This window comes from Callionymus lyra, chromosome 17 (assembly GCF_982586985.1).
Source record: "Callionymus lyra chromosome 17, fCalLyr1.hap1.1, whole genome shotgun sequence".
In the NCBI taxonomy this organism is placed as follows: domain Eukaryota; kingdom Metazoa; phylum Chordata; class Actinopteri; order Syngnathiformes; family Callionymidae; genus Callionymus; species Callionymus lyra.
Genome location: NC_141834.1, coordinates 15,271,220 through 15,332,167, shown reverse-complemented (window position 1 = coordinate 15,332,167; position 60,948 = coordinate 15,271,220). Strand labels below are relative to the sequence as shown.

The window sequence follows — 60,948 nt, the reverse complement described above, 5'->3', positions numbered from 1 at the left end:
GACTGGTGATGAACCCCCGGAGTTATAATAACACACAACGAAAGTAGAGAAGAAGAGTTATTATTCCAGCTCACCATTGTGACGAAACCTTCAAAAGGTCGGTGGATCCAGATGGTTAAGATCTCCCTCTCACTCGCAGCCGATTCAATGAACTTTGCAAAACACAAGAATATACATTTTTTTGTGATCTGTGGAAGGTTCGGTACTGGTGAAGTCATGTGTCAATCAACTCACCTGTCGTAAGTCCCGCCCACTTCTAGTGAAAGTCAGCATAGCGCCCCCTGTGAACTCATTTATGGGTTTTTTTCCCCTCCATGAATTCATGGAAAACTTTAGTCTGCTTTAGTTTGTCAATTGTTCCATTTCTTAGTTCAATTGAAATTAATATAATTTAAGTAAATTTTAAATTATATGTTTTTCCATTAAGTTAAATAATCAAGTGTCCACTGATTTAAACTCTAATTGCTTTAAAAATATATAGATAGATATTTGTATATTTATCAAAATAAAACTAGAATAAGGAAAATATTTTAAAGAGTAAAAGTAGCTTCATGCCGAAGCTTCATGAAACAGTGTCATTATTTTCAGAGTCCACTAGGTGGCGCCTCTGCTCTATTTTACTTTGTTATGAACAACTGTTCTGATGAAACATCACATCTTTTTTAAACTGGTGGCGCCACCTACTGACCTCTAAACAACACAACACTGTTTCATGAAGCAGTGAAATAATTGTTACTAGAAAAATAACTATTATTATTTCTTATGATAATAATGATTATAAAAATATATCAATTTATTTTGGGGGGAATATAGTATTTAAAAATGTATAATAAAAAACGGACCAAAACATACAAATATTTAAAAGGATTTTCATTGACAATAAATGGTTACATCCAGTTTTTTAAGGTAATCATTTTACATTAAATACAAAAACAAAATCACATACAAAAAAAACATGTTTAATTGTGGGTTTTTGTAAACAATTAAAAGCGTACATTCAGAAACGATAGTTTAAAGTAAACTGGACGGGAACAAAGTCAGTTATAAAAATAAACGTGTCGTTCCAAATAAACGTGTCGTTCCAAAAAAAGGCACAATCGGTGAAAAACAACAATTAATATTTTCCAAAGACGCTGCATGTTGGATTCATAGTGCATTAAACCTCACAATCTCTCCAGAGAAAATCTCTCCCCTGAGCAAACATTTTTGATTCAAGCGTCAACCTCTGGCCGGTGGTTCAGCACGTAGTAGTCGTGGACGTACATCAGGATGGCGAACGGTTGACCGATGATGACGGACATCCAGACGGCGGCGTTGCCGTAGTTACCGCGCAGGAAGCGACCCACGAACCAGGCGAGTGGAAGCTGAAGAGTTCCAGAGAAATAGGAAAATAATGCTTTAACTGAATGAAAAAACATTTATAACAATTTGTAAATCCCAGATCAGATACATTTGTATTAAATATTATTATTATTTTTCTCTCTTATTCTTTCTACGAATGTTATTTTATCTAAAAAAGGTTCAAAACTATTGCAGGATTTAATTGACTGTCAATTTTGTTTAAAAAAAAAGGTGAAAAAATGATATCACTCTTTAAACGTATAATTTTCTTTATTAAAAAAAAATTCACGCCAGAAATATACATTTATATAAAAAATATATATGTATAACTATAATAAATAATAGTTTTACAATTTAAAACATTCAATTTAAAGCAAATAAAAAGCTCATTTGACAGAATAACATTCCACCATGTAACGCTGTATACACTGTTTCTTTTAGTGACGTCACAGACAGCAGAATGGATCACTCAAAACATTGACAGGAGCCAAGGTCTCAAACAGTTGTAGCATTGTCCTTCTTTTTAAACTTAAAACCCCATGACACATAAAAAAATGGGGTGGTAGTTTTATTTATTTTGCATTTTTAAATTTTTACCCGTTAGCCTAGCTAGCTAATGACAACATTTCCATGGAAAATGTACCACCCCGTAACGCTTTGGATTGCTGTTAATTTTGATGATTAGTTAGAAATGGTTTATTAAACTTACCACCCCACGACACATTAAATATGTGGAAGTGTGAGAACTGTTTTTTTTGTAACGTATATTAAAGTGTAACATTGAATTGTTCGATTGTTAGCTTTGCTAGCTCATGACAACATTAGCTGACTTTTCACGTGAAATGTACCACCCCGTAGCGCTTTGGATTGCTGTTAATTTTGATGATTAGTTAGAAATGGTTTATTAAACTTACCACCCCACGACACATTAAATATGTGGAAGTGTGAGAACTGTTTTTTTTGTAACGTATATTAAAGTGTAACATTGAATTGTTCGATTGTTAGCTTTGCTAGCTCATGACAACATTAGCTGACTTTTCACGTGAAATGTACCACCCCGTAGCGCTTTGGATCTTCATGTTGATGATTAGTTTGATATGGTTTATTAAACTTACCACCCCACGACACATTAAATATGTGGAAGTGTGAGAACTGTTTTTTTGTAACGTATATTAAAGTGTAACTTTGAATTGTTCGATTGTTAGCTTTGCTAGCTCATGACAACATTAGCTGACTTTTCACGTGAAATGTACCACCCCGTAGCGCTTTGGATTGCTGTTTATTTTGATGATTAGAATCTAAATTTAGAAAATTGATTTAAAAGTAAAAATATAAATTAAAGTTCCACCATGTAATGCTTACATTTTCCGGGGAAAACGAAGACACTGTTTCTTTTAGTGACGTCACAGACAGTGACATTACTCAATACCTTCGCAGGAGCCAAGGTCTCAAGCAGGCAAGTGGCTGCAATTTACTTCCTCTCTGGTAACTAGATATGGTTTATTTATCCTACCACTGAACTGTAGCACCCCGTAACGTTTTTGGATTGCTGTTCATTTTGATGATTATCATCTAAATGTACAACATACGTTTAAAAGTAAAAATTAAAAAAAATATTCATGCCCATCCAGCAGTTCAAGTATTAACAACTTGCTAACACTTCAATGCGCTGGGTATTACAAAGACACTGTTTTTTTTAAGTGACATTACAGGCAGCAGATGACCCCACTCAATTAATTTGCAGGAGCCAAGGTCTCAAGCAGGCAAGTGGCAGCAATTGACTTCCTCTTTAGGTAGTTAGATAATAAACTTACCACCCCATGACTAAATAAAGAGTCATGGTCAATATTTGTTTTGTGATGAAAGTTAAAGTTTAAAACAGAAATGTTAGCTTGCTAGCTTAGAACGTTTAAAACAATGTATTCTGAGATGGAATTTTCCACCCCGTAACGCTATGAATCACTTTTTATTTTTACCATTACAATCTAAATTCAGTAACAATTTACTTCAAGTTTGAATTCTTAATAGAAAAACAATGTAGACAAAGTTTACCTGAGCCATCATCCCCGTGAACGCCCAGAGTCTGAACATCCTGAGAGGAACGCTCACCAAGTACTGAAAGAGGCGAACAAATCCACATTTTACTCCTTTTTTCAAGCAACTTTATCAACGAACTTCCATTTACCTCGTGAAAGAACGCGGACAGGAAGAAAACTGCTGACTGGCTGACGATCTTACTGTAGCCTCTCCTCAGCAGCGGCTTGTAGAAATGCCTTGAAGGACAGAATCAAAAGAACAGACTTAAAGACACAAATAATGCACTTAAGGACACAAATGATGTACTTTAACCAACAAATGATGTACTTAAAGACACAAATGATGTACTTTAGGACACAAATAATGTACTTTAAGACACAAATAATGTACTTTAAGTGACAAATGATGTACTAAAAGACACAAATGATGTACTTAAGGACACAAATAATGTACTTAAGGACACAAATAATGTACTTTAAGACACAAATAATGTACTTTAAGTGACAAATGATGTACTAAAAGACACAAATGATGTACTTAAGGACACAAATAATGTACTTAAGGACACAAAAAATGTACTTTAAGACACAAATAATGTACTTTAAGAGACAAATGATGTAATTAAAGACACAAATAATGTACTTTAAGTGACAAATGATGTACTTAAAGACACAAATGATGCACTTTAAGAGACAAATGATGTACTTAAAGACACAAATGATGTACTAAAAGACACAAATGATGCACTTTAAGAGACAAATGATGTAATTAAAGACACAAATAATGTACTTTAAGTGACAAATGATGTACTTAAAGACACAAATAATGTACTTTATGAGACAAATGATGTACTTAAAGACACAAATGATGCACTTTAAGTGACAAATGATGTACTTAAAGACACAAATGATGCACTTTAAGAGACAAATGATGTACTTTAAGAGACAAATGATGTACTTAAAGACACAAATGATGCACTTTAAGAGACAAATGATGTACTTTAAGTGACAAATTATGTACTTAAAGACACAAATTATGCACTTTAAGAGACAAATGATGTACTTTAAGTGACAAATGATGTACTTAAAGACACAAATGATGCACTTTAAGAGTCAAATGATGTACTTAAAGACACAAATAATGTACTGTAACACAAAAATAATGTACTTTAAGAGACAAATGATGTACTTAAAAGACACAAATGATGTACTTCAAGACACAAATAATGTACTTTAAGTGACAAATTATGTACTTTAAGACACAACTGATGTACTTTAAGACACAAATGATGTACTTTAAGACACAAATAATGTACTTTAAGAGACAAATGATGTACTGAAAGACACAAATAATGTACTTCAAGACACAAATAATGTACTTTAAGACACAAATGATTTACTTAAAGACACAAATAATGTACTTTAAGACACAAATAATTTACTTTAAGACCCAAATAATGCACTTAAAGACCCAAATAATGCACTTTAAGGGACTAATAATGCATCTAAAGACACAAATACTGCACTTTATGAGACAAATAATGCACTTAAAGACACAAATAAGTCATAAAGAATAAGTGTGAGACATGTTTCACTCTTTCTTAGATCAACTTTGAAACAAGTCCTAAGATCAAACCCAATCACCGTCGGTCAGCAGGTAATTAAAGGATTTAACAGACTTTAATAAAACTTGTTTCACATCAAACACCGCAGCCGTGATTTCGGAGTGAAATTGAATCTTAAACTTTTAAAGGAGCCATTAGTTTAACCGTCCCTTTGAACACAACCTCCTCACATTCTCCTGAAGCCGTTCTGTTTGTTTGCCTGAGGCTGCGACACTTTTTTTTATTTTTTTATCACCACTTTGTTTCAGCCGTTCAGATGCACGTCGGCCCCCGAAACACATCAGCGCACCTCGTCTGCGTCGAAGCGCAGCGACTCGCCGTAACTTCACGGCCGCGCTTCAGCCCGCGAGCGAATAACTCACCGCAGACACCACTTGTGAACAGGGATGTTCCAGTTCTGCCAGAAATAAGTCACTGTCTCGGAGTTCCTGGAAGAAGTGTCAGAAGAAAGAGATATGAGGCGACACAGTTGGCAGGTGGAAGCGAAGAGATACGACGTAGTTTAGACAAAATATCTTGTAAAGTTATGTTCAAATGGAAGGGATGTTACCACCTGGACCTGCGGGAATATTGAAGGATGGGTATGGAGGTAGAGTAGTGAAACATCTTAAGACGTTTCTATTTGTTCAGGCTTTTCCTTGAATTTCTTGAACTCCTGTGTTGTTCTCAGTATTATCTTGATCTTTAAAGTATGTACTTTTTTGAGTATTGTTTTGATTGTTTAAGCGCTTTGTGACCCTGGTCTCGAAAAGCGCTATATAAATAAATATTACTTACTTACTTACTTACTTACATATTAATGAATGATTGAATTTACATTGCAAAAGTTGATTTTTTATTGAAATGTTTTTTTTAAGCATCATTAATAAATTAAATAAATGGTTTCTATATTAAAAGCTATATTTGTTTTTTATTGAATAATTCAATTAAAAAAATAAAATAAAAAATGAACTTTAAATACATTTTAATAATTCAAAAATAGAGTTTCTAAATACAATATTATTTTATTCATAGCCTTTTTAAATTTCATTAGACAAATGTTTCCATTATTATATCAACAGTTTTATTGGAATTAGAAAAAAAAAGCATTTTTAAAGAATTGTCAATTAAAAAAAGAAAGTCATTAGTTATTAGTTATAATAAAAGAAAATTCCAAACATTCAAAACACAAATTATTGCATTAAATTATTAAATAAAATAAAAAATTGGCTCAATTATATCAAGAAATTTATAGTTAATTTAAAAGGCGGAGGAAACGTTTTAAAATATTGAATTTAAAAAATGTATTTTGGAATCTCAAACATCTTCAAAAAAAAAAAAACATTCATGTTGGAACTTTTTATATAATATCTATATTTAATTTTAAAAAGGCTGTAATTTGAAAATATTGAGTTAAAAATGTTTTGTTTTTTTTACAATTATTGGAATTAAAATATAAAACTCTATAAAAAATATTTTGAAAACATTTTTAAATCCAAATATAATCAAATTCAACTTTTCAATATAGAAATACTTCAATGCCTAAAAACAAGATTATTTCAGTATAAAAAAAACTCAAAGTTTCGTAGTAGTTCCCATAATACTTTAGTTACAATTATAATGCAAATATTAACGGCGTTTCTTCATCTTCATGTTGCAATTAAACTTCCGAACGCTAGATGGCAGCAGTCATCACATCCTCCACATCTAAAGAATTAAATCCCGCGGAATCCTGGAGATGACTGAGGATGAGAGGATACAGTCGACTCATTCAACATTTTAACTGTTTACTGAAAGCATTAAACGTTTCGATGGAACTGATATACTTCTATAGATCTGTCACTCTCTGTGGAGAGATCCAGGACTATTTACAAAAAAACCAAACATATTAAAAAGTATTTTAAAAGTGTATTTCGATCACTACTACGCTGTCGTTTTAAAAATAGCTGCAGAAGTTTGAAAACCTCTGGCCTGGAATCACTCACGGCGCGTCAACCCCCGACCGTGACCCAGAAACGAACTCTTCAGCGACGACGAACCTCGTCATTCATCATCATAAGGAAAATAAACTTGGGTGTTTTTAAATCACTTTTCATTATCTCGAACTCACACCCGGGGAGTCGTTTTCCCGCCTTCACGTTAATAAACAAATAAAGTTTTATTTACCACCAGTCGTTGTAGAACTGCCGGTCTCCGAAGCGCAGCAGCTCGGCACTAAAATTCAACGAGGAGTGGAAGAACCAGTAGAAGAACATCAGCCACAGCAGGTGGTTCGGCACCTGGATCGAAGGAGACCGTCAGTGACGGGGTCGGAGGTCAGCACCGGCTGTCGTACTCACGGCTAATCTCAGGAGTCTCTCGGCCATTCTGCTCAGATCCATGTCCTGCCAAGACCGAAAGAGAAAAGTGTCATTGAAATGATTATCTTTTCCTTCCCTGGTGTGTCCTTCTCACCTCCAGTGGCTTCATGGAGCTTTGAATGATGGGAACCATCCACTGAAAACAAGACACATGTTTGTTTACGACCGTTATTTAAAGAATAAATATACAAAATGCTTAAATCTGTTAGTATTTTTTTCTTTCTTTATCATCATATTAGCTTTTTTCCTTCAGCATCATTGATTCAATTTCATTATTTAACAACAAATGTATTTCTTAATGTTAATTTTAGATTATTAAAATGTATTGATCCAGCCCTTTTATACATTTGTCTTTAAAAATAAAAGAATTGACGATGGAATTTTATTTTTTAATAATTTACACATTGCATTTGATATTAGAAAAAAAAGTAATTATTCTTTTATTATCGCCTTTTGAATTTTATTAAAAAACATTTTGTCGGAATCAGACGATCAAAATCCATTTTCTCTTTTGTTTACCAAATATGTTTTTTTGATAATAATACAAAAGTATATAGATTTGCGACTAAAATAACCATAAAAGTGGAAATAACAATGATAAAGAGATGTTACAACATAGCAACATAGAAATAATCATAACAATAATTACACACACACACACATATATATATATATATATATATATATATATATAATATTAATTAAATAAAAACAACATGCAAACCTTGGACAATAAGAACCATGAATTAAAGTTTAAATACGTTTTCTTACCGTGTACCTTTTTAAGGCGCATCGAAATGTTCCATTAAATGCTGCAATTTCATTTTATAAATTGCATAAGTTAAACATGTTTAAAATGCATGTTGTTTATGGCAAACAATAAATATTACTCAGCTTTTAATATGACTTTAATTGGACTCAAAAAAAGATATTAAAATATATCAATAATTAGTGTTAATGATTTCCTATTGTGTTGAATTTGCTTTTTACAGTGTTTTTTTAATTATTTTTTCTAATTTTTTGAATAAAGAAATACATTTTCTACATTAAAAACGGTGCCTGATAATAATTCATGAATTTTCAGATTGTGTTTTTTTGCATTTCTAACGTTAATAAATCTGTATTATTATTGTCTTCTAATGCAATCAATCAATCAGGTTCAAAGGTCAGCTGTGTTTCACCCTGACCAACCATTAGTCTCACCTGTTGTGTAAGTGCCACCAACATCTGGATGAAGAAAAGCTGTGGAAACAAATCAAAAATAATGCTCAAAACGTCCTTGAAAACATCATGTTTTGATGTTATTTTGACGGACAAACACGTGGAGAGCGTCTCTCTTCATCTTCACGTCCAGCATCTCTTTCATCCTCGGCGCACCGGGCACCTGCTGTGCGCTGACTCGACAACAATTTAACAGCTGACGACTCATTCGCTCACCATCTCAAACAGTCTCCTCAGCAAGAAGCCCATGCGGACCGAGGCGGACCGAGGGAAGTTGAGCTCGTAGCAGAGAGTCGGAGCGAAGACGAAGTAGTACATGTCTGCAGGGGGATGATGGGGAGGAGATTGAGGACGATAAAACTTCATCTTTTTCATTCGACCAGGTACCTCTGATGGTCAGGTTGCCGGGGTAACACACTTTGTCTCCCCCGTTGACGGTCTGTGGAAGAGGACCTGTGAGTAAATAAATAAGAATCAGGTGAATCATCCGAGCTGCCGTTCCCGAGCGCTGCCTCTAGATGGCACTGCAGCAGCACTGGTTAAGAGAACTGACTGGAAACTACAGCAGAAATGAGGGAAAACAAAGATAAAAAATATTGGTAAAGTTCTTACAGGACAGAGATCTCGACAGAGTCTTGGCCTTCTGGTTGCTCATCTCACGACACCACCTGTTGACGTCTTTGTAGGAGTAGAGCTTGAGGAGGAGAATCGTGGACGACCCGAGTGCAAAGGCTCCCCCCACTGTCGGACACGGAAGGGAAACAATTAATATAATTGATATTCAAGCAGTTATTAATGAAAATATTCAATTAAAAATGGATCATGAATTAAATGCATCTTTCAATTGTATCAGTTTTTTTAAATAATGTTGGTGTAATTGAGCTTAAACATCACAAAAAAAGGACAACAATTTTCCTTTTTTTACTAGTTTCTAAAAATGGCCATTTGTTGCTCATCAAAAATATTATTAATTATAATATTATTATTAATTATTATATTATATTATTAAATTAAAACTTATAATTAGCTTGTTTTATTACTTTTTTAATCAGTTTTTCTCCTTTATTTTTTTCCTGATTGCAACTCATATGTCAATTTCATGTTTTCATCCTTTGTATAAAGTATTTGGAAAATATATATATATAAAAAAAATGCTGCATAAACCAAAAAATGACTAATGACTTAAGGAATAAAATAATTATTATTTAGTGAGACAATAATATTTCGTAAAGACATTAAGTAAGGGATATCATTTTTAAAAATAATGTTTCAAGGGCATAATTAGTACAATGATTTCATTTACCGTTCATTAAATTAGATTAGATCAATAAATTCACATGTATGGTATTAAATATCTGTAAAATAAATCAAATAATCACAGTCACAGATGGACACTGATCTCATGGAGACCAGATAAATACACAAAAATGACCTGCATGTGGCAACAAATACAAGCGAACATCAGGACGAGCTCGGATAAAAAATACATTTTTTTCTTTTAGATCCCCAAACACTTGGAAGAATGTCAAGAACAAAATTTCAAAAAGTGACACGGAGTTGACAATAAAGTCACTTTTGTTGACAAGTAACTACACACACACACATATACACACACACACACATACACACACACACACAGACACCGGCCAAATGAGCAGTTTGCCCACCCGGATTTTTATCAATAGCCACCATATGTTTGATAAAAAGGGGATAATAGTGATCGCAGACAAACACACACGCACACACACTAGTAACACACCAGTGCCACAGCACAAACACACACAAATAAAAACAGCCCGTCGTGCCAGTAGGGTGAGGTGGAGGTCAGCACACCTGGCATCAAAACATAGCAGATCTTATCCATTAGCCATCTGTCTCTCTGGCTTAATGTGGCTCCTCGGCAGCTCCACTGGATAGTGATCATCGCGACACACACACACACACACACACACACACACACACACACACACACACAAAAAAAACACACAAACACACACATCCAAAGCAACCAGCCATCACCCACTCACAACCCACTTCCCATCCAAAAATCATAGAAACGTCTCTGAACTCACAACCATCCACTTCCTATTCAATAGATGAATGATTCACAGATTGAAATGAACGCAGCGAAGACAGATGCCGCTTCTTTTAAGAGTTGACTTTCTCGCCTTTCATCAGGAAAGAAATAAATAAAACGCTCCCGCAGCAAAGGACGCTGCTTCATTTAAATTCAACAGAAATGGGAGAAGAAGAAGAAAAAAAAAGAAGGATTTTCCCTCTCAAATGTCCCTTCATGGGCAAGTGATGTTTTTCTATGAAAGTAACAACTGACAAGTTTCATGATGGCAACAGTTTTATTGGCTTAGACCTGAGGCTGTCTTTACCCGCCCATCATGAGGATCATGTCGAAGGAGTCATGTGAGATGTTAATATATATATATAGTTTTATTTTCTATCTTTCTATTTATCTATCAATCTATCGTATTTTATCTATCGTATCTATCTTATCTATCTATGTATCTATCGAATGGTATCGTATGGAATGGTATCGTATTTATCGTATCGTAACTATCTATCTATCGTATCTATCGTATCGTATCTTTCTATCATATTATAACACTTCACCCTGATTGCTCCTGATGGTGAACTTGGCGCAAGTGTGCAGCCTACTCCCATCAGTATGTGTGAATGGTTGAATTTCCCCTCGCGGGACTAATAAGGGATTCTAAAAAATAAGGGATTCTAACTATCTATCGTATCGCAACCATCTATCGTATTGTCTCTATTGTATCGTATCGAATCGTATCGTATCTATTGTATTGTATCGCAACTATCTATCATATTTATCGAATCGTATCGTATCTATTGTATCCTATCGTAACTATCTATCATATTTATCGAATCATATCGTATCTATTGTATTCTATCGTAACTATCTATCATATTTATCGAATCGTATCGTATCTATTGTATTGTATCGCAACTATCTATCATATTTATCGAATCATATCGTATCTATTGTATTCTATCGTAACTATCTATCATATTTATCGAATCATATCGTATCTATTGTATTGTATCGTAACTATCTATCATATTTAACAAATCGTATCGTATCTAACGTATTGTATCTATCAATCTATCAAATCTTATCTATTGTATCATATTTATCGAATCGTATCGTATCTATTGTATTGTATCGTATCTATTGTATTGTATCGTAACTATCTATCATAGTTATTGAATCGTATCGTATCTAACGTATTGTATCTATCAATCTATCAAATCTTATCTATTGTATCGTATTTATCGAATCGTATCGTATCTATTGTATCGTATCGTAACTATCTATCATATTTATCAAATCGTATCGTATCTATTGTATTGTATCATATCGTAACTATCTATCATATTTATCGAATTGTGTCGTATCTATTGTATTGTATCGTAACTATCTATCATATCTATCAAATCGTATCGTATCTATTGTATTGTATCGTAACTATCTATCATATCTATCAAATCGTATCGTATCTATTGTATTGTATCGTATCGTAACTATCTATCATATTTATCAAATCGTATCGTATCTATTGTATTGTATCATATCGTAACTATCTATCATATTTATCGAATTGTGTCGTATCTATTGTATTGTATCGTAACTATCTATCATATCTATCAAATCGTATCGTATCTATTGTATTGTATCGTAACTATCTATCGTATCTATCATATCGTATCCATCTATCTATCTACCTAAATATACCATACTCGGATGGTTGTAAGAAAAACAATGATGTAAAATTATACGTTTGAATATTGATATCTTTTTTTTTTAAGATACTATAAGGTAAGGTAAGGTAAAACTTTATTGATCCCTCAGGAGGTCTCCTTCGGGAAATTGTTTTGAAATTGTCTATATCAATATTCGACAACACTGTTTCGAAAACATCAATTTAAAAAAATATTTTTTAAGAGAGAATTTCAGATTTAATTGTTATCATAGTTCTTTAACAAATTCAATTTCAATAAAGTGTTTATAGAATATAATAACTCGATTTTTAAATCCACAATTAACATAAAAATATTCAATGTTTTTTTTTTGTTTTTTTGTGTTACAATTAAACTTCATCACGTAAGGGAAACTTAGCTTGAAATCCTGGCGATGACTGAGGACGAGAGGATACAGTCATCTCCAGCAGCTTTTAAAGCTGTTTTTCCATTTCTCATTACTAGTTTTTAAAAATGTAGTATGGAGAGGAGAAAAAATGAATGAGTATTTATTGATCCTCAAAAATAATAATTGAATATAGCAGATTTTAAAAAAGTTTTATATTAAAAAAATGTTTTGCTTATATTTAACTTTTTTTCCTGATTGCTACTTATATGTAATTTTCATTTTTCCAAGTATTGACTGACAGAGAAAAAAATGCTGCATGAACCAAAAAAGACTCAAGGAATAAATTATTATAAGGTAAGGTAAAACTTTATTGATCCTCAGGAGGTCTCCTTCGGGAAATTGTTTGGTTTTTAGTATTTATTTGGTATTTAGTGATTCATTAATGTTTAGTAAAGAAATTAATTAAGAAATCAGGAATATAATTTTAAAAATATATAATTTATCTTTGTGTTGCAATTTAACTTCATTACGTCCTTCTCCGCTAAAGGAAACAATGAAATCCCCTGAGATCCCTGTGATGACTGAGGATAAGAGGATACAGTCGACTGCAGCAGCTTTTAAAGCTGATGTTTGGACATGTTTTGGTTTCAATAAAAATGAAAGCAGTTACGACTTCGTCAAGAGTCATGTAGTCTGTAAAATCTGCAACACCAGAGTCAAGTACTCGACAATACTACAAAGATCCTGGCGATGACTGAGGACGAGAGGATACAGTCGACCGCAGCTGCTTTTAAAGCTGATGTTTGAACATATTTTGGTTTAAAAACAAATGAAAGCAGTTAAGACTTCGTCAAGAGTCATGTGGTCTGTAAATTCTGCAACACCAGAGTCAAGTACTAGAACAATATCACAAAGATCCTGGCGATGACTGAGGACGAGAGGATACAGTCGACCGCAGCTGCTTTTAAAGCTGATGTTTGAACATATTTTGGTTTAAAAACAAATGAAAGCAGTTAAGACTTAGTCAAGAGTCATGTAGTCTGTAAATTCTGCAACACCAGAGTCAAGTACTAGAACAATATCACAAAGATCCTGGCGATGACTGAGGACGAGAGGATACAGTCGACCGCAGCTGCTTTTAAAGCTGATGTTTGAACATATTTTGGTTTAAAAACAAATGAAAGCAGTTAAGACTTAGTCAAGAGTCATGTAGTCTGTAAATTCTGCAACACCAGAGTCAAGTACTAGAACAATATCACAAAGATCCTGGCGATGACTGAGGACGAGAGGATACAGTCGACCGCAGCTGCTTTTAAAGCTGATGTTTGAACATATTTTGGTTTAAAAACAAATGAAAGCAGTTAAGACTTCGTCAAGAGTCATGTGGTCTGTAAATTCTGCAACACCAGAGTCAAGTACTCGACAATACTACAAAGATTCTGATGATAATTCATGGAATAGCGATGCTTCTCTAGGTGGACAAACTAAACAAATACCAGGGCGACCCTCGCGACTTACCAGAATGATCAAAGTCAAGACAACACATGACGATTACATCAGTGTGTGCATTCATGGATTCCTAATTGAGACACAGTCTCAGAACCAGAATCATTATTACAAATTCCCCCCCGAAAAATCCTTTCGGGGTTGAACACATAACGGAACATCAAAAGATGTGGAAATGATGAAATAATAGCAGGAAACCACTGCAAAAGCATTTCGCCACATCACTCGAGCATGTCTCCAGAAATTAAATAGGCTTTAATGTTTGATTTCGGATCCCTGCAGCGTGTTTGCTGATGGAATATTGGTTGCATAAGCAGCAGTCAGTAATGCTCATCATATTCATTTGAGTGCGGATCTACAAACACACCTGCTGCTTTTCATCGCGTTGAATACCGAGCAGTGGTTTTTCAAACTAAACCGATCCATTTATTAATAATATAAACCGAGCGCAGCGAGATCTGAACATAACACAAGAACTCATCATCACTGATCGCTTGATCAAGAACAGGTAACGTTTTGTTGTTTGAAAACAAACAGGGAAGAAATTGAAAGTGGAATGAAAGAGAATTAAATATGTTGAAAAACTTGTATAAATAATACCAAATGCATTCTTTTTGGTGTGAACATCTTTCAATGTTTCAATATAAAATAAAACAAGATAAATATTTCAAAATAAAAAATAAAACACCACATCTAGCTCACTCAAATGTATTTAACGAATGAAAAAAAAAGAAGTATTGTAGCGAGGAATACAACCAAATGTTGACATAATGAGGAGAAACTATGGGAGGAAGAAGTCGTTGATACCTCCAAAAACAAAATTTAATTTTTAAGTTATATGTCAAATATAAAGTATATTTGCAGTTTTGACGCATTGTGCATACTGTCGTTTATTAATACCTATGACAAGGAGTTTACAACACAATTTTGTAAAATTACGACATGTTTTCCAATTGAGCTCATTGCTATATGATTTCAAATGCCAAAAAAGGGATTGAATTATATAGCAAATAATTAAATAAAACACAATATGGTATGAAAAAGCTCTTTGTCGATGTTCACACGGTGTTTTATTTGAACATCACAGAACTTAGTTAAAGGCGCTAATTTTACTATGACACCAACAAAACAGTGAATTCCCATAATGCCTTTCTTCACACTGACGTATGATTTAAATTCTATATTTAAATTATAATTCCTTATGTCTATGTCAAGAGTGCTCAACAGCCGGTATTGGTTGGCTGGGCGGCAAAGCTTTTCAGGTCACCGTTATTGAGAGGGTTGTTCAGAGGGATGTTGCTATTTTTGCAAATGAGAAAATAAATTGTTTGCTCGGTGTGGATTTTTGTTTATTTGTTTAATTATTACTACTTTTTGAGGTTAATACGCTGATGAAATGCCAGAATATTTAGACAGATTTAGACAAAAATGTAAAAAATATTTTCACTTGTAGATACGAGCTAATAATACATGATAATTACATTTATTTTAAAAACATCTAAAGAATAAACTATAACAGACTCAATCATTGACTTCTGATGTGACAGCAACACGATGATCTATTATTAATGCATGATTATGACTCATTTAATCTAGTTCCAAACTTGCATATTAATATTTAATTTGGAGTGCTTTTGATAAAAACGTACACTAGCATACATTTGCAGGGAAACCCAGAAGAACAAGGTGATCAAAGGTGCGACCTCGTCGTCATGATTCCGCTGTCAAAAAAAAGCCCGACGTCGACTCCTCTGGTAAACATCCGCGAGGATGAGTCGGAGGAAAAAAAAAAAACACCTGAAGGCTCAGCAAGAGCGAGCTGTCACGGAACAGAGAGACTCGGTCGATGGCGTCGTCGGGTTGGAAGACAGCAGTTCCTTTTTATTTCCTGGAAGTCCTTTCATTAATTTAAACAGCAACAACACATTCACGTTTAATTAAAGGCACGACACTGTCAGAGGCTTTAGGGTTTGGTTTAACGGCGGCTTATACAAAATAACTCATCTTCATCTTTGCAACCTAAGAAGTTGTAATTTCCGAAAAAAAAACCTATGTATTAAACAATCTCAGTTTATCTATGTCCTTTTTATATGCGAGTCATGTGATCTTTAGGTCGGTCATGTCAACATATGTTAACCATAATGTGTCCACATGTGTGTCGAGTCGTCATTTATCTATGTCAAATAAACACTACATTTTATGTGATCAATTATTTGTGTCGTATGAACAGTATGTGTGTCATGTGATCATTATTTATCTAATGTGATCATTTATGTGGTCATTTTGTGCGGCATGTGTTCGTTAATATATGGCATGTGAAAATTGTGTGTCATGTGTTTATTTATTCATGTCATGTGAACATTATGTGCATAAGGTGTTCATTTAAGTATGTCATGTGAACATTATGTGCGTCATGTGTTTGTTTAGGCATGGCATGTGAACATTATGTGCGTAAGTTGTCATTTAGGTATGTCATGTGACCATTATGTGTGTCATGTGTTCGTTGAGGTATGTCATGTGACCATTATGGGTGTCATGTGTTCATTTAGGTATGTCATGTGAACATTATGTGCGCCATGTGTTTGTTTAGGCATGTCATGTGAACATTGTGTGCGTAAGTTGTCATTTAGGTATGTCATGTGAAAATTATGTGTGTCATGTGTTCGTTGAGGTATGTCATGTGACCATTATGGGTGTCATGTGTTCATTTAGGTATGTCATGTGAACATTATGTGCGTAATGTGTCATGTGGACATTATGTGTGTCATGTGTTCATTTAGGTATGTCATGTGAACATCATGTGTGTCATGTGTTCATTTAGGCATGTCATGTGAACATTATGTGCGTAATGTGTTTGTATAGGTATGTCATGTGAACATTATGTGCGTAATGTGTCATGTGGACATTAAGGTATGTCATGTGAACATCATGTGTGTCATGTGTTCATTTAGGTATGTCATGTGAACATTATGTGCGTAATGTGTTTGTATAGGTTTGTCATGTGACCATTATGTGTGTCATGTGTTCGTTGAGGTATGTCATGTGACCATTACGGGTGTCATGTGTTCATTTAGGTATGTCATGTCAACATTATGTGCGTAATGTGTCATGTGAACATTATGTGATTCATGTGTTCATTTAGGTATGTCATGTGAACATTATGTGCGTAATGTGTCATGTGAACATTATTTGTGTCATGTTTTCATTTAGGTATGTCATGTGAACATTATGTGCGTAATGTGTTTGTTAAGGTATGTCATGTGAACATTATGTGCGTCATGTGTTCATTTAGGTATGTCATGTGAATATTATGTGTGTCATGGGTTCATCTAGGTATGTCATGTGAACATTATGTGTGTCATGTGTTCATTTAGGTATGTCATGTGAACATTATGTGCGTCGTGTGTCCGTTTATTTATTTCATATGAAGTTTATTTGTGCAATGTGTTCGTTTAGGTATGTCATGTGAACATTATGTGTCCGTTTATTTATTTCATGTGAAGTTTATTTGTGCAATGTGTTTGTTTAGGTATGTCATGTGAACATTATGTGTCCGTTTATTTATTTCATGTGAAGTTTATTTGTGCAATGTGTTTGTTTAGGTATGTCATGTGAACATTATGTGTCCGTTTATTTATTTCATGTGAAGTTTATTTGTGCAATGTGTTCGTTTAGGTATGTCATGTGAACATTATGTGTCCGTTTATTTATTTCATGTGAAGTTTATTTGTGCAATGTGTTCGTTTAGGTGTATCATGTGAACATTATGTGTGTCATGTGATCATTATACGAGTCACGAGTTAGGTTATTGACGTCATGTGAACATTATGGTTAATGATGAGGCCACGTTAGATATTAACAGCTAATATGAGAAAACAACAAGGACCAAAAAAGATGCAACCATGTATAAAATATACAGGACAACAGATGGCGAGATGATGAAGGACCACCGCAAAAATGTGTTGGAGACGGAAAATAAAAAAATAAAAGAGGAGTCAGCAAAACAAAGACAGTATCTCGCACATGAAGGCAGAGAACAGGTGGTTTGGAAAGACAACTGAAGGATGACACGGGAGAAGCTGACATGAGACGGTCAGTGACAACCAATTACAAAGCTCCCCTCATCTTCTACCACCTGGATCCATCCAGGGGAGCCCGGTTTGTGTGTAAATGAGTCGATGCTCGAACGCAGAGCAACAGCACGCCTCGCTGACTCCACCCATCTGGAAGAAGTCAGTGTTGAAATCAACTTGAAGGGAAATGCACATAAACTGTCCAAGTAGATCGCGGCTCGTCTATAGATCCACTTGTTTAATCCCTTGTGATCATGTTTTAAAGAACGACCACGAGTCTCTGTATTAACCCACGAGTCAGCGTCACATCTGACCCTTAAAGTCATTTTGAAATTGATCTTTCATGATCCCAAAGGCTGGAATTTAAGAAAAATAAACGCTTACACCGACTGTACAGTAGGTGGCGGCAAAAACAAAATCGTATAGAAAGTTCCTGCACACGTTTTTTGTTTCGTTTTTTGCTTGTATTTAAACACGAAAAACATGTTTAATGAATAATTGAATTCAATCATTTCTATATGAAAATTTTTAATTTTTTGTGGGTTATTTTAATTAAATAAAGTCTTTATTGAAAGGTTCAATTTATCTTCCTATTTAATAATTAATCGAATATTTTTTGATCCTGAGGGATCAATAAAGTTCTACCTAACCTATTTAAAAAAAAACAGCAACATTTGTTATCGGTTTATTTAGTTTTATATTCTAATTCCACAAATTCAACAATCGTTTTTTTTCTAAATTTAATATTTTTCAAATCGTACTTTTTTTATTTCGATGTCAAAACGTTGGTATAATATATATATTGGATTATTGGATTAAGAATATCCAACTATATGAATTAATTTAGAAAATATTCCCCCGAAAAATGTATTCAACTATTTCAAATACCAACAAAATTTTATATTTTCACAATAAAATGATTTAATTAAATAATTACTGGTGAATTAACTTAATTAATTCAACCTTTCAATGAAGAAATTACTGAAATAAATTAATAATCAAGTAAATTCTTGAAAAAAAAACAGCCACATCTAAATTATCTATTATAAGTTTTAAGATTTGAAACGTGAAATTCAATATTCTGATGCCACTGATGTACTTCCATAGAACAGTGATTGACAGCCCAACAATAAAACTGGGAGCCAACTGCCATGTTATCCAATTAAGACACAACACTGTGACCCTTGGACAACACTTCACCATCAACGACTCTGAATTTGGCTTCTTTCATTTCCTCTTCCTGATTTCTTTTTTTCCCCCCATCATCCCCTTTTTCCTTTCCAATCCTCTTCTGGGCCAACTGGACACAATCCAGTGGTGACCAACTGGTCCATTACCACTAACAGACTTCAATTATCAGCGGGGGATAAGAGATGTCTTTTTACGGCCCAATCGCACGGGTCGACTGCTCCTCTGAAGGGCAAAGATACCGACGTCCTCTTAATCTTTATCACGTCGACATTAAATCCCGTGTTACACACATGAACGCGTCGTCGGTAACCAACCGGTCGAGAGCTCGACCGTGTTCTAGTCGACTGTCATCTGTTCAAGCGGTGACGAGGAAGCGAGGCTTACCTGGGGTCATGGAGGGGACCAGTAGGACCACGACGGGCGGGAAGATGAGATTGATTGACAGGTTAATGCAGTGGACCAGCAGTCCCACGAGTTCACTGAAAGAGCCCTGAGGAGGAACATAGAAACGTCACCTGCTATGGTTGACACAATATTGACTCACAATACGTTTTGACAACCAGTGACAGACGAGCTGCACTTAATTAGGGAAAAAATATATTAATTTATCTCAAAATAACTTTTTCTTTTATACCATTGTTCTCAAGAAATAATGGTTTATTTCTATATTTATTTACAGTTATTATTATTATTTACATAATCCATCTACTGAAATAAAAAACCTAACTTTGTATTCGACACTTAAACTTCAGAGAAGTTGTAATAACAGTATAACATAAACATAAGAGACAATATACATTCACAGGTCAGAGGTCAAGGGAAATATTATGATCTGAAGCATCAAATAATCATTAACATCAATCACAATAACATATGCAACGTATCACATGAAACCAATGGTCTCATTATATAAACAAATGCAAACATGACACACATAATGATCATATGACATAAATAGACAAACACATGACACACATCATGATCACATGACACACATAATAGTCACATGACACACACAATAATGACATAACATATCAAATGACACACATCATGATCACGTGACATAAATAAACAAACGCATGACACACATCATGATCACATGACACACATAATACTCACATGACCCATACAATGATGACATAAAATATCACATGACACACATCATGACCACATGGCATAAATAATCGAACACATGACACACATCATGATCACATGACACACATAATACTCAAATGACACACATCATGACCACATGACACACAAAATACTAAAATGACACACATAATGATGACTTAAAATATCACGACACACATCATGATCACATGACATAAATAAACAAACACATGACAGACATCATGATCACATGACACACAAAATACTCACACGACACACATCATGATCACATGAAACACCTAATACTCACATGACCCACACAATGACCACATAAATTATCACACAACATACATTATACTCACATGAAATAAATAAACAAACACATGACAAATATAATGCTCAACTAAGATAAATAGACAAAAACATGACGGACATTATTATCTCATGACACAAATAATACTCACAAGACACACACAATGACCACATCAATTATCACACAACATACATTATACTCACATGACATAAATAAACAAACACATGACAAACATAATGCTCAACTGAGATAAATAGACAAAAACATGACAGACATTATTATCACATGACACAAATAATACTCACAAGACACACACAATGACCACATAAATTATCACACAACATACATTATACTCACATGAAATAAATAAACAAACACATGACAAATATAATGCTCAACTGAGATAAATAGACAAAAACATGACGGACATTATTATCGCATGACACAAATAATACTCACAAGACACACACAATGATCACAAACACAATTGAAGTTGTCTTCTATCTAAACATTTTTATCGATCGATACCGTCCTGTGACAACTTCTGACACTTATGGAATGTGCTGCTGCTTCTAAGATGATCTCCACCATGAGCTGGACTCAATTTGTTTTCCTTTCAATCCGTTGAGAACTCCATTACAACTTATGTGTGGTTAGAGAACTTAAGACGTTATATATTCATAGCAACGAGAAAATGACCTAAATGTGGAAACTGAAACTAATTTTCTCATTTGCAAAAGTTCCATATGGGAGACGGCCGGCTAGTCGGTGGGTATTTAAAGACACAGTTTCTGAACCATTAATCCCTCTTGAGGGACAGATTTCCATATTGAAACAGTCAAATCCGTTGTTGTGGTATTTACCCTCGACAACTGCCTCTCGGTGTAGAGCGCTACGAGGATGAAGACGTTGGACGCTGTGGGGGGGAAAAAAAGAAATCAATCTTATGTCAAATGACAAGTCATCATTCCTTAACAGCTCCAGAGAAATAAAAAAAAAATGGACTTTATTCAATTCATAATCCTGGTATCATCTCCTATGGTGTATTTTTAGTTTCATATTTAACTCGACAGAACATGTTCTGACCGACCAGAAGAAATGATTAAATGAATCCAACATATGGCAGAAGGAATCTGAGGTTTGGTCGACGGAGAAAGGATGTTTTAGCCGAGTTTAAATCACATACATGTTTATATTTAATGGGTTTACGGTGAAAAAATGATCAGTTAAACTTGAGCTTGAGGCAACTCTTCGTGTATTGACTTGATAAAGTCGTCACTGTTTTCCTATTTTTTTTTTTAAAGCAAAATATGTCCAAACATCAGCTTTAGAAGCTGCGAGGATCGACTGTATCCTCTTGTCCCCAGTCATCGTCGGGATCTCAAGGGTGTTATTGCCCCTTTAGCTGTGGAAGGACTTAATGGCTGCTTCCATCTAGTGGCCAGAAGTTTAATTGCAACACAAATGTGGGGGAAAAAAACGATATAAATATTTGCATATTTTGTAAATATATATATTTTTTAAAGTTATATTCAAGTATTTTACATACATGTTATTAAAATATTAGCCATAAAATAACCATGATAAAATTGTATATATATACTATATGTATATATATACTATATATATATATATATATATATATATATATATATATAGTATATACAAATAAAGTACTGCTGAATATTGAGTATCGTGAAAAGAAATGTCATGATATTTAATTGTATAGGTATTTTTCTCAAACCCCAACTCTGGAAAATTTGGAATTCTCCATCAACCATTTAAGGTTTTTGTACTGTGGGAGGAAACCAGAGTGTATAAGCAAACCTGCACATTCTGCATTGTAAGGAACCGTTTAAACGTTTTAAAAAACATCGGAGATGATGAAAAGCATCTTGTGTTGCAACATTTTCAACTGAAACAGTGATGACTCATGTCAGCAAAAATGAAGATAAGACGGTGACGCATCCAATATTGCACTGTTGCGGTTGTTTTTTTCTTTTTCTTTAGAATAAACAGATTCACCGCCTTATCATCACTGTGGTTTGTGATAACAAGGGTTGAGCAGGATTTGGAGCAAAGGTTAAGACTGCGAGGAAGTTACTCATTTAATAACAACTCATCCTACTTTGCATGTTGATAATATTGTACTTTTATCATTGTTCTTTCAGGGATTATATTCAATAAAGTGTGTCTAAATGAAAATAATTAAATTTGTTTTATTTATAATTAAATAGTCACGGTGTTTGTTCATATTAGTGTTACGATTAAACACCGGCCACTAGATGGCAGCTTTCATTGCCTCCTCCGCAACTAAAGGAACCATTAAATCCCTCGAGATACCGGCGATGACTGAGGACGAGAGGATACATTCGACTCCAACTTTTTAAAGCTAATGTTTGGACATATTTTGGTTTCAAAATGAAAGCAGTTACGACTTCGTCAAGAGTCAAATTCTTCAACACCAGAGTCAAGTACTCGACAATACAACGAATATATCCTTGTTTCTACAGTATCACAATAAATCATATCGTACTTCTACAGTAGTATCGCCAAATTCTTGCCCTTTTCGAAATGTAATTGATTATTTAAGTAATTCACAGCAAATACATTTAGATAATTAAACAGAAATTACAAATACGTGAAATAAAATATAATATTGAACTTCAAAAAGAATTGTCAACCGGCCAACAATTAAAAAAAAAACCTCTTAAATAATACATTTTGCTCTGTAACATTTCAATCCTTTTTTTTTTTTACAATCCTACCCTTCATTTTATCAGCCAACTTTGACAACTGTAATTTACATTTATTTAATGATTTATTTGGGCAGAAAATAAGCCTTTTGGGATTTATTTTTTAAGACAAATAATTCAAGTATTTGTTTCACCACTCATCACTAAGAAATGTTTGTCCATAAACCAGGATTAACCCCCCGAACAAAAATACCTACGTCAAAAAAAATGCCAATTTCTTAACAACGGATGTTTCACATGTGTCGCAACTACAGAACTTCTCCAGTGCAGCCGACCTCAGTTTACAGAAGCATCGACCACGAACCTCAGAGCTGCTTCTTTCGACTCTGGCTTTTGAGGAGCGAGTGACTGGTGATGCAATAAATCACCTGACACACAAGTTACTCAACAGTACATGGAATGTGTTCAAGCGTGTTTCCTCAATGACGACGACGACTCCTGTAAAGGTGTGTGTGCAGGGAAAAGGTAGATTCTTTCCTGCATTATACACTTGATAATCCAACTGCCTCAACATTTTTAGCCACTTTTTTCCTTAATAATCCATCACAAACTCCACGTGAGCATCTTTTAGACGATGTAAAAACACCCCCCCTCACTCCTGCAGCAGCGGGGTGCAGTACACGGTACAGTAAATAGGGCAGGTGGCCGTTACTCCAGAGACTCGGTGAGCTGCATCGCTGCAGTGTTTCTCTGCATCCAACACTTATAGACGCTCACACACAGGCTGCATGTTCAAAGTCACATTCGATTCATTCCTCGGGATTTTATACTTGTTAGTGCGCATGGTGAGGAATCGTTGAAAGCGGTTCAAGTGTGTACTCACCGATGACTAAACAGGCGGCAGGCCAATTGTAGGGATCCTTCAGGAACAAGGAGACCACTTGAATGGGGTCCACAAGAATCCCATATCTGATGGAAAAATGTGAAATAAAAGTTTTTTAAGTGATTACAAAGTTGAAAATCTAAGTAGAAACTTTGTAAATATATATATATATATATTTCTAATTTAAAACTAAACTTTCTTCTATTATTTACTTTTTATCTAAATGTATGTAACATTTACATCCAAAAAAAAGTTCAACAAATTCTTTATCTTCCTTAAAAATCATGAAATGTGGTTTATACATTATTAAAATCTTAATATAATATGATATACTCTATGATTTTTATTATTAACTCAATTCATTTGACCTAATTTCTTAATAGGTCAACATTTTTGAAACGTTAAAGTCCAACTTCCTGAAGTATGACACACGTATATTTTAGGATTGTTACCGATAATCCTGTAACGACAATTTACTCACGAAAGTTTAGTTTTTCTTTTTATTTAAACAATAATAATCCTTTTTTTTCCCCAATACTATGTGGTAAGAAAAACAGTTGATTACTTTTGATTCAGCTAAGGTATAACATTGTTACTTTTAATAATACAGATATTAAATTAAAATTGAAATCTTAATAACAAAGTTAATAATAATAATTCACAATGAAGAATTTGCTATTAAACTTCCAGCCATGAAATGGCAGCAGTCATTGTTTAATCCGCAGCTAAATGAACAATAAAATCCCACGAGATCCCGCCGCCGACTGAGGACGAGAGGATACAGTTGACTCCAGCAGCTTTTAAAGCTGATGTTTGGACATATTTTGGTTTAAAAAAACAATTAAAGCAGTTAAGACTTCGTCAAGAGTCATGTGGTCTGTAAATTCTGCAACACAAGAGTCAAGTACTCGACAATACTACACAAATATTGTTACTACAGTATCGCAATATATCCAATCATTGCACATGAATCGTATTGACATAGTCTTGGCAATACACACCCCTTATCCAAATTTATTTTATGACTTATTTTCTAATAATCCTGTAATTTAATAAAGTAATTGGAAAATAAACATTTTTTCTTTTTGTATTTTAAAAGCCATATAAATACAGTTATATTTTTAGTTACATTCTCAATAATGTAACTGCCAAGAAAAACATTTTCAATAACACTTTAGGAAGACTTTGATATTCATATTTTCTTTTTCTTAATTAATGTTATTTGGGTCACAAAATTCCCAATAAAGTATCAATAAGTTCAAAAAAGAAAGCGAAACTGAGACACAGGTTTGGACACAGGCATATTTTAGTGAGTCATTAATTCATGAAGGAACTAGATGGAAGATATTCAAAGGAGACGACATGAGACAATAAGAAGAATAATTACTTTTCCTTAAAACGATCTTACCGTAAAAGATTTTCTAAGAAGAGGCGAGCATTGCTCAGAACCTGTAATTAAAAATAAAAAAAACACAGTTACAGATGTTATCTTGTTTCACAAAAACCAGTCCACAACATTCCTCATGTTTTTACCACAATCTATCATTTCCCCCCCAATTTTAATTGAAAATTCTCCCCTTTCGACCACTTTTCTATTTTCCCCGTTTACTCCCTATTCTTCTCCCTTTCGAACTCTCCTCATCTCATGGTTATCTTTTATCTCTACTTCTCACTCTGCCTTTTCCTAAATGGATTCTAATATCTCATTACCCGACACAAAGGCTTTGTGCCGAGGGATAGGACAGAAGTTGAGTCCAAGTAAAACCTCCGGCGATGAACACAACGATCCGTGTTGAAAGCCTGGATTAACAAAAAGCAGGATTTCCTTCTTTTCGGATCCTGGTCGCCCATATTTGCATTTTAGGGAATCCAGGAAGAAATACGACACATTTTCTGGATTTTTTTGTTCCCAGTGTTGCAACATTTTAACTACATTTCTTTATAATCAATACTGAGCAGAAGTTGCATTTATTGATATATTTCTAAAGTCAAATAACTTTTTTTGGAATTTAAAAGTGTGAAAAAACTGTAAAAGTTAGCCCATGTATATAGTAAATATTTAATTTATTCAATTATTGCTTAAAAAAAAGGCTAAATTTTTGTTTGAAATAATGGCAGAACAACCAAAGTAATTACATATTTTTAATGCTTAATGTAGTACATTAAAGTAGCCTGGAAATAAGTCATGTTTACCCCATATTTACGCTTTTTATTCCTTTAAAAAAAATGCTAACATTTTAACTACATTTTTTAATCAATACTGAGCAGAAGTTGCATTTATTGATATTTTTCTAAACTTGAATAACTTTCTGGGGAATTTTAAAGTGTGAAAAAACTGTGAAAAACTGTTAAAAGTTAGCCCACGTATATAGTAAATATTTAATTTATTCAATTATTGCTAAAAAAACTAAATTCTTGTTTGAAATAATGGCAAAACAACCAAAGTTATTACATATTTTTAATGCTTAATGTAGTTCATTAAAGTAGCCTGGAAATAAGTCATGTTTACCCCACATTTATGCTTTTTATTCCTTTTAAAAAAATGCTAACATTTAACTACATTTTTTTTTTAAATCAATACTGAGCAGAAGTTACATTTATTGATATTTTTCTACACTTGAATAACTTTTTGGGGAATTTTAAAGAGTGAAAAAACTGTGAAAAACTGTTAAAAGTTAGCCCACGTATATAGTAAATATTTTTAATTTAGTATAAATTATTGCTAAAAAAAAAACAATTCTTGTTTGAAATAATGGCAAAACAACCAAAGTAATTACATATTTTTAATGCTTAATGTAGTACATTAAAGTAGCCTGGAAATAAGTCATGTTTACTCCACATTTATGCTTTTAATTCCTTTTAAAAAATGCTAAAATTATCATTTTATTTATATTCATATTGCTCAGATCAACTCAATGGGATTTAATGAAGCAGATGAAGCTTGAAAAAAAAAAGATTGCTTCTGTTTGACTATCAGACACTAATTCAAATCTGTTTGTACAACTTGTTTTGTGTGTTCAGGACTCACCAGCATCACAACACACCAGTTGAGAATTCCTCTGTAGTTGTTGAAACCACTGGCCGAACTCAGCAGGGACTGTTGTTTGTTGTGACAGCTTCAGTTTGGAGGGAATAAAGAAAAGGAGAAAAGATAGTTTAGAATATTTGTTACTTATCAGCCATTCATTTGTTATATGCCCCAGTTCAGAGACACATAGAAATCAGAGTTACATATATTGTCGTTTATGCAACAGCGTTTGAAAAAATAAAGAAGTCTTTGACTTAATTAAATGCTTTGCAAGATTATATTTGTTGGCTCAAAGACCTGCCGGACCACATGACTAAACTCTGACTTAGCTTGTACTGACTTGTTTATCCTCCAACAATGACTCGCTTTAACAAGTGTACGTTCATTTAAACACGCATCACTTCCCATGACAAGTGTTGCTTTTGAAATGTGTTAAAAGATTTCTCTGAACAGTATAGTGTCATAGATGTTTGGGTAAAAATATATAAAAAGACAATTATATCAAGGAAAAAATGTATCAAAAAGTATCTGAATTTTGAATTGTATACAGTGTATTTTATTATGCATTAATACCTAAAAGGGATGAAAGTAAATTATTTTAAATATTTTTGTTCTTAATGACCGGTAAGAATAAGAAAGTATTAATGTTATGATAATAATAATAATAATAATAATAATAATAATAAATAATGTATTTTACACATTTTATCATGTTAATGGACAGTCACTTAAACTTAAAATTGTATTTTTTTTTTAAAACCCAGACCACTTTCATTGATCAGGCTTTCTTTTGCTGGGTTTTGTTTTATTTATTAATACTTTGTATTTTTTAAACAACACATAGTTTTGGATTACAACAACAGATAATAGTTAAGGGAAATGATTGTTGTTTTCTTTTTCTCTTTGAAATAAAATTGGTTAATTAAATATTATTTTAAATTTGTAGCCTTTTTAATTTAATATACACATGTTATTATAATACTGTCATCTTTATGAATGTACCGTTTTTATTTTTATTTTATTAAGACTATTGTAACTATAACATCATTTTGGATTTAAACAACAACAAATATTTAAGGAAAACTATTGTTTTTTTTCTTCTATGAAATAAATGTGCTTTATTAAATATTTATTTTAATTTGTAGCCTTTTTTAAAAAGTATTTTTCTAAATGTAATATATAAATGTTATAACAATGGGGCCATCTTTATAAAAAAACAGTTTTTGTTTCATGAATGCTTTTGTATGTTTTTTAATACAAGGTATAATTTAGGATTAAAAAAACAACTCCTTCAAGAAACATCTTTTTATTTGTTCAGGCTTTTCCTTGATTTTCTGGAACTCCTGTTATTTTATCAGTTTTATCTTGATCTTTAAAGTATACATTTTCTTAAATATTGTTTTGATTGTTTAAGCGCTTTGTGACCCTGGTCTGGAAAAGCGCTATACAAATAAAAATTACTTACTTTACTTACTTACAACCAATATAAAGGAAAACTATTGTTGTTGTTTTTTCCTTCTTTAAAATGCTTATTGATCGCAAAAAAAAATACTTAAAAAAATTTAAAACAATGACCGTTAATACAAGCTTAAATAAAAAATGGATTTTGATTAATTAACGTAGTGCGACAAGTAACATAATTTTAAAAAGGTGATGAACAAGATGCTTTTTATAGCCAAAAGCTTAAATGATCAACACTTGAGAATCAACAGGTGACAAAAAAAAAGTATATTAATACGTTGACTTTGGTTTGACCTCCGGGTGACCCCTGCTGACACGCCCCTCTCTGGCTCAGGAACCTAAAGCTGGCCTACACTGGCATGCATGAGGAAGTTTGAGTGACAGATTGACAGAACAATAATGTCATTTATCAGCATTAAAAACAAATAAAAACCAAATAAACACTAGTATAATAAAGTCAGAATACATCTGAGTACTATTTAACTAAAGTAACTCACCTTAATCTATCAGTTAAATCAGCTTTAGGTTTGTTTTTAGTGGTTTTTGTCTTGTTTGGAGTGAGTTCCAGAGAATGGTCTCGTTTACTCCTTCCGGGGTCCCGGAGCTTCGAGGCTCTCCCCGCCTCGGACCTCTGGTCCCCGGGCAGCGTCGCTCCGTTCCCCGCCGCTGGCATGGCGCTTCTTCTCCGGCGAGGTAAAGCTCTGTCCATGACTGACAAAAGTCCAGTAATAAAATAAAAAAAGGTGTAAAAGTTTCTATGGAGCTGAAGTCATGCCTGTTGCTTCTGTCCACCATTCACGGAGGTGTTGTCGTGGACGAGCAGATCCTGCTGCACGATCCGTTCTGCGCAGGAGCGTGACGTCACTACGGAAGCGCGATGGCCGTTGGTCTGCATGGCTGCACGACAGGTAAGGAAGTTTTCCTCAAAATGTTCTCTTTATTTCAAAACTTTTGCCTCGTTTACTCGTAAAGAAGATCAGCATTAATCTATATTTAATGAATGTTACTCCAAACATTTTGTTTGTAACATGTTTAAATCTCTTTATTGGTGAATAAAAAGTAGATTTCTTCGAAATGAAGAATATGATGTCATCATATTATCTATTGTATGTAAGTATATATCAGTGGTATCAGATTATTGAATGGTTGAATTTCAAAATGTATTTGATTTATTTATTTTAATACATTTTTTTCAATTTTTACAATTCAAAAAAGAACATAAGCTACTTGATTGTTTTAATATAATAAATTAAAAAGGCTTCGAATTCAAAAATATTGAGTTTAGAGCATTTATTTATGAATCGTTGATAATTAAAATATCAAACTGTGGCAATTTATTTCAAAATATTTGTATTTTATCATTTAAATACATACATACAAATATTTGTAATAGTGCAGACATTTTTTTCTACACTTCACTTATGGTTATCATTAAAAAAAAATCTATCTTGTTGTTGATGTTGTTAAAACAGTGCCACTTAAAGTAATATAAAATATATTTATATATTTATTTTAATAATTAGAATTAGACTACCAAACTCTATGTTTAAAAGGCTTGACAAAAAAATATTTAATTAATTATTGTGTTTGTTTAAAAACACGCATTTATATATATATATATATATATATATATATATATATATATATATATATATATATATATATATATATATAAAGAATCAAAGTTTCAACATTTAAAATGTTAAAATGAATCAATATAATCTATCAATATTTTGATGGCTACCATCCTACGATATGTTTTGGTTTCCATGTTCCCATGAATCTCCAAACTTCCGCGTTAACTTGTGCGTACAGTTGGTCCTCCTGCAGTGGGAGTTGATCTCTGGCTCAGATCCATCCTTATCACTTCCTGCCGTCTCTGCGAGTGTCTCAGGGAGTAATTAACCCGTCTGGGTGTTTGTGATGAGAGGCCTGATCGGTGGAAGCGTTTGACGGACGCCGGCGTTTCATAAACGGCTCTAATGATTGATCGTAAACACCTGGCTCACTCCCACTCGTGCACACTTGTGTCTTTGACTTGTTTCCCCCCGAATCATTACTCACATTTCCTAGTTTTCTTCTTCCCACATAATCTCTTCGGAGCAAAATCCAACCGTGGCTCCGTTCAATCAGCTCCCACATCCTCTCCTGCATCCTCTTGTACTCAACTTTGTTGCTGTTCTCGCTGGTTCGGCAGATTCGTCCGTTTGTCTTGTTGATGTTTTCAGTCTGCTGACCTCGCTAGTATTACGTGTGTGTGATACACATCTTACCCATCATCACTGTTACTCCGAAAACTATTTCAATAGTTCAAATGGAATTTTTTTTTATATGTGTGGGATCATTTTTGTTGACAGTTCAAGTGATTTTCACGTTTAGATTTTCCCAAAACACTATTAAAAAAGACGTACATATTCAGGACGAATTATCTGTTATATTAACACCGACATAACTGGGAAACGCAGAGATATTGATATATATATATATATATATGTATATATATATATATATATATATAAGAACGTTGAAGATGAAACAATTACTGGAACAAAATATAAATGTATGGGGCCATTTTTGTTGTCCATTCAAGCGATTTTCACATTTAGATTTTCCCAAAACACTATCAAAAAAGAGGTATATATTCAGGATGAATTATCTGTTTTTATTGACACCAACAAAACAGAAATCTTGACATATATATATATATATATAAGAACGTTGAAGATGAAACAATTACTGTAACAAAATATAAATGTATGGGATCATTTTTGTTGTCGATTTAAGCGATTTTCACATTTAGATTTTCCCAAAACACTATCAAAAAAGAGGTATATATTCAGGATGAATTATCTGTTTTTATTGACACCAACAAAACAGAAATCTTGACATATATATATATATATATAAGAACATTGAAGCTGAAACAATTACTGGAACAAAATATAAATCTATGGGGTCATTTTTGTTGTCGATTTAAGCGATTTTCACATTTAGATTTTCCCAAAACACTCATAAAAAAGACGTATATATTCAGGATGAATTATCTGTTTTTATTGACACCAACAAAACAGGGAAACGCAGATATCTTGAGATGTATAGATATATATATATATAAGAACATTGAAGCTGAAACAATTACTGGAATAAAATATAAATGTATGGGATCATTTTTGTTGTGGATTCAAGCGATTTTCACGTTTAGATTTTCCCAAAACACTATTAAAAAAGACGTACATATTCAGGACGAATTATCTGTTATATTAACACCGACCTAACTGGGAAACGCAGAGATATTGATATACTGTATATGTATATATATATAAGAACGTTGAAGATGAAACAATTACTGGAACAAAATATAAATGTATGGGGCCATTTTTGTTGTCCATTCAAGCGATTTTCACATTTAGATTTTCCCAAAACACTATCAAAAAAGAGGTATATATTCAGGATGAATTATCTGTTTTTATTGACACCAACAAAACAGAAATCTTGACATATATATATATATATATATATAAGAACATTGAAGCTGAAACAATTACTGGAACAAAATATAAATCTATGGGGTCATTTTTGTTGTCGATTTAAGCGATTTTCACATTTAGATTTTCCCAAAACACTATCAAAAAAGAGGTATATATTCAGGATGAATTATCTGTTTTTATTGACACCAACAAAACAGAAATCTTGACATATATATATATATATATAAGAACATTGAAGCTGAAACAATTACTGGAACAAAATATAAATCTATGGGGTCATTTTTGTTGTCGATTTAAGCGATTTTCACATTTAGATTTTCCCAAAACACTCATAAAAAAGACGTATATATTCAGGATGAAATATCTGTTTTTATTGACACCAACAAAACAGGGAAACGCAGATATCTTGAGATGTATAGATATATATATATATATATATATATATATATAAGAACATTGAAGCTGAAACAATTACTGGAATAAAATATAAATGTATGGGATCATTTTTGTTGTGGATTCAAGCGATTTTCATGTTTAGATTTTCCCAAAACCTCATTACAAAAAAAAAAAGGGTTTATATTCAGGATGAATGATCTGTTTTTATTGACACCAACAAAACGCAGATATCTTGATATATATATATATATAAGAACATTGAAGCTGAAACGATTACTGAACCAAAATATAAATGTATGGGATAATTCAAGCGATTTTTTATTTTTTTATTTTTTTAAGTGTTTCGATTTTCCCAAAACACTCACTCACTCAGGATGAATTATCTTTTTTAATTGACACCAACAAAAAAGGGAAACACATCTATCTTGAGAAATATATTTATATATATATATATATATATATATATATATATATATAAACAGATAATTCATCCTGAATATGTACGTCTTTTTTACTAGTGTTTTGGGAAAATCTTAAAAACATTTTTTCTGTTTACAATTAATTGTTTGTAAACGTAAATGTAAAGCGGGGTTCCTACAGTATCGCAATATATCTGTATTCTCGCCAACACACACCTAATACTACTAATACAAAATAAGTTGTTTGTGTAAACAAGATGGAGAACAATAACTGCTTTTGTTGTTTGAAAATATAAATTAGTCTTTAATCGAGATGCTGGCAAGATTTTTCCACTTAAAAAAACGAAATAAATATTTATTTATATATATATATATATTGTATTCCTTTTTCATTTTCTTTTGTTATAAGTAAAACAAATAAACCTTATTTAGATCAATAAAGTGGTGCATTATATTGGTTAATTCATTAATTTCAAAATGGTCAAAAAGATCCATACAATATTTATATTTATTTATAAAGATCTTTATATATGTACAGTATATATTTTATATATAAGGATATGTTTGAAGTATAATTTTACTTAACTAATTATATGTTATCATAGATATGTATGTAGTGTATACATCTTATGTATTATTATGGGTGTTTATATATCTGTAGCAATATTTGGCAATATTTTAATGTAATTCTATATAATTCTATATCTATTTTATATATACTGTATATATTTATTTTTTGCTTTATTATTATTTATTTATTTTTGGTAAATAGTTACATATTTTATACAGGTTCAAAATTAAAATTATTTATTCATTAATTCAAAATTTTCCCATAACCATTTCTGATATTTTTTCTTTTATGTCTGTCGTTCTTGTTCTTTATACAAACCGACCTCATGTCTTGTTGCAGAGACAGATTTCTAGTAAATTGCAGTGAACCTGAGTCGATATATATTGTGTATATTCAAGAGTTAATTTATGCAAAGACGAGGACAATGCAAGTGTGCTTGAGTGTGCTATAGAATACTGTAGCGTGCCAGCCTCGCAGTACTCCATGGGTCAAGTTATTTTTGATAACATCCAGCCATATAAAAAGGAGAGAATAAGAGGTTTTAGCGATCCATTATTCATGCTTTCTGCAAGCCCTTTAAAAACTCCAGCTTCTCCACAAGTGCTCTGTTTCCAGGCTCCTCGCTCAAGTTAGGAACAGTTTCTTCGCTTGTCCTTCTATTTCCTTCTCTCTCTCACGACATGAATCAGCACTTTTTCCTTCTTAGAATCGACTTTATTCACACCAATGATTCTGCAGTTGGATTTATTTTACAGAATATGTTTTAAATAAGTGCAAGAAATGTTTAAACTTAATTTTAATTAAATACAAACATTGACATCAAGAAATGTCAACTATTTATTCATCTAATTATTTTTTTTTATATACATATATATAAAAATATGGCTTTGTACATTGAAATGATACAAATTTAAATTTTTATTGTTTAAGTTATTCAAACTTTTCATTTTCTCTTCTCAAAATATTTTGTTGATATTGCTGTTCTTGTTGAGATCGTCACTAATAATATACCAAATAAAACTTGAAGAGTAAATTTAGGCGGATTATGGACCTTAAAATCCCTGAAAGGACTCAAAATTATGGAAATTAATTAATTTCATATGTGTTAATTATCGTAAGAGTTTAATTGAAATTGGACATTCTTTAAAGGTTATTTATTTCTTAAAATATCACTTACTTGGTGTGAAAAACATATTTCTAACTTTAATTGAAATTGAACGTTTTTGGATTTTTTAGAAAAGATGCTGAAATTAAATAAATATTTCTTATTTATTATGTAAAATATTTAGTTTAAACTTAATCAACATCTATGTATTTATATTTTCACAAGGGGTATCTGCCCCCCCTTTTACCGTGAAGCACGACAGCAGATGGAAAATCCCGATATTATATAAATACTATAGAAGATAAAACTGTGATTTAAAAAATGAATATTTTGGTGTTTAAAAAAAAAATTTGAATGTATTATGTATTAGAAAAACTTAAATGAATAATCATTTTAAAAAAATGTTGACACAATTTTCTTTTCTCGGGATCTCGGATTTATATTTCAACAAAGCATTAGTTAAAATATTACTAATAAAACATTTTATTAAACAATCTACTAAAGAAAATATTAACCAAGTTTTTGAATTGTGTTTTTGTATCATCTTTATGGTTTATATATTATGTGTTAAAATAAAATATATTAATCTTTTATAAACAATTAACCTTAAAATATTAGCGAGTTTGTTTATATTTGTGTTGCAATTAAACTTCTGACCTCTAGATGGCAGCAATCATTACATCCTCCGCAGCTGAAGGAACAATGAAATCCTGAAAGATCCAAGCGATGACTAAGGATGAGAGGATACCGTCCATTTTAATGAATAATCCCATTGTAAACATGTATTATGATTTAATAATAAATCAAATACAGTTTTTCTTTATGATAGATATTGTGACCTACTTTTAATTGGTTCTCATTAGGTTTGCAAGATATACTTAAATACTGCGGTTTGTTTATACGATACTTTTAAATTTTTATTAGTTAAAATAAAATATTTTACTCTTTTTTAAACATTTAACTTGAAAAAATTAACCAAACTTTGTTCATTTTCGTGTTGCAATTAAACTTCCGGCCTCTAGATGGCAACATTCATTACGTAAGTAACAATGAAATCGTGGGAGATCCCAGTGACGACTGAGGACGAGAGAATACAGTCAATTTTAATGAATAAATGTAAACATGTATTATGATTTAATAATACATTTAATACAGCTTTTCTTCATGATAGATATTGTTACCTACTTTTAATTGGTTCTCATTAGGTTTGTAATTATTAAAATACTTTGATTTATTTTTGTTTGTTTTTACGATACTTTTACATTTTCATTAGTTAAAATGACATTTGACTCTTTTATAAACATTTAACTTGAAAAAATTAACCGACATTTCCGCGTTGCAATTAAACTTCCGGCCTCTAGATGGCAGCATTCATTACGTAAGTAACAATGAAATCCTGGGAGATCCCAGTGACGACTGAGGACGAGAGGACACAGTCAACTTTAAAGAACAATCCCATTGTAAACATGTATTATGATTTAATAATAAATTAAATACAGTTTTTCTTTATGATAGATATTGTGACCTACTTTTAATTCGTTCTCCTTAGGTTTGAAATGATACACCTAAATACTGCGATTTATTTTTGTTTGTTTTTTACGATACTTTTAGACTATAATTAGTTAAAATAAAAATATTTGACACTTTTATAAACATTTAACTTGAAAAAGATAACCAAACTTTTTTCATTTTCGTGTTGCAATTAATCTTCCGGCCTCTAGATGGCAGCATTCATTACGTAAGTAACACTGAAATCCTGGGAGATCCCAGTGACAACTGAGGACGAGAGGACACAGTCAACTTTAAAGAACAATCCCATTGTAAACATGTATCATGATTTAATAATAAATTAAATACAGTTTTTCTATATGATAGATATTGTGACCTACTTTTAATTGGTTCTCATTAGGTTTGTAATGATACACTTAAATACTGCGGTTTCTCTTTGCTTGTTTTAACGATACTTTTAGATTTTAATTAGTTAAAATAAAATATTTAATTCTTTTTATAAACATTTAACTTGAAAAAATGTACCAAACTTTGTTCATTATCGTGTTGCAATTAATCTTCCGGCCTCTAGGTGGCAGCATTCATTACGTTTGTTCAGGCTTTTCCTTGATTTTCTGGAACTCCTGTTGTGTTATCAGTTTTATCTTGATCTTTAAAATATATACTTTATTGAGTAATGTTTTGATTGTTTTAGCGCTTTGTGACCCTGGTCTGGAAAAGCACTATATAAATAAAAATTACTTACTTACTTACGTAAGTAACAATGAAATCGTGGGAGATCCCAGTGACAACTGAGGACGAGAGGACACAGTCAACTTTAAAGAACAATCCCATTGTAAACATGTACTATGATTTAATAATAAATCAAATACAGTTTTTCTCTATGATAGATATTGTGACCTACTTTTAATTGGTTCTCATTAGGTTTGTAATGATACACTTAAATACTGCGGTTTCTTTTTGCTTGTTTTAACGATACTTTTAGATATTAATTAGTTAAAATAATTTTTTTTACTCTTTTTATAAACATTTAACTTAAAAAAATGTACCAAACTTTGTTCATTATCGTGTTGCAATTAATCTTCCGGCCTCTAGATGGCAGCATTCATTACGTAAGTAACACTGAAATCGTGGGAGATCCCAGTGACAACTGAGGACGAGAGGACACAGTCAACTTTAAAGAACAATCCCATTGTAAACATGTATGTATGATTTAAAATATATATATATTTTTTTGTGAAATGGACACAGTTTTCCAAAATGCCACAGAGATTCTCCTTCCAACAGAAGTGATAACATGGAAGCCCCGGCGTTGAACCGATAAGGCCTCACTTGTTGGTAGGAAGTGAAACATCCTTCGTTCCGCAATCCTTCGGCGGGTTTTCGAATCTGACATTTAGCGTCAGCCACTGCTGCTGCGACTCGCTCTCGACAAGGTGGAAGAGGAAGATTGTGCGATCGGAAGCCCAGATACGAGGTGATAGATGGAGAGAAAGAAGATAAATATAGAGATGAAAAGAGAGTGGAGGAGAGATAGAGAGCCTTCTGCCTACTGTATATCTCCTTTTCTTTTTTTTTTCTTTTTTTTTTTCCCCTCCTTCTCTCCGTCCATCTGGAGAGGCAGCGAGAGATTGTGTTTGCCCTTGCAGGTTGTAATGAAGCCGTGGAAGGATAGATGACTCACTTTAACACCGGCAGCAGAGAAACACACACTCCGACATCACTCAGGTCAGCTGAGTGATGTTGCGCGTTACGGCGTAGTGTGTAGTCGCACGAGTGTGTGAGTCTGTCGACGCCGATCATAGCGTCGACGACTCCAATTTTTTTTTTTTTATTCAAACTTGGGATTATTGTGGGAAATGTTTCCGGCATCATACCTGCGTGAGGAAGAAGAAGTGCATCATGGGGGGGAGACGGATGGAGGCGTCGGCGCCACATCAGCACTTTCACGGTTCAGCCAAGGACTCCGGCACACTCTGTCTATCCATCTCTCAGTGAAAGAGAGAGAGAGAGAGAGAGAGGGAGAGAGGGAGGAATGGACTGCCCGCTGGATGACTGGAATTAGAAAAGGGGGGAAAACGGATGGCGGAATAAACAATACTTCCCACTGATGTACATCTGCGGCAGCGTATCGAGCTCGACCCCGGGCCCGGATCAATGGTCCGTGAGCGGAGCAGCATCCTCTCATGACAAACCTCTCCATAGATGTGCATCTCGTGTTACCAGGGCTCTTATCTCAACCCTTTTTTTTTTTTTTTTCCTGCAAGAGAAATACGATGTCCTGCAGCTCCTCTTCCACAGGCCTTTAACTCCTGACACTTAAACGCTACGATAACCAGGTTATGATTGGAGGACCTTGACGCTCTGATCTGGTGATTTGTCCCGGTGATTTAAAAGCAGTGTTTAAGGAGTTGTCGTTTTAAACACAATAGGTGGGTCGGTTTGTGTAGCGATCATAAGGGCGTCAGTCGTAAATGAGTCAAATCGGAGGGCAGAGAGACTCAATCAACTTCAGGTCGTGTGATCCTGACGTTTACTCAGAATCCATCAGTGAATGAAATATTTCCAGTTGTAGTATCTTAATATGATTTAATCTTTACACCTTTGTAGTTTTTCTCTAAAATAGATAACGTGACGTACTTTAAAATTTAAATTCTATTATGTTAAATAATATTTTTAACATGGTTCTTTTGTGGTTTAAAATTCAGCAAAGTTTAAAATATTGTAACTTTTTTTTTACAATTTACTTGAAAAATTGTCACCGCTTTTGTTCATTTTTGTGTAAAATACAATTTTTTAACTTTTTTATTTACAATTTACTTGAAAAATTATCACCGCTTTCCTTAATTTTTTGTTTAAAATAAAATATTGCAACTTTTTTATTTATGATTATATTGAAAAATTGTCACCGCTTTTGTTAATTTATGTGTAAATTACAATATTGTCACTATTTTTTTTTACAATTTAGTTGAAAAATGGTCACCGCTTTTGTTCATTTTTGTGTAAAATACAATATTTTAAAATTTTTTATTTACAATTTACTTGAAAAATGGTCACCGCTTTCCTTAATTTTTGTTTAAAATAAAATATCGCAACTTTTTTATTTATGATTATACTGAAAGATGGTCACCACTTTTGTAAATTTTTGTGGGAAAAAAATAAATTGTATTTTGTTTACAATTTACTTGAAAAATGCTCACCACCTTTGATCATTTTTGTGTAAAATACAATATTTTTATATATTATATTTATTTACAATTTAGCGTCAGAGGTGGGATGAGAATATATATATTTTTAATTACACGGTTAGAAACCTGCTGATAATTGAATCACAAAAAAAGTTTTTCGGGGGAAAAAAATCCTACCCGATCTTTTAATATTTTCTTTTTTCTAAATTTTCCTTCTTCATTTTTGTTTTTCAATTAAACTTCCGGCCGCTAGATGGCAGCAGTCATTAAGTCCTAAAGCAAGACTGAAATCCTGTGTGATCCTGGTGATGACTGAGGACGAGAGGATACAGTGACTCCAGCAGCTTTTAAAGATGATGTTTGGACATATTTTGTTTTCAAAACAAATGAAAGCAGTTACGACTGTGTCAAGAGTCATGTGGTCGGTAAATTATGCAACACCAGAGTCAAGTACTAAAATATACAATACTTAAAATGTATACTTGTTCCTACAGTATCACAATATATCGTATCAATGCCTCTGTATCGTGATACGTATCATATCCCCTTATTCTTGTCAATACACACCCCTAGTTTTCATTTCTACAAATCTGACCTGAAAATCATTTCCAAACTAGTACAACTTGTGTGTGAGTGTGTTTTAATGTCATTTTGTATTTCAAATGATGGATTCATGTCTTGTCATGTCACACTTTATGGCATCATAGGTGGGATGAGAACATTTTAAAGATGTAAAAGTGGCCCTAGAGTTAGAAAAAGTTTGGAAACACTATAAAAAAAATGTATCAGTTGGGGTGGAGGGGATTTTAATAAGTATTTAAAATGTTCAGAAAATCTTCTACCCCACGTATCATATAATGTTTTACTTGAATGTAAACTTTAAAATACATAAAAACAGATTTTTGGACCTAAATTATATAATGATTATAATGTTTTTTTGAAACTATTCAGGTAAGTTAATGTAACTTGAGATCTTGTTCTCAAGTGAAGGATCTGTATTGCAGATCAATGCTTTTTTTTTAGTTGCCCCCGGTGACCTAACCTCAGATAAGAAGACGAACACAGACGATCCATCTATATTCATAAATCCAACACCACTCAAAAGTAAATCTCTAACACGACTGAAGGGCTTCAATCCTTCAGAGTCAATTCCCTAAGAACTTATCAGGTCCTTTTAAAAGATGTTGTGTTTTTGTCCAACAAGGTTATTCGTCGCACCTGCTCATTTACATCGGGGCCACTAGTCAATAACGGTGCTGCTCTGGCGTCTGATTCAGCAGTTTGCTCTTTATTGGATGGGGACAAACACATATTGCAAAAGTACCCTTTACAGCACTTTGGGGGACAAAAACGGTGTCTGCTGCTAATCAGGATTATTATTTTTCCCGATGAAAAAATGTGATGAACCGGGTTTTTGGCGGTCATTCGAGTATTAAACGCAAAACAGTCGACTCACGGTATATAGTGGCTTAATTGAGTCAAATTTTTTGGAACACATGTCAACAACTTATCTCTGTGTCGCCAGACAGTTTGGGTGTCAAAGCAATAATCTGTTGGATTTATTGACCTTCTCATCACGGGTATCTCTCAGAATAAAGAAAGAAAATGATGAAAGCGAAGGACAATTACATCACGTAAAAGGCTACAGTCACAGCGGCTCAACGGTGTAATGATTTTCTCCCGACAGACTTTAATGTCATCTTAAATAGTTTGGCTTAATTCGGGAGGTTTAAAGGGCAAATGTGGGAGTTCGGCTGAGAGAATTAGAGGAGATTCTCCAGTCACGCGTATCTGAGATGATTTAAGGATCTCAAAGGCTTATCAATCTAGTTAGTGTGTTGATACACCGCTTTTTTTAATGGAAGTTTTGAAATCTTTAGTTATTTTTTTCACTGGGTAGAGATTTTGGATCAATATTTTACATTTTTATGTTTATCTTCAGCTTCACAAAATAGAGAAATGTTTGTTGGACATACAAACTATTTCAACTTTTGCTTTTGTTTACTTACCCTTGCACACCCAAAAATCAAACCTCCTGCTTTCATTACTACAAAAATGCTTCTGGGTTTTTTTTCTATAAAAAACCCCCAAAAATGCTTAAATTTCTACCTTTTTTTGTATTGAAGCAGCATTTCTTTTAAGCATTACTTTTTCTTTAGTGACTGAAGAGAGCGAAACACAATAATCAAATATAATAAAAACAGAGACCATTATTGTCAGTGTTTTTTTTTTTTTTTGTTGGTGACATTACAGAATAAAATCATGAAATAAATGATAAGTTAATAGAATTTATTAGAATTGAAACTGTCAAAATGTTGATGATTCATGTTATGAAAATATATATTTCATAGTTATCCTTTCGGTTCTTCCACATTTTGAGCTCTATAACGGAACTTGTATGTACTGAATTCGGCCCTCAGGCCTCGAGTTTAAAACTGATGGTCAGTTGTCCCCAACCCCTGGTCCCCGGGCCCTTACTGCTCCATGATGCATTTGTTAGAGGAACACACTCTATTGAGTAATAGTGTCTGAAAATAACACTTTATCGTTATTATATATACTGTATATTATAATATCAACAGTAGCCTGCAACTCTTCTCGTCACAAGACTAGTTTCAGTCAAGTTTATTCAAGATATAAACCAGTTAACTAGTGAAAATGACTGCTACACAAACTCTTAATGATTTATTAATACGGTTTTTATCATAAAGTCCCATTAAAAAAAAGTTAGGCGGACACAGTAAAAATATAAATCCTATGTTACATTCTGTTATACATAAGGGAGTGTGTGAGTGTGAAGTCTATATACATAAGTGATAATGGCGAGGCGTGAAAACATCCCTCATTATTGAACGTCTGCTCAAGAGCTGCGGTACAAACCCACCGAGAGAACATACGGATCAACTTGTCACCGAAGTAATCGACACTCATTAACAACAAAAGCAAATTTGTTTGTCGTGAAATACGGGTAAAAAAAATTGGATACGTCTAGTGATATTTAAATTTAAAAATGACGTTTTTTTACTCGAAAGAATCCACAGTTTTTTTTTTGCAGAAACATCTGCAGCAAAGCCAGCGATGGCAGTACACCAGTTTGACCTTAGAGGGAGCTCAAGGGCAAACTGTGAGGTGCAGGGATTGAGACTTGAAGGGCAGCAGGAGGCAAAGGGGTGAGGCGTCCTGAGGAATCACAGTCATGATGGCATTTTTTTTTTTTATCACAGCTTTCTCACTGCAGCTCCTCTGACATTATGAACCGCAATTGTACAAACTGAAGTCTTATGGAAACATCTCCGGATGCAAATCGAGCATCAGTTTTTTTTTGATGAAAGGGGAAAAAGGAACGAGTCGAAGCCGCCGTTGTTTACATTGTGTTCCAGTTTCGAACAGCAACATAATCAAAGGCTTCTCTTCTCTCAATTGAACTCTCCAGTCATAATGCAGGAATACATTAACTGAGATTTTAGCATACAATAATGATCTATCTGCTGCTCATTACGACACACGCTTACACCACAATAACAGCAATTTTTCACCGGGGTATTTTGCAACAAACAATTCAGAAGTGATTCGGCCCCGATCGGGAGGATTCGTCCGAACTCAGCTCTTTTTTTGTAATTACACAGCCGACTCGAATTAATTAAAGCAGATTTTTTTGGCGCCGGCTGTCTGGTGATGAACAGCGTCAGTGTTTAGTTTACTCCCCGATGCAGTGGAGACGGTTGATTTAGTGGGTCTTTTGCATTATCTCGGCGGCAAGTAAGTGGTCATAAAGCTAACAAATTGCACACCGAACAGCTTTACTCACCAGTTTGATTCAGTATTCACGAGACAACAGACCAAAGCTATGAAAAGCCGATTAAACGAGCGGAATTGCTATACAAGACTTAATCTGGGGATCGACTCGTCATTTATTGTTTGCTAAATAAAAACAGGAGATCGTTGAAAAATTGCCAAATATTTCCCATAAACGGAAGCGGAGGAAGGAGCTATATTTCAACTCATAACTGTTGCACGACGTTTTAATCGTGTACTCAATAAGGATGTGATAATAAATATACCGAATGCATTTCATTTAATGAATTTAACTGCAGGTAAAGTTCCAGTATAATCAATCCTGAAGTTAACCATTTTAGAAGCTTTTATTTTATTTGGGATGTTCTGTCATCGCAAAATGTTTTTTATCTGCATTCAGAGTGTTTATTATAGACTTTTAGAGATGATGGATGGATGGATGGAGGGACAGAAGGATGGATTGATGGGTGGTGATGAAAGATGGATGAATTTATGGATGGATAGATGGACTGATAGTTTGATAGTCCATCCATCCAGATAGATGGATTGACTGATAGATGGATGGATTTATGGACTGATGAACTCATGGATGGACTGATAGTTGGCTGGACAGGTGGATGGATGGATGGATGGATGGGTTGGTGGCTGGACTGATAGATGGATGGATTGATGGGTGGACTGATAGATGGGTGGACTCATGACAAGATGTATGTATGGATGGACTCATGGATGGACTGATATATGGATGGATTGATTGATGGGTGGACTGATAGATGGATGATGGGTGGACTGATAGATGGGTGGACTCATGGCAAGATGGATGTATGGATGGACTCATGGATGGACTGATATATGGATGGACTGATGGATGGATGGATGGATGGATGGATTGATGGGTGGACTGATAGATGGGGGGACTGAAGACAAGATTGATGTATGGATGGACTCATGGATGGACTGATGGATGGATGGATGGATGGATTGATGGGTGGACTGATAGATGGGGGGACTGAAGACAAGATTGATGTATGGATGGACTCATGGATGGACTGATAGATGGATGGATGGATGGATTGATGGGTGGACTGATAGATGGATGGACTCACGGATGATGGATGGAGAGAAGGCAATGGAATCTTATTCGCACCAATTTGGTCGGAAGGAGAACCATCAAATATTCATCCATCTATTAATATTACATTTTGGCTCAAAGAAATGACACAATAAATACATCTCATAATCTCATCCATTTTGGTTATAGCTAGCTTGGGCTTGGATTAGCATTCATAAAGTTAAATTGAATAAGGTATGTTTTCCATCCTGTAATCCTGTCTTTAAATATGCCACAAACGACGCGCGATCACTTCCCTTCACTGTGTATTTATGTTGGGTTGGATCCGATTAGCTACAAACAATAGCATATGATAATCACTACCAGCTCCATGGATCCACCAACTACCTGATTTGTCTTTACCTAAAAAAAATGGATTGAGTCCACAACAGAGTAAACAATAATTATACCAGGGAAAAGCACTATACAGCAAATACCTATGCCAAGGAGAACATTTCACATAGCTTAAAAAAATATATATATATATATATATATATATATATATATATTTCACCACCACACGTTGTTCTTTATCATTTTTAAAATGATTTTCCGGCTCTGAATGTAGCTGGCAACTAGAAGCCGTTTATCTGTACGTGAAACCCTTTAAGACTTTACAAGATCCAGATGGAATTACAGAAAATTAAAGACGTTATATCGCCTTTATCATCGTCCTCACGTTTATAGATGATGGATGGATGGATGGATGGATGGATGGATGGTTAAACATAGGCATGGATAGATGAATGGATGAAATAATTGACGGACTGGCATATGGATGGATGGATTGATGCACAAATGGATAGATAGACTTGTGCCCGGATGGATGGATAGAAGGATGCATAGATGGATAGATGGGTGAGTTGATTGATGGACTGTTGTATAGATGGATGGATGGATGAATAGAGAGATTTTCGAATTGATTAAAAAATTGAAGGATAGACTCACTCGTGGATAGATTGATGGATGGGTATACTCATTGATGGATGGAATGATGTGATAGATTGATGGATGGAATGATGTGTGCATGGATGGATGGATTAATTGATTGATGGACAGATGGATAGAGAGATTATAGGATGGATTGATGGGCAAATGAATGGATGGACCTTTGCATGGATGGATGGAATCATGGATAGATGGATGGATTAATGGATATATAGATAGATGGATGAATGGATGGATGGATGGATATATAGTTGGATGGATGGATGGATGGATGGATGGATGGATGGATGGATATAATTAAATAGTGGCTTCAACACAAACTGCCAGAATATCTTGACTTTCCTTCGCCTCTTCTTCAAGGCTTCATCTGGTGTCTAATGAAAACTGAACTCGCCTTTTTCGACTTTAAGAAAATCTGGCACTTTTGACTACAAACAACCTGTGATGTATCGGATCCTCATCCATGTCATCGCGGACAAATCTATCCCGGTTGAAGCATGTGATGATGATGCTGCTATGTTTGCGTTAATGAAGCCAGAGGATGGTGTTTATTTGGAGCTGCTTAATTAGCAGCAACAGTAATGAAGCCACATGGGACTCAGTGTTGGTATCTGAACAGGCAGGACAGGATGATTATTTAGACTGGATTTGTCCAAGAAGCTGTTCTTTTTTACTCCACACACAAACACACATTACACACATGGACACACACACACACACACACAGGCTCCAGCATAAGCTTTCTTCTCTTGATCTACTGCCAAAAGAGGTGTGTGCGTGAATAAATTTGCCTGTTTGTTTTTGTCTTCATGTCGGCTCGTGGGCTTCAACGGAGACGCTCCGCAGATTCATAACGATGATTTATAGATGACATCCACCGTTCTTTCCTTAATGATTTGATAATTTGTGAGAGTTAAAACCTCTGTTAATACGAACCTGGGAAATGGAATAGAATCATGTTGTGTTCACGCACATCTTTGATCCCATTTCGATAAACAATGTCTTGTAAATAACTCAATTGTTGTGTCGGTAGCTTGGATGCCTTAGTTTTCTCATTTCCAAACCTGTTGAAATAAATCTTTTTTTTTGGCACTTTTATCCGACTAAATGTTATGAACCTACACCAAATAGTGACCGAGATTATCTCTTTCAATTATGTTTGTTGGTTTGTAAACAGTTTAACTGGGAAAAAAATTGTCAATAGATTTCCAAAAACATTCTGGAATTGTTAGATATTGAGGTTATTAAGTTTATTACATTTTTGATGGTTTTCGGTAGTTACACCTGGATTTAAGAAGGTTTTTTCCTTCACTTGTATGGTTTTTAACTGCACAGCACGCTGTGGCCAAAACTAAATAAAAAACGAAAATGGCACTAGGCCGCTTTTTTTTTCATATACAGTGTGTGACAAAAAAAATATAGGACCACCCATTTTTAGGTGGTAAATTATTTTTTTTAGAGTAGCTAACTAAAAATCCAGACTGTATGCTTTTTGCTGTTATATCCTACACCTACATCAAATCACTCTCTATGAAGGTTTAAAAGATATCAAAGTTTTAGGGCCTAAAATTTTGATATTTTAGAGAACTGAGAGTGTTAATTTAAATGTAATTGTTTATTTTATAAATAGTGTTATTATGTATTTACTGACTTTTTTTCTGTTATGAACCCGGAGACGGTAATTTGGTATGGCTTGTTCTTACTGTCAGACTCCGATGAAGGAAGTATTTAACAGTTATGGTAAAGCAGACATATAAACGAGAATCCCTGGTCAATAATATACACGTAACAAATATCTGTTTCCGTAACAGATGGGTTTCCTTTTACAGCATCCGCTGGCCATTGAATCCTTTGTTCCTTTTCCAGTCTATGAGCAAAGAGCAAACTAATAATATTGCTTCTTAAAATAAAGAATTTTTCCAAAATATTTACCTCATAATTGTTTTAAAAGTTGTTTTGGCTGAAAAATGTATCTGTAAAAATGTAAATGTTCTGCTTTTTCCCTTTTTTATATTGGCATATGCTTGAAAGCCAAATCAGTTAATAAAGATGTCGATTTTTTTATAAAGTATAATTTCTACTGACCTTATGGTATTCTTGTATATACAGTACATTCTATTTTATTAGTATAATCTTTTTAAGTTTTAGAAAACATGTATTACCATTGTGATGAAATGTCGATCGTATTTTTTTTCTCCAGTATACTATAACAAAAGCGATGTATCCATTTTATATTTAAAAAAAAATACAATGTATACATATATTATTATTTATAAGTCTTTTGAATCATATTTATTTGTTTATCATTGTTTTTATTTCAATAAAATGTGTTCAAAATAAAATAATCCAATTTTTTCTATAAACATGGAATATTTACAGTATATAATATATAAACTGTTTGTTTTGCAACTTCCGGCCACTAGATGGCAGCCACTATGGCAAACATTACGTCCTGAAATTCTGCAAGATCCTGGCGATGACTGAGGACGAGAGGATACAGTCGACTCCAGCTGCTTTTAATGCTGATGTTTGGACATATTTTGGTTTCAAAACAAATGAAAGCAGTTACGACTTCGTCATTTGGTCTGTAAATTCTGCAACACCAGAGTCAAGTACTCGACATAACTAAAAATGTATCCCTGTTACTACAGTATCATACACCCCTAACATCTATAACGATACAGTTTTCCCTTTCATCCAACTGTTTGCAGTTCATTTTAAAACTATGTAAGTAAAGTTATTGGGATCAGGTTGTTCATAACTAATCATTGGCCGGCACCGACACACTTTATATATGTTTAATTATTTGATTCTCTTGTCTATTTCTTTAATAATTCGTATAATTTAAGATGTATTAATAACTACTGTCTGAAAGGTGTTTTATTTTTGAAAAAGGATGGTATTTACTCTGAAGTTCTATCAGCCTGTGACATGTCAAGACCCTAGTTTCTGTCAAGTTTACCAAAAAAATGTAACCCGTAAACTAGTAAAAATGTGTGAAACACAATTGCGATATAATTTATTTTGACTGTTTTTATTTGAAGGTGAATTTAAAGTTGGAGTTTACATACTTACTTGCATTTAACCAGTCGATGGTGCCAAAAGGGGACCCCTGTATTGAAGCACTTTGTAAAGCAAACCCGCGACAACATGTGATTTAATTCTCGAGTTATCCGTGTGAGCTCAACTATCCCACGAGATAATCTTGTTATTGAGCGGCGTATTTGTCATTTCGAGCTCGCCCTATAGATGCGACTACGAGAGCCTTCAAAGTCTGCGCGAGGCCTACAGCTCCATTAGTCATGTTGCTCCATAGGTGCCGTTTCTATAGCTGCAATATCGATTGTAAAGACAGATAAGGAGGATCAGAGCGGAACTTCTTGCTCGTTTCCAGCGAGGACGGAAAACTTGAAAGGCTTGAAAAGATGAAGGTAGACGCAACACTCGCGATTCGATATCAATTAGAGTTTTATTTCGCGATCGTGGATACAAATCAGTTTAATGTTTATCTTCATTTAGCAACTCGGTCAAAATTCACGACGATAAATCGTCTTTAAAGAGTCATTTTTAATTTTCTCCTGGTTCTACAGGAGTGCGTTCCGAAGATCTACTGTATGGAGGCCGCGATAAAAGCGCCGGTGTTTAATTATAAATGCTTATGTAGTGTGACATGAAGGCTAAAGTTGCTGTGCTTGTAAAGACTGTGATAATAGCGTTTGAAAGACACAGAAGAAAACAATTGCCAGAGGCCATTAATGATTACTTGAACTTAATTAGAATTGACAACAACACAAGCGCGGCTGTAAGTGGAAAAGCTTCTGGAGAGCGAGGGAGTATCTCTGCGCTCCACGTGTCGGGGGGGCCCGCCGGCGCTCTTCCACCAAGACAAAATTGACCCTCAGGAAACACTCGACACTTGTTTGCTCATCAATTTGGCTTTCCCGGGGTCTCGGAGCCGGGGACGGATTAGCCGGGTGAGCCCACGTACGAGGCCGCGGTTTAAATGTCGTTTTCAAGATAATCCCAAACCCCCTTAAATTAGTTTTAGCCTCGGTGAATGATTGCTGTTGTTTTTAAGTGTCAATTAAACACGCGAGTACAACGACGTGGCCGCTAATGTTTGTGTCAAGTTGCGTTAGTTTGAGGATAAGAAATGAACCTTTAATCCGATAAGTTCTCTGTAAACAGAAGCGGTAATTATGAGGAAAAGTTAAATTGCGGTGAGCACAGCTAGCTTGTTGCACACATTAGCGCGGTTAGCTTCCACTCCTCATTGCCCTGTTGAGTGTTTCCTGTCTGTATAGCATGTTAGCCTTTTAGCTTCTCCTACAAACATGCCTAAACTTTAGACTTGTTTATGTTTTATTGGAACAATTTTTCTTGTCGAAGCTTCAATACAAGATCAACGTTACAGACACGCAGTTTGAAAGTATTTGGATGTTTTTACGTTTTTCTTTTTGGACGAAGGAAATTGAGCACCGTTCTTGAGCGTCATATGAACATACATTTCTGCCTGTTACTAAAAAGACGTGGATTAGTCTGATGATGAGTAGAAAATTAGTGAAATTTGACTTTAACCTCTTAAAATTTGCAAAACAATAATGTATTGCTCGGCAACATTGGATGGATTTTATATTTCTACATCGGAATCAGAATACTGTATTATTCCGAGGGCGAAATCATTTTTAAGTTACTCCTCTTACATTGTTAGAAGACAGTGGCTAAAGTTAAAGTCTAACATTTTTGGGTTACTTAAATATACATACTTCTCTACTTCACTACTACTAATCTTAAAATATCAAAAATACAGTCAATATGTTCTATGTAACAAGGTGTATATATAAATATGTACATTCCAGTGCAGGTTATTATTGCACAGAGGATCTATTCCACTGATGTTATTAATACTATTATCAATTAATAAAAGTAATAGGTTTTGACCGACAAAAGTTTTTTTATCGTCCATGTCACAACAGTATTTTGACCCATAAGTTCGAGACTTGCTCCTTAATTATCCTAAAACTTTATATGAAACACTTTTGTTCTTACATTCTTTTAAAATACTGATATTGCTTGGTATTTCTGTGCAATATTATTATTATTACTAAAAATATATATTAAAGGTTAATATTTTTCTTTTAATTGTTGCTTGGTTTTGAAGTGTAATTTCAATACAATACTTTTTTTTTTGTGCTTTTGTGTTAGTAGACAATTTTGTTCACATTTTATTTCAGGGACGATCAATAAAGTTGAAATACTATACTGTGACAGTTGAATACTGAAGTACTAAGACAAAATTTGGAAAAAAGATCAAACGTTTTAGGGTTATTACAAAGCATATTTATGCCCTAGAATTACAGAATCGTGCTTAAATGCCTGAATGTACAATATGCTTTATTATAAATGATGAAATACTTTAGTATCATCATCAATTATTACATGAAAAAGAAAGCATTTTAACTTACTTTTAGGGAAGACAACACCCAAATAGACAAATAAAAACAAGTAAAATATGCCTTAAAAGTTATGTTAAAGGAGCTCTAGGTAGTTTTGGGTACCTTACAGTAATATCTTTGTACTCAAATAACTTGGACGACTCATCAACTTAAAACTAGTTGAATGACTCATATACCGTGACTTGAGGGGTTTTGTGAGAGTTTTATTTTCACTATAAAAGTTCTTCGGGATGTTGTCGACATGCTACATATTACGCTGGTTGTGGTGGGAGTGACAAACTTAAAGTTATGTTATTTACAAAGCCGTCATAACATGTCTTTTATTATCCACTATCTGATTCATTACCTCATCGATATATGCATCCTTCATTCATCAATAGAAGTCTGGAAACTGGAAAATTCGTCCAACTTCTGCAAACCGGGACATGGCAACTTCTGCGACGTTTAGCGAGTGCTCATGGGAAATATGGTCTCCCGTCGAGCTAAACACTACCCCTTAGTCCGCTGGCGTCGCTCGACTTCAAACTGCATAGAATCGCTTTAATCATTCAACTATTAAAAATAAGTGGTCAAAGGGCCCCAACGCCGCACTTTTGCTTGTGTCTTTCACTCAAAACTTTATTGTCCGTATGTTAGCGAACGCTGCATTGCTTTGTAATATCCATCATCAGACACGAATGGCTGCGGTTCCTTCATACAAATAGTCCAATTATCAAACAATCACTTGCTAAATGATTATCAGGCACCGCGTCATTAGTTTGGGATCAGATTTATAAAACTTAAACCATGTGTGTGTGTGTGTGTGTGTGTGTGTTCTGAGAGGGTGTGGGTGAGCGTGTCCATTGTTGGTTTAATACAAACCTAATTTTTGTGCTCTGTTGATTCAGAAATGAGCTGCGATGTGAGCGTCACAGCTGTGACCGGCACTGTTGATCCAGGTCATCTAATGCAGCGATGATGTGCAAAGTATCGCCTAATGCATGCAGCTTTAATGATGCCGACTGCGCCGCGTTTCTCATTGATGTCCTCCTCGCCGAAACACACCGTCCGCCGCGCTCGTCTTCTTCTTCTTCGCCTCCTCGCCGCCATCCTTTCATTCCCTGCACGTTAAATGACCCTTGAGAAGGGAAGTGGAGACGCCACATTCCGCCGTCCCCAACCTTATCAATTAAAGGAGGGAAATAATGTAAAGCACCTGAAGTTATTTGCTGTTCTGTAATTCTACGCCATTTATCAATACAAGCTTTTGGCAGAGAACATTTACATAAACCTGTAACGGCGTAGCGTTATCATTTAATTGGTCCCAAGCGTGAGAGACACCCCAACATGCAAATACCGCGGAGGACGGGGAAAAAGCCGAAAACCGGGGAAGACCAGTGGAAATGTTGTCGAGGAGATTCTTGCTTCAAGGGTGTTTGTTTTCAGGAGTTCAACATGAACCCTCAAGTACAGCCATTAATCTTGGTGTCAAGTCCTCCATTAAATTTATCTTTCCCACTTGTTACTCGCAAAAGGCCACGAAATACATATTTATTTGAGAAAGAGTCTGAATAATATTACAGTGTGGTTAAATATGCACTCGTATATATTTATAATACATTTGATTGATTTCCTTTGGAGTTTTTTTTTTTCCCTAAACATGGTTGGGTGTATGGCTATGAAATACACACCTACCCGGGAATTGTATAATAATTATCAGTATATAAAATAAAGAAGATCTAATGTTAGAAGTAAACTTGGCAACTTTTTAAAAATGTAATTGTTTCAATTTAATTAAATCTCTCAAAATTTCACATATGTCTGTGGTGCATTCATGTACCAACGGTGAATCTTTCATGTTTTAAGTTAAAAATAATTGCATTATGAAGAAACAAATATTTGTACTGGGAATGTATTACCATAAATATACTCTTCATTCCCATTATATTACTCATTTCGACAAGATATATTACAGTAAACAAAATATTAAAAGAATAACATTTATAAATGTATTTTCACTTCTAAAACGTTTAAATTAATTGCAATTTAAATTAAGACTTAACAATTACTGCGTATACATACTATTTATTTTTGAACAAAATGTATCATATATACATAATTACACTTTTTCTAAATTTTTTGTAATTTTTTGTTTTGGTTTTAATGGGTTTTTTTTTATATATATTTTAAATCCGAGCATTTATAATAGATCCATTGGAATTATTTTTCATATATATGCTCATAATTTGCTTAAGTTTAATATTTAAATTAATCTAGCATTATATTTTTATTCCAGATTAAATAAATACAACATTATTTAAAGGGGACATTTGAAAAAGTAAAAAATGTAATACTTTTCTATTTGATTTTATATCAACATTCATTATTTTCATTTAAAGACGTTAAACATTTCTTCAAAACCTTGTGGGTCAGAGGCTGCTGCTCACAACAACTGTATGTATTCCCGCTGCACTTCTTGTGACTCTGCATCCCTGAAAGTGACAGTGAGAGGTCGGGTCCGGCTCGAATTGTTCTGTTGTTTACTCTCCGGGGAGAAGTCCATTTATCATACTTGGTGGAGGGAGTGAGGGGGAGTTTGCTCATGACTCGGGCCGCTGCACCGCACTGATCCGACGTGATTGTGAATATTCTGCTGTACAAAAATGCATTTGTTACGATGACCTAACACAAGAGGAGAAACACCTGTGTGTTCATCTTATAAATGCATTTAAAAATGCTGCTTTTTAAAGCTATAGATTGAGTTTTATTCACCAAAAGTCGTTGACTTTTGATCCGGGATTACATTCATGATTGTTAAAATTTATTGAACAAGGAGACCCGGGAGCGAAAGACGATAGAAATGCAGAGCAGAGAAATTTCCGAAGTAATTTAGAGCAAAAATACGACAAAAGAAAACGGTGAGGCAAAATTACTAAGTTATCAGAATCCTATCCCAACAATAAATATCCAACACAGTCTTTATCCCAGTCGAAAAACACAGTGGATTGTGCGTCTGGCTGTCACTTTCTGTAATTCCCCTGAGGGAAAAACACAAAAGAGAGAAAGTCACCAAAAACTAGAGTAACGAAAAAAAGCTAACAAGTAAACCGCCAAGAAATCACAAAGTCCAAGAATAAAAGGGTCCAAAAAAAGGGAAGAGTTACTAGGTGGAACTGAGTAATGAGCAGACGCCGGTCTAAAGAAAATCCAGCGTAAAAGTAGGGCTTATAAGATTGGATAATGACAGTCCTGTGTCTCCAGAGGACCGACCAACACCATAAAAAAACCTCCCTGTCAACTGTCAGCAAAACACAGGGCAGAACAGGAAGTAACGGAACAAAACTAATCAGGAAAGACTGGACATTTATCTCCTTATTGTAGTCATTTCTTTCAACATAATCTCACCAGATGAAGCTTTAAATTTCTTAAAAAAAGAAGTGGACTATCAGGAGTTGATTTCTATATACTTTGAGAGCTAACGCCTCTAACTGGGGAAGTTATGGATTCCGGAAGGAAACAGTGGTCGGTGGAAGTGTTATTACACGGCGATAAATCAGGTGCATTACTGCTCTGTGGAGGCTGACGGCGGGTTAAGAGTATGTGAGAAGCGTTTGGCAGTGGAGCGCTGTCTCTGATTACCTGTGGACAAGGACATGCTGACTTGGTTCTTCTGCGCGACGACTGATTGGCCCCCACGGACAGATGGTCTCACTGATTGGCCCTCGGAATAAAGAGGGCAACAAGCAGGAAGTTCTCATAAAGAGAGTGGAGTGTTTTAATCCCCCCAGCTCTCCCGGACAATGGCAACCTGTCTTCCGCTGAGCCTTATTTATACCTCCTGGTGCCTTTCTTGTCGTTTGTCTGTTTTGTTCCCTTTACAGTGCTTTTATTGGTTTCTTTTAGTCTGTAACAGCCTCTCATTCTCTCGTGCCTCCTTTCGCTCCTTACCTTTTTTTTCCTCGTTTAATGTCTGCCGCTTTGTCCCTCGCCCTGAAGCCGTGAAGAAAAAAAAAAATGGGTGTGAAATGAGACGGAGGTGATTGGCTTGCGGTATTACAAGACAGTGGATTGTATAAAGAGGTTGTAGAGATGATTCTTCCGTGGGGAAATACCCGTCGCCGCATTAAGATCTCTCCCTCTATTTTTTTTTCTTCTTTTAAACAGCTCACATTCTCCAGCTAATTGTTTTGAAGCCATGCCTGTAAATCCCCAGCGACATCTCATTGAATTAGCCTGCAGTTACAGAAATATCTCCCTTTTATCAATCTTGGAGAGAGGGAAACATGTCGGCAGCACCCCTCCCTTTTCTCCTTCAATCCGTCACAGTCCGACACTATTTTCTATTTTCTCTGATCATTCCAACGGCGCTTCTGACGATCGGGACGATTCTCACCGGGTCATGAGGCTTAATCCACGTCTTGCTGTTTCGCGATATCAGAAAATATGCACGCTAAGTATTTCAAACTTCCTGACATCTTTTTTTTTACTACCGTTAGACAGCCAGACGGCACCACCCAGGATTTTTGAGAAAGGAAAGTGTAGCTTTTCAGCAAGGTCATGATTTGAGGGAGACTTTGATGGAAGTAAGAGCTGAGCACACTCCAAGCAATTTACTGCGTCATTTTCTTGCCACTAATCTGAGCCTCGTATGACACTCGGCAGGAGGGATAATTGAAGTGTCAGCGGCTATCTGACAGCGTCATTTGAACACTGTAACAGGTACCTTTACGAAATGCTTAATAACAACAGGCTTTTGAGTCTTTTTCTTGTGATCGATGCATCGGTAAAGGAGAAGTAAACAAGCGAGGCAAACCATTAGCTCGGGTTGTCTTAACCAAAGACTGTAGCTATCACACACACACACAGTCTAAGGTCATCTTTTTTATTTAATTGATGGCACATAAACCCAATGTGGACTCACTTTTCTCGTTAAAAACAACAGTTTGTGTCCTTCGGCGCTCTCTGATTTCCACTGCTTTCCTACCATCATTAGTTGCTTCAAGACAAGTTACCCAAGATTTCAGCCTCTGCTGAGTTTCTTTTGCCAAACCCATTCTATAACGGGTTCCTTTAAAATCATTTGATTAGGTCTGATTATATCTCATCCAGTCACAACCTGCCAGATTTTCCATTTGCCATCCAGTCTACTTAGCCAGCTCTTAGGCTTCCTGAATCCTGAATCTTGCCTTCCTTCTTCAACAACTTTGTTTCTCTTGTTTTAGATTCGTATTCCTGGTTTACTCTACTTTTTTGTCTATACATTACCTTGATGACATCAGTAGCTACTCCAACAGCCTCCTAGATGGCCGATTCCAAACCCTGTTCTAGTAACTTCATAGACCATGTCTCTCAAAAATACTTCCAATCCATCTTATTATCCAACCCCTCACCACAGGCCTTCCTCTTGTCTCCATTCAGGCACCAAACTTTTAACCATACCACCTTATACCCTTTCTGTTCTTTGCCTTTATCTGTCATCAGTTCAACCGTCTATAACAACAGATTGCAGAAGAGTGACCCTACTGCACAATTTGAGTGCCAATGTAATACCACATAATATTCTAAAATATTTTTGTAATTAGGAAATATATTTTGACCTGTACAGTAACTTCTCTCCGTTTATATTTGCGTATATTTGCAAGGGTGATAAGAATTTTTTTATTTTTTTTTATCTTCAGACCTTTCCATTCTTACACGACCAGTCCGCTCCTGTTACAGTCCTCTCCCAGATTTCCCCTATACTTATCGTCAAGTATGAATCGGACTTTCGTCAACTAAGAGTCAAACTTTCATTAGGTAGTCTAAGAGTACGGAAGTACCGACATGCAACAGGTGTTATAAAACGTACAACTCCATACTGTCGCAGGTCGCAAGATCCTGCTAGAGTTGGCAAAAGAAAAAAAAAAAGCATTTATTTTACAAAACACTGCGATGAAAGTCCAGCTAATCCATTTTTATCGCACCGAAATCTGGGGAAACGTTATTGCAAACCCCGCGCTAGAGAACATACCGACAGCCTCTTGTCCCTATGCTAGTGACTTGTTAAACCCTGTCGATCAAAATATGAAGTTTACGGTCAAATATTGTGTCCAAATCTATCATTAAACACTTAACAACAATCCTTCCTCTAGTCTCCGTTCTACTCCTGCCACTTTTCCTTATTCCTTTTCTGTTCCTCGCCATTATTTGTGAACTCATCAGCTTTGACATCTTTACCTTTACAAAAATGTCCACTATAGATAGATGGGTAGATAGATAGATAGATAGATAGATAGATAGATAGATAGATAGATGGATGGATGGATGGATGGATGGATGGATGGATGGATAAAACTTTATTGATCCTGGTCTTATACCGCTGATCGTATTTTCTTACCTATCATATCAAGTAGGAATCAAACTTTCATCTCAAACTCCCTGTGGTGGAGTCTTGCTGGTTGAGATCTTGTTAGATTTGGCAAAACAACTTTGAATTAATTTAACGAAACCCTGCAATGAGAGCCCAGCTAATCCATATTGACGCGAACATGAAGTCGACACATGCTGACACGGTTGCTGTCTTGACCCGCTAACTTATAGCAGTTGTTTATGAAGATCATGTAACACATATATACAATTTATTGATTTTAATGTTTTGTGATTTGGGAAAAAAGTTTTTTTTCCAAGATGTCCAGTTAGAATATATATCTATTTATTGGTGTTAATATCCGATCATGCAAACCTGTCCATTTGAAAAACACTCAAGGACGTTAGATTAATTTAAGATTTTCTTAGTCCAATTTAAATTGGATTGACTTCTTAAAAAAAGGTCCTCAAAGCATTTTTTTCCCGGCAACCTTTGCACACAGGGATGTGTCAATCCAAGGTGAAGGGATTTTTCATCAGCAGGTGGAGACATTGCCAAGAAAACAACAACAACAAGAGTATAAATTTCCGTTTTGTTGGTGCCAACAACCTTGACAAGTGTTCATAGAAGTCAAAGATGGGTTTTTTACACTTATTGAGCCAAGGGAATTTTTTGTAGGACGCGCTTGCCGTCCGGTGGTGTGGGAGTCAAAGGAAGCTAGTTTGACTGATATGGATATTACTCGGCTGGATATTACCATATGAGGCAGGTTTTTTTATTTCCCATATTCATGCTGATTATTTTGAGCGGGATTAAATGGGGTCCATGGAACATTTAGGAACCAATCACCAGCTTTGATGTCAAACGTTTGCAGACCCAGAGTCTGAAGGACGCGAGTGGTAGGAAGTGTCCACACTTGAGTCGGTTACGGTCGAGATGCGTGGATGGCATCCAGGAAGTGGATTGGGACGCCGCTTCCTTTGAGGGGAACCTCTTTTAATCAAGGCTTTTGGGGGCTGTGGGAACCGAACCCACCACGGAGAGGACTCTGGTAATTAGGCTGCGAGCCGCCGCTCATCCCTGTAGAGTCAACACCCCCGACTAGCATGATTACACTTTGGCAGTGGCCAACAAACATACTAATCTGAAGTCACGTTTCTCTATTTAGAAGCTTTTTATGCCCTTTTACGCTTCAAAGAGAAGCAACATGGGATCTCTGAATGTTCCATGTATGTCAATGTATCTCTGAAGAGAACATTATGAAGACTCACAAGGAAAGAAACATGTAATGAACAAAATGAATACATGGATGTTTCTGGGATGTTTCCTTGACTTCTGAAAGGTATGTTGCACCTGTTGGTACTTATAAATGCATGTATATCTTTGGAGATGTTCTCCAAAGGGAGAAGATGTAGTCAGCAGATTCTCACTGAATGCATCAAAACTATGACTAGACACATGACGCGGAATTATTTACCTAACATGGTTTTTACTTAACAGGTGTGTCTTTGTGGAGTTCTTTGCCTTATTGATGGGGTTGTGTTGTTCATAAGTCGGGTCGATGCATCTCTATAGTTCATTTTATAAAAAGAACCAATGAGCTGAGTAAAGAGAAATTAGTTGCCATCATTATTTTAAGAAATGAAGATCAGTCAGTGCAAAAAAATTGCGATAACCTTGAAAGAGCCCAGGAGGTGTTTCACAACCTTCACCTTCACTGTTTAAAAAACCTGATATTTGGTTACATCTTTAACCTTGAGTACCACGATCGTCACATTCGGAAACACACTCTGGAATGAATCGCGGCTGGTCTTAGATAGGGGGGTCAGTATTAGGGTTCGATGTCCAACTTCTTGTACTTATTTTGCACCGATTATCGGAACATGCTTCGTCTTTTGGTGCCGATACCAACGAGTGATCCAAACTATATGTTTAGATTTTTCTGAAGAAAAACTGATGCGTTATCTGTTACCAAGTATTCTTCTGCGCCGGAAATTATTCATTATTTCCCCTTTTTTCTCGGCAAGAAATCGGCTTTGAGTTGAAATTTAAAGGAACTGGAAAATTGAACTCAAGATTTCTACTATGTGTAATATCATTTTCTTTCTTTCGGAATTGATCTTTCAATATTGGTATTTTAAAAATGTATCGTCCAGGGACTGGTATCGAAGTGAAGGTATCGGTATTGGTACCATTTGAACTTTTTTTGCGATCCATACCTAGCCCTGGACAGGATTGTGAGTGAGCATACCTGGCGCCTCAAAGAAAGTAAATCAAGTTCAAACATTGAACCCAATAGCGCTTTGTCTTGCGTTAACTATGGCGTAATTATCGTCTCACGAGTATTTGCAACTGTACAGAAGGTGATCTGCAAATATTCAATGGTTTCGTGTGTTGTGATATATACAAATGTAAAATTCATATTTGTTACTTTGTTAATACATATTTTTGTATTTACGAAACATTTGTAAGGATCCTCCTGAGGGATCAATAAAGTTTTACCTTAAGACTTGTACAAACTATTAACCTTGTTCTGAGGTAGATAAACTAGACCCGTTTGGTCAATGTGCAAATTGCGATTAAAGTCAACTTGACTAGATTTTGTTTGACGGTTTCGTTCTAAAGTAAAACTAGCCGACGCCAACGCGATCGCGGTCAAGTCATCAGACGCTAAATTCGGAGTGCGCGGAATGGCGGACATTACCGTAGCATTGAGGAAGCTTTGAAGAAATGTCCGGGAGAAAATAACTCTAGCAAAAGTAAAATGACTTCTGAATCTTTTATTTCGGGTTTCTAAGAATTAAAACATCTTCTCTCTCGTTTAGGAAGGCCCCGATATTTTCAAGACATGAACTATAATCTGCCCCTGTGATGTCACCAGCCTTCATGGCTCATGGTTAGAACCAGCAGTTACAAATATTGAGACAAAAATAGCTCCGTAATTAACTACTGTTCAGATAATTATCCATTTTTTTTCAGCACTGAAAGTGAAACGACTTCTCTTTCAACTGTTCAAACGCATCTTCAGTGCGGATTTAACGCGAGTCGCTGACCGTGTTAAACATGCTACCGTTCACGTCCAAACATGTCGTTGGCGTGTCCTGAAGTTGTTGCTGTTTATCCCCCGACAATCCTTCATCCCTCCATCTTCCCTCGTCTGCCGCTCTAATGAAGGCGTAACAGTTTGTCTGCATCCCGAGTCAGTCATCCGATCACCGGCGAAGACGGCGATAATGACATTCATCTCTCGGCGGCAACTCACCTCGAGTCTGTGTACGTCTTCTGTCTCATTCTAGCTCGGCGCTCTGTTTCCCTTTGTGTTTCTTTTTTCTTTTTCTTTTTTTTTTTTTGACTCGCCGTGTGTTCCCATCCGTTTTCTCTCCCTTTTAACCGACTTCTCCTGAAGTTTATTTATAGGGCCAATTAAATCTGGAGGAGGCTCGGTGGGCTTTGTCGGGAAAAATACATTTAAAACAGCGAGAGACTAGGTGTTTCAAAAAAGTCTCTTAGTGCTCAAAACACCATTTGAAGACAAAACATTATAAACAGATGGCATGAGATTAAGAAGTAATCTTAAAAGGTGAGATTAATAAAGGATTAACTCTTAACACTTAAGATATTTGTAAACTCTTCCCACTCCCTCCAGTTTCCTTCAATATTCCCCAAAAAAACATACACAGTTGTTGAA

General features: G+C 34.6%; 1 protein-coding gene across 1 annotated transcript; it reads right to left on the bottom strand.

The window, feature by feature from the left end:
* Positions 1-853: 853 nt before the first annotated feature.
* On the bottom strand, positions 854-29,796 carry dgat1b (diacylglycerol O-acyltransferase 1b). The gene is made up of 17 exons (XM_087812466.1): positions 29,447-29,796; positions 27,489-27,576; positions 25,869-25,909; positions 24,461-24,546; positions 21,745-21,797; positions 19,840-19,945; positions 9,175-9,303; positions 8,950-9,015; positions 8,779-8,882; positions 8,545-8,583; positions 7,436-7,477; positions 7,321-7,365; positions 7,148-7,260; positions 5,365-5,430; positions 3,527-3,614; positions 3,394-3,456; positions 854-1,364 (listed from the first exon to the last, which is right to left on the bottom strand). The coding sequence occupies exons 1-17, from the start codon at positions 29,656-29,658 to the stop codon at positions 1,212-1,214; spliced, it is 1,494 nt and encodes a 497-aa protein (XP_087668592.1). The 5' UTR covers positions 29,659-29,796; the 3' UTR covers positions 854-1,211.
* Positions 29,797-60,948: the final 31,152 nt, after the last annotated feature.

What these genes read in the sequence shown, in the direction of transcription:
- dgat1b (XM_087812466.1), bottom strand. Translation starts at nt 29,658, where the DNA reads ATGGACAGAGCTTTACCTCGCCGGAGAAGAAGCGCCATGCCAGCGGCG. An exon ending in GTTCACAAGTGGTGTCTGCG is followed by an intron (nt 3,615 to 5,364) that starts GTGAGTTATTCG and finishes CTGTCCTTCAAG; the next exon opens with GCATTTCTACAAGCCGCTGC. An exon ending in TGTCCGCGTTCTTTCACGAG is followed by an intron (nt 3,457 to 3,526) that starts GTAAATGGAAGT and finishes CGCCTCTTTCAG; the next exon opens with TACTTGGTGAGCGTTCCTCT.